The sequence below is a fragment of the Oncorhynchus kisutch genome, unplaced genomic scaffold, assembly GCF_002021735.2.
Source record: "Oncorhynchus kisutch isolate 150728-3 unplaced genomic scaffold, Okis_V2 Okis01b-Okis20b_hom, whole genome shotgun sequence".
In the NCBI taxonomy this organism is placed as follows: Eukaryota; Metazoa; Chordata; class Actinopteri; order Salmoniformes; family Salmonidae; genus Oncorhynchus; species Oncorhynchus kisutch.
Window position 1 is genome coordinate 9,650,580 of NW_022261978.1, and position 72,089 is coordinate 9,722,668.

General features: G+C 45.5%; 2 protein-coding genes across 2 annotated transcripts; both read right to left on the minus strand.

Moving 5' to 3' along the window:
• Positions 1–18,029: 18,029 nt before the first annotated feature.
• LOC116358857 (zinc finger protein 883-like) lies at positions 18,030–34,250 on the minus strand. Its single transcript, XM_031811107.1, has 2 exons — positions 33,586–34,250; positions 18,030–20,671 (listed from the first exon to the last, which is right to left on the minus strand). The coding sequence occupies exons 1-2, from the start codon at positions 33,950–33,952 to the stop codon at positions 19,422–19,424; spliced, it is 1,617 nt and encodes a 538-aa protein (XP_031666967.1). The 5' UTR covers positions 33,953–34,250; the 3' UTR covers positions 18,030–19,421.
• Positions 34,251–41,844: 7,594 nt separating this feature from the next.
• LOC116358834 (uncharacterized) lies at positions 41,845–59,075 on the minus strand. Its single transcript, XM_031811075.1, has 8 exons — positions 58,869–59,075; positions 55,496–55,538; positions 51,980–52,813; positions 49,455–49,629; positions 49,064–49,332; positions 44,000–44,166; positions 42,862–43,110; positions 41,845–42,750 (listed from the first exon to the last, which is right to left on the minus strand). Exons 1-8 carry the CDS (start codon positions 59,073–59,075, stop codon positions 42,430–42,432), a joined length of 2,265 nt encoding a protein of 754 aa, XP_031666935.1. The 3' UTR covers positions 41,845–42,429.
• Between the last annotated feature and the right edge of the window lie 13,014 nt (positions 59,076–72,089).

The following is a 72,089-nucleotide window of genomic DNA, read 5'->3' on the forward strand; positions in this document are numbered from 1 at the left end:
TCTATTCGTTGTCCTGTGTGATTCTAATCTCTAATTCTCTCCTTCTCTCTTTCTTTCTCTCTCTCGGAGGACCTGAGCCCTAGGACCATGCCCCAGGACTACCTGACATGATGACTCCTTGCTGTCCCCAGTCCACCTGGCCATGCTGCTGTTCCAGTTTCAACTGACCTGAGCCCTAGGACCATGCCCCAGGACTACCTGACATGATGACTCCTTGCTGTCCCCAGTCCACCTGGCCATGCTGCTGCTCCAGTTTCAACTTCCACCTGACTGTGCTGCTGCTCCAGTTTCAACTGTTCTGCCTTATTATTATTCGACCATGCTGGTCATTTATGAACATTTGAACATCTTGGCCATGTTCTGTTATAATCTCCACCCGGCACAGCCAGAAGAGGACTGGCCACCCCACATAGCCTGGTTCCTCTCTAGGTTTCTTCCTAGGTATTGGCCTTTCTAGGGAGTTTTTCCTAGCCACCGTGCTTCTACACCTGCATTGCTTGCTGTTTGGGGTTTTAGGCTGGGTTTCTGTACAGCACTTTGAGATATCAGCTGATGTACGAAGGGCTATATAAATAAATTTGATTTGATTTGATTTATTCGGCCCCCTTGAACTTTGCGACCTTTTGCCACATTTCAGGCTTCAAACATAAAGATATAAAACTGTATTTTTTTGTGAAGAATCAACAACAAGTGGGACACAATCATGAAGTGGAACGACATTTATTGGATATTTCAAACTTTTTTAACAAATCAAAAACTGAAAAATTGGGCGTGCAAAATTATTCAGCCCCTTTACTTTCAGTGCAGCAAACTCTCTCCAGAAGTTCAGTGAGGATCTCTGAATGATCCGATGTTGACCTAAATGACTAATGATGATAAATACAATCCACCTGTGTGTAATCAAGTCTCCGTATAAATGCACCTGCACTGTGATAGTCTCAGAGGTCCGTTAAAAGCGCAGAGAGCATCATGAAGAACAAGGAACACACCAGGCAGGTCCGAGATACTGTTGTGAAGAAGTTTAAAGCCGAATTTGGATACAAAAAGATTTCCCAAGCTTTAAACATCCCAAGGAGCACTGTGCAAGCGATAATATTGAAATGGAAGGAGTATCAGACCACTGCAATTCTACCAAGACCTGGCCGTCCCTCTAAACTTTCAGCTCATACAAGGAGAAGACTGATCAGAGATGCAGCCAAGAGGCCCATGATCACTCTGGATGAACTGCAGAGATCTACAGCTGAGGTGGGAGACTCTGTCCATAGGACAACAATCAGTCGTATATTGCACAAATCTGGCCTTTATGGAAGAGTGGCATGAAGAAAGCTATTTCTTAAAGATATCTATAAAAAGTGTCGTTTAAAGTTTGCCACAAGCCACCTGGGAGACACACCAAACATGTGGAAGAAGGTGCTCTGGTCAGATGAAACCAAAATTGAACTTTTTGGCAACAATGCAAAACGTTATGTTTGGCGTAAAAGCAACACAGCTCATCACCCTGAACACACCATCCCCACTGTCAAACATGGTGGTGGCAGCATCATGGTTTGGGCCTGCTTTTCTTCAGCAGGGACAGGGAATATGGTTAAAATTGATGGGAAGATGGATGGAGCCAAATACAGGACCATTCTGGAAGAAAACCTGATGGAGTCTGCAAAAGACCTGAGACTGGCACGGAGATTTGTCTTCCAACAGGACAATGATCCAAAACATAAAGCAAAATCTACAATGGAATGGTTCAAAAATAAACATATCCAGGTGTTAGAATGGCCAAGTCAAAGTCCAGACCTGAATCCAATTGAGAATCTGTCGAAAGAACTGAAAACTGCTGTTCACAAATGCTCTCCATCCAACCTCACTGAGCTCGAGCTGTTTTGCAAGGAGGAATGGGAAAAAATTTGGTCTCTCGATGTGCAAAACTGATAGAGACATACCCCAAGCGACTTACAGCTGTAATCGCAGCAAAAGGTGGCGCTACAAAGTATTAACTTAAGGGGGCTGAATAATTTTGCACGCCCAATTTTTCAGTTTTTGATTTGTTAAAAAAGTTTGAAATATCCAATAAATGTCGTTCCACTTCATGATTGTGTCCCACTTGTTGATTCTTCACAAAAAAAATACAGTTTTATATCTTTATGTTTGAAGCCTGAAATGTGGCAAAAGGTCGCAAAGTTCAAGGGGGCCGAATACTTTCGCAAGGCACTGTAACTAAACACAAACCATTGATTTACACTGAGACTGTGGTAGTCTATTGTAAAATATATAACCAAACACAAACCATTGATTTACACTGAGACTGTGGTAGTCTACTGTAAAATATATAACCAAACACAAACCATTGATTTACACTGAGACTGTGGTAGTCTATTGTAAAATATATAACCAAACACAAACCATGGATTTACACTGAGACTAATTTTGATTTAAATTTTAACATTAAGCACATTAGTTAAGTACATTAAAAAAACATTTACTGTAAAAAAACTACAGATGACAATTTGTTTTAGAGAACTACAGTAAAGTCTCCCTTGGTTTAATTCTGTTAACACGCTTTGTATCTGCACAGCTCTTCCTGTAAATGTGTTTCTGTCCAAACTAGTCCTTTAAGTAGTTACATTGGGGAGAGGAGGGGGGGGTACTTTACCATGGAATTGCCTGTTCGTAACAACTAGTCCTTTAAGTAGTTACATTGGGGAGAGGAGGGGGGGTACTTTACCATGGAATTGCCTGTTCGTAACAACTAGTCCTTTAAGTAGTTACATTGGGGAGAAGGGGAGGGGGGGTACTTTACCATGGAATTGCCTGTTCGTAACAACTAGTCCTTTAAGTAGTTACATTGGGGAGAGGAGGGGGGGGGTACTTTACCATGGAATTGCCCGTTCGTAACAACTAGTCCTTTAAGTAGTTACATTGGGGAGAAGGAGAGGGGGGGTACTTTACCATGGAATTGCCTGTTCGTAACAACTAGTCCTTTAAGTAGTTACATTGGGGGAGGAGGGGGGTTTCTTTACCATGGAATTGCCCGTTCTTAAAACCTGACAGATGTGGCTGGAGAACTGCATCCACTCCAATTCACAGACCAAAGGACTGACCATCCATGACATTAAACATCATAGTGTTTCCCATGTTGAGGCTATGCAGTGTTTGGGATACGACAGTTGAACTAAGGCATGTGTTTTATTCTTCAAGTATCAATGGCTATATAAGTCCAAATATGGATGCAGATCACCCCTTTTAAAACCCCCCACATCAGTTCAACAACTACAGATCACCCCTTTAAACCCCCCCCACATCAGTTCAACAACTACAGATCACCCCTTTTAAAACCCCCCACATCAGTTCAACAACTACAGATCACCCCTTTTAAAACCCCCCACATCAGTTCAACAACTACAGATCACCCCTTTAAACCCCCCCACATCAGTTCAACAACTACAGATCACCCATTTAAACCCCCCCTCCCCCCGCATCAGTTCAACAACTACAGATCACCCCTTTAAACCCCCCACATCAGTTCAACAACTGCAGATCGCCCCCTTTAAACCCCCCACATCAGTTCAACAACTGCAGATTGTAAGATTAGTATTTACTGGTGTGTTAATCTTTTACCTCCCGTCTCCTCCGGCTCTTTTTCCTCTTTCACTCTGACCGAGTCTTCCTCTTCTTCTTTCACTGTAAAAGCCTCATCCTCCTCTTCTTTCACTGTAAAGCCTCTTCCTCTACTTTTGTTACTGTGATATCCTCCTCTTCTTTCTCCTCTTTCACGACAACGTTCAGCCACAGACCCTCTTTCTCCGTCCAGCAGACCTCCTCCTCTTCATCAGGAGGCGAGAAGCTTGGTGAACTCATGGTCGGAGATGTTAGCTAACAGTTAGCTAACAAGGCTAATGCTAACTTAACCAGCCAGCTACCGTTAGCTAACTAATAACAATAACAACGTAAATATGCAATGAAATTATATAATTAGCTAGATTGAAAGAAGTGTGTTCAAAACACAGTGGCTAATATACATTAAAACGTCTAAAGAGCTTTACTGGTTCGGTTATATTGTCTGGCAAGCTACCGAGGTGGCCCGACTGGCTAACTTCTTCTTCTTCTCCAGTATAATAGAGCTCAGCAAACAAACGTTTTAAGGTGCATACTGCCACCTGCTGGAGGATACCATCAAATCATGGTTTGCTTCATTCTGTACCATTTTTTGTCAAATTAAATAAACAAATAAATCCCTACTAATGTATAACATACAGCCATACAACCCTGAGACTACCACACACAGAGCTATCCCAGACAACCCTGAGACTACCACACACAGAGCTATCCCAGACAACCCTGAGACTACCACACACAGAGCTATCCCAGACAACCCTGAGACTACCACACACAGAGCTATCCCAGACAACCCTGAGACTACCACACACAGAGCTATCCCAGACAACCCTGAGACTACCACACACAGAGCTATCCCAGACAACCCTGAGACTACCACACACAGAGCTATCCAGACAACCCTGAGACTACCACACACAGAGCTATCCCAGACAACCCTGAGACTACCACACACAGAGCTATCCCAGACAACCCTGAGACTACCACACACAGAGCTATCCCAGACAACCCTGAGGACTACCACACACAGAGCTATCCCAGACAACCCTGAGACTACCACACACAGAGCTATCCCAGACAACCCTGAGACTACCACACACAGAGCTATCCCAGACAACCCTGAGACTACCACACACAGAGCTATCCCAGACAACCCTGAGACTACCACACACAGAGCTATCCCAGACAACCTGAGACTACCACACACAGAGCTATCCCAGACAACCCTGAGACTACCACACACAGAGCTATCCCAGACAACCCTGAGACTACCACACACAGAGCTATCCCAGACAACCCTGAGACTACCACACACAGAGCTATCCCAGACAACCCTGAGACTACCACACACAGAGCTATCCCAGACAACCCTGAGACTACCACACACAGAGCTATCCCAGACAACCCTGAGACTACCACACACAGAGCTATCCCAGACAACCTGAGACTACCACACACAGAGCTATCCCAGACAACCCTGAGACTACCACACACAGAGCTATCCCAGACAACCCTGAGACTACCACACACAGAGCTATCCCAGACAACCCTGAGACTACCACACACAGAGCTATCCCAGACAACCCTGAGACTACCACACACAGAGCTATCCCAGACAACCCTGAGACTACCACACACAGAGCTATCCCAGACAACCCTGAGACTACCACACACAGAGCTATCCCAGACAACCCTGAGACTACCACACACAGAGCTATCCCAGACACCCTGAGAATCTACCAACAACAGAGCACTATCCCATACAACCCTGAGACTACCACACACAGAAGCTATCCCAGACAACCCTGAGACTACCACACACAGAGCTATCCCAGAACAACCCTGAGACTACCACACACAGAGCTATCCCAGACAACCCTGAGACTACCACACACAGAGCTATCCCAGACAACCCTGAGACTACCACACCACAGAGCTATCCCAGACAACCCTGAGACTACCACACACAGAGCTATCCCAGACAACCCTGATACTACCACACTCTTACTGACAGTTGTGCTGCTTTGTGTGATGTATTGTTGTCTCTACCTTCTTGCCTTTGTGTTGTCTGTGCCCAATAATGTTTGTACATGTTTTGTTCTGCTACCATGTTGTGTTGCTGCCTTGCTATGTTGTGTTGCTACCTTCTTGTGTTGCTGCCTTGCTATGTTGTGTTTCTACCTTTTTGTGTTGCTGCCTTGCTATGTTGTGTTGCTACCATGTTGTGTTGCTGCCTTGCGATGTTGTGTTGCTACCTTGCTGTGTTGTGTTGCTGCCTTGCTATGTTGTGTTGCTACCTTCTTGTGTTGCTTCCTTGCTATGTTGTGTTGTTACCTTTTTGTGTTGCTGCCTTGCTGTGTTGTGTTGCTACCTTTTTGTGTTGCTGCCTTGCTATGTTGTGTTGCTGCTTTGTTGTGTTGCTGCCTTGCTATGTTGTGTTGCTACCATGTTGTGTTGCTGCCTTGTTGTGTTGCTGCCTTGTTGTGTTGCTGCCTTGCTGTGTTGTGTTGCTACCTTGTTGTGTTGCTGCCTTGCTGGGTTGTGTTGCTACCATGTTGTGTTGCTGCCTTGCTATGTTGTGTTGCTGCCTTGCTATGTTGTGTTGCTACCTTGTTGTGTTGCTAACTTGCTATGTTGTGTTGCTACCTTGTTGTGTTGCTGCCTTGCTGGGTTGTGTTGCTACCATGTTGTGTTGCTGCCTTGTTGTGTTGCTGCCTTGTTGTGTTGCTGCCTTGCTATGTTGTGTTTCTACCTTGTTGTGTTGCTGCCTTGCTGGGTTGTGTTGCTACCATGTTGTGTTGCTGCCTTGCTATGTTGTGTTGCTGCCTTGCTATGTTGTGTTGCTACCTTGTTGTGTTGCTAACTTGCTATGTTGTGTTGCTACCTTGTTGTGTTGCTGCCTTGCTGGGTTGTGTTGCTACCATGTTGTGTTGCTGCCTTGCTATGCTGTGTTGCTGCCTTGCTATGTTGTGTTGCTACCTTCTTGTGTTGCTGCCTTGCTATGTTGTGTTGCTACCTTTTGTGTTGCTGCCTTGCTGTGTTGTGTTACTACCTTTTTGTGTTGCTGCCTTGCTATGTTGTGTTGCTGCTTTGTTGTGTTGCTGCCTTGCTATGTTGTGTTGCTACCATGTTGTGTTGCTGCCTTGTTGTGTTGCTGCCTTGTTGTGTTGCTGCCTTGCTATGTTGTGTTGCTACCTTGTTGTGTTGCTGCCTTGCTGGGTTGTGTTGCTACCATGTTGTGTTGCTGCCTTGCTATGTTGTGTTGCTGCCTTGCTATGTTGTGTTGCTACCTTGTTGTGTTGCTGCCTTGCTATGTTGTTTTGCTACCATGTTGTGTTGCTGCCTTGCTATGTTGTCTTGCTACCATGTTGTGTTGCTGCCTTGCTATGTTGTGTTTCTGCCTTGTGTTGCCACCATGTTGTGTTGCTGCCTTGCTGTGTTGTGTTGCTGCCTTATGTTGTGTTGCTGCCTTGTTGTGTTGCTGCCTTGCTATGTTGTGTTGCTGCCTTGCTATGTTGTGTTTCTACCATGTTGTGTTGCTGTCTTGCTATGTTGTGTTGCTACCATGTTGTGTTGCTGCCTTGCTATGTTGTGTTGCTGCCTTGCTATGTTGTGTTTCTACCATGTTGTGTTGCTGCCTTGTGTTGCTGCCTTGCTATGTTGTGTTGCTACCATGTTGTGTTGCTGCCTTGCTATGTTGTGTTGCTACCTTTTTGTGTTGCTGCCTTGCTATGTTGTGTTGCTACCATGTTGTGTTGCTGCCTTGCTATGTTGTGTTGCTACCTTGCTGTGTTGTGTTGCTGCCTTGCTATGTTGTGTTGCTACCTTCTTGTGTTGCTGCCTTGCTATGTTGTGTTGCTACCTTTTTGTGTTGCTGCCTTGCTGTGTTGTGTTACTACCTTTTTGTGTTGCTGCCTTGCTATGTTGTGTTGCTGCTTTGTTGTGTTGCTGCCTTGCTATGTTGTGTTGCTACCATGTTGTGTTGCTGCCTTGTTGTGTTGCTGCCTTGTTGTGTTGCTGCCTTGCTATGTTGTGTTGCTACCCTTGTTGTGTTGCTGCCTTGCTGGGTTGTGTTGCTACCATGTTGTGTTGCTGCCTTGCTATGTTGTGTTGCTGCCTTGCTATGTTGTGTTGCTACCTTGTTGTGTTGCTGCCTTGCTATGTTGTGTTGCTACCTTGTTGTGTTGCTGCCTTGCTGGGTTGTGTTGCTACCATGTTGTGTTGCTGCCTTGCTATGTTGTGTTGCTGCCTTGCTATGTTGTGTTGCTGCCTTGTTGTGTTGCTGCCTTGCTATGTTGTGTTGCTGCCTTGTTGTGTTGCTGCCTTGCTATGTTGTTTTGCTACCATGTTGTGTTGCTGTCTTGCTATGTTGTGTTGCTACCATGTTGTGTTGCTGCCTTGCTATGTTGTGTTGCTGCCTTGCTATGTTGTGTTTCTACCATGTTGTGTTGCTGCCTTGTGTTGCTGCCTTGCTATGTTGTGTTGCTACCATGTTGTGTTGCTGCCTTGCTATGTTGTGTTGCTACCTTTTTGTGTTGCTGCCTTGCTATGTTGTGTTGCTACCATGTTGTGTTGCTGCCTTGCTATGTTGTGTTGCTACCTTGCTGTGTTGTGTTGCTGCCTTGCTATGTTGTGTTGCTACCTTCTTGTGTTGCTGCCTTGCTATGTTGTGTTGCTACCTTTTTGTGTTGCTGCCTTGCTGTGTTGTGTTACTACCTTTTTGTGTTGCTGCCTTGCTATGTTGTGTTGCTGCTTTGTTGTGTTGCTGCCTTGCTATGTTGTGTTGCTACCATGTTGTGTTGCTGCCTTGTTGTGTTGCTGCCTTGTTGTGTTGCTGCCTTGCTATGTTGTGTTGCTACCTTGTTGTGTTGCTGCCTTGCTGGGTTGTGTTGCTACCATGTTGTGTTGCTGCCTTGCTATGTTGTGTTGCTGCCTTGCTATGTTGTGTTGCTACCTTGTTGTGTTGCTGCCTTGCTATGTTGTGTTGCTACCTTGTTGTGTTGCTGCCTTGCTGGGTTGTGTTGCTACCATGTTGTGTTGCTGCCTTGCTATGTTGTGTTGCTGCCTTGCTATGTTGTGTTGCTGCCTTGTTGTGTTGCTGCCTTGCTATGTTGTGTTGCTGCCTTGTTGTGTTGCTGCCTTGCTATGTTGTTTTGCTACCATGTTGTGTTGCTGCCTTGCTATGTTGTCTTGCTACCATGTTGTGTTGCTGCCTTGCTATGTTGTGTTTCTGCCTTGTGTTGCCACCATGTTGTGTTGCTGCCTTGCTGTGTTGTGTCGCTGCCTTATGTTGTGTTGCTGCCTTGTTGTGTTGCTGCCTTGCTATGTTGTGTTGCTACCATGTTGCGTTGCTGCCTTGCTATGTTGCTGCCTTGCTATGTTGTGTTGCTACCTTGTTGTGTTGCTGCCTTGCTGGGTTGTGTTGCTACCATGTTGTGTTGCTGCCTTGCTATGTTGTGTTGCTGCCTTGCAATGTTGTGTTGCTGCCTTGTTGTGTTGCTGCCTTGCTATGTTGTGTTGCTGCCTTGCTATGTTGTTTTGCTACTATGTTGTGTTGCTGCCTTGCTATGTTGTGTTGCTACCATGTTGTGTTGCTGCCTTGCTATGTTGTGTTGCTACCTTTTGTGTTGCTGCCTTGCTATGTTGTGTTGCTACCATGTTGTGTTGCTGCCTTGCTATGTTGTGTTGCTACCTTCTTGTGTTGCTGCCTTGCTATGTTGTGTTGCTACCTTTTGTGTTGCTGCCTTGCTGTGTTGTGTTACTACCTTTTTGTGTTGCTGCCTTGCTATGTTGTGTTGCTGCTTTGTTGTGTTGCTGCCTTGCTATGTTGTGTTGCTACCATGTTGTGTTGCTGCCTTGCTATGTTGTGTTGCTGCCTTGCTATGTTGTGTTTCTACCATGTTGTGTTGCTGCCTTGTGTTGCTGCCTTGCTATGTTGTGTTGCTACCATGTTGTGTTGCTGCCTTGCTATGTTGTGTTGCTACCTTTTTGTGTTGCTGCCTTGCTATGTTGTGTTGCTACCATGTTGTGTTGCTGCCTTGCTATGTTGTGTTGCTACCTTGCTGTGTTGTGTTGCTGCCTTGCTATGTTGTGTTGCTACCTTCTTGTGTTGCTGCCTTGCTATGTTGTGTTGCTACCTTTTTGTGTTGCTGCCTTGCTGTGTTGTGTTACTACCTTTTTGTGTTGCTGCCTTGCTATGTTGTGTTGCTGCTTTGTTGTGTTGCTGCCTTGCTATGTTGTGTTGCTACCATGTTGTGTTGCTGCCTTGTTGTGTTGCTGCCTTGCTATGTTGTGTTGCTACCTTGTTGTGTTGCTGCCTTGCTGGGTTGTGTTGCTACCATGTTGTGTTGCTGCCTTGCTATGTTGTGTTGCTACCTTGTTGTGTTGCTGCCTTGCTATGTTGTGTTGCTACCTTGTTGTGTTGCTGCCTTGCTGGGTTGTGTTGCTACCATGTTGTGTTGCTGCCTTGCTATGTTGTGTTGCTGCCTTGCTATGTTGTGTTGCTGCCTTGTTGTGTTGCTGCCTTGCTATGTTGTGTTGCTGCCTTGTTGTGTTGCTGCCTTGCTATGTTGTTTTGCTACCATGTTGTGTTGCTGCCTTGCTATGTTGTCTTGCTACCATGTTGTGTTGCTGCCTTGCTATGTTGTGTTTCTGCCTTGTGTTGCCACCATGTTGTGTTGCTGCCTTGCTGTGTTGTGTTGCTGCCTTATGTTGTGTTGCTGCCTTGTTGTGTTGCTGCCTTGCTATGTTGTGTTGCTACCATGTTGCGTTGCTGCCTTGCTATGTTGCTGCCTTGCTATGTTGTGTTGCTACCTTGTTGTGTTGCTGCCTTGCTGGGTTGTGTTGCTACCATGTTGTGTTGCTGCCTTGCTATGTTGTGTTGCTGCCTTGCTATGTTGTGTTGCTGCCTTGTTGTGTTGCTGCCTTGCTATGTTGTGTTGCTGCCTTGTTGTGTTGCTGCCTTGCTATGTTGTTTTGCTAACATGTTGTGTTGCTGCCTTGCTATGTTGTCTTGCTACCATGTTGTGTTGCTGCCTTGCTATGTTGTGTTTCTGCCTTGTGTTGCCACCATGTTGTGTTGCTGCCTTGCTGTGTTGTGTTGCTGCCTTATGTTGTGTTGCTACCATGTTGTGTTGCTGCCTTGCTATGTTGTGTTGCTACCTTGTTGTGTTGCTGCCTTGCTATGTTGTCTTGCTACCATGTTGTGTTGCTGCCTTGCTATGTTGTGTTTCTGCCTTGTGTTGCCACCATGTTGTGTTGCTGCCTTGCTGTGTTGTGTTGCTGCCTTATGTTGTGTTGCTACCATGTTGTGTTGCTGCCTTGCTATGTTGTGTTGCTGCCTTGTTGTGTTGCTGCCTTGCTATGTTGGGTTGTGTTGCTACCATGTTGTGTTGCTACCTTGCTATGTTGTGTTGCTGCCTTGCTATGTTGTGTTGCTGCCTTGTTGTGTTGCTGCCTTGCTATTTTGTGTTGCTGCCTTGTTGTGTTGCTGCCTTGCTATGTTGTTTTGCTACCATGTTGTGTTGCTGCCTTGCTATGTTGTCTTGCTACCATGTTGTGTTGCTGCCTTGCTATGTTGTGTTTCTGCCTTGTGTTGCTGCCTTGCTGTGTTGTGTTGCTGCCTTATGTTGTGTTGCTACCATGTTGTGTTGCTGCCTTGCTATGTTGTGTTGCTGCCTTGCTATGTTGTGTTTCTACCATGTTGTGTTGCTGCCTTGTGTTGCTGCCTTGCTATGTTGTGTTGCTACCATGTTGTGTTGCTGCCTTGCTATGTTGTGTTGCTACCTTTTTGTGTTGCTGCCTTGCTATGTTGTGTTGCTACCATGTTGTGTTGCTGCCTTGCTATGTTGTGTTGCTACCTTGCTGTGTTGTGTTGCTGCCTTGCTGTGTTGTGTTACTACCTTTTTGTGTTGCTGCCTTGCTATGTTGTGTTGCTGCTTTGTTGTGTTGCTGCCTTGCTATGTTGTGTTGCTACCATGTTGTGTTGCTGCCTTGTTGTGTTGCTGCCTTGTTGTGTTGCTGCCTTGCTATGTTGTGTTGCTACCTTGTTGTGTTGCTGCCTTGCTGGGTTGTGATGCTACCATGTTGTGTTGCTGCCTTGCTATGTTGTGTTGCTACCTTGTTGTGTTGCTGCCTTGCTATGTTGTGTTGCTACCTTGTTGTGTTGCTGCCTTGCTGGGTTGTGTTGCTACCATGTTGTGTTGCTGCCTTGCTATGCTGTGTTGCTGCCTTGCTACCTTCTTGTGTTGCTGTCTTGCTATGTTGTGTTGCTACCTTTTTGTGTTGCTGCCTTGCTATGTTGTGTTGCTACCTTGTTATATTGCTGCCTTGCTGTGTTGTGATGCTACCATTTTGTGTTTCTACCTTGCTGTGTTGTGTTGCTACCATGTTTTGTTGCTGCGTTGCTATGTTGTGTTGCTGCCTTGTTGTGTTGCTGCCTTGCCGGGTTGTGTTGCTACCATGTTGTGTTGCTGCCTTGCTATGTTGTGTTGCTACCTTGTTGTGTTGCTGCATTGCTATGTTGTGTTTCTACCATGTTGTGTTGCTGCCTTGCTGTATTGTGTTGCTGCCTTGCTGGGTTGTGTTGCTACCATGTTGCGTTGCTGCCTTGCTATGTTGTGTTGCTACCATGTTGTGTTTCTGCCTTGTGTTGCCACCATGTTGTGTTGCTGCCTTATGTTGTGTTGCTGCCTTGTTGTGTTGCTGCCTTGTTGGGTTGTGTTGCTACCTTGTTGTGTTGCTGCCTTGCTATGTTGTGTTGCTACCATGTTGTGTTGCTGCCTTGCTATGTTGTGTTGCTACCATGTTGTGTTGCTGCCTTGCTATGTTGTGTTGCTGCCTTGCTATGTTGTGTTGCTACCTTGTGTTGCTGCCTTGCTATGTTGTGTTGCTACCTTTTTGTGTTGCTGCCTTGCTATGTTGTGTTGCTACCTTGTTGTATTGCTGCCTTGCTGTGTTGTGATGCTACCATTTTGTGTTTCTACCTTGCTGTGTTGTGTTGCTACCATGTTGTGTTGCTGCCTTGCTATGTTGTGTTGCTGCCTTGTTGTGTTGCTGCCTTGCTGGGTTGTGTTGCTACCTTGTTGTGTTGCTGCCTTGCTATGTTGTGTTGCTACCTTGTTGTGTTTCTGCCTTGCTATGTTGTGTTGCTACCTTGTTGTATTGCTGCCTTGCTGTGTTGTGATGCTACCATTTTGTGTTTCTACCTTGCTGTGTTGTGTTGCTACCATGTTGTGTTGCTGCCTTGCTATGTTGTGTTGCTGCCTTGCTGGGTTGTGTTGCTACCTTGTTGTGTTGCTGCCTTGCTATGTTGTGTTGCTACCTTGTTGTGTTGCTGCCTTGCTATGTTGTGTTGCTACCTTGTTGTGTTGCTGCCTTGCTATGTTGTGTTGCTGCCTTGCTGGGTTGTGTTGCTACCATGTTGTGTTGCTGCCTTGCTATGTTGTGTTGCTACCATGTTGTGTTGCTGCCTTGCTGCCTTGCTATGTTGTTTCTACCATGTTGTGTTGCTGCCTTGCTATGTTGTGGTGCTACCAAGTTGTGTTGCTGCCTTGCTTTGTTGTGTTGCTACCTTGTTGTATTGTGTTGCTGCCTTGCTATGATGTGTTGCTACCATGTTGCGTTGCTGCCTTGCTATGTTGTGTTGCTACCATGTTGTGTTGCTACCTTGCTATGTTGTGTTGCTACCATGTTGTGTTGCTACCTTGCTATGTTGTGTTGCTACCATGTTGTGTTGCTACCATGTTGTGTTTGTACCATGTTGTGTTTGTACCATGTTGTGTTGCTACCATGTTGTGTTGCTGCCTTGCTATGTTGTGTTGCTACCTTGCTATGTTGTGTTGCTACCATGTTGTGTTGCTACCTTGCTATGTTGTGTTGCTACCATGTTGTGTTGCTGCCTTGCTATGTTGTGTTTCTGCCTTGTTGTGTTGCTGCCTTGCTGGGTTGTGTTGCTACCTTGTTGTGTTGCTGCCTTGCTATGTTGTGTTGCTGCCTTGCTATGTTGTGTTGCTACCATGTCGTTGCTGCCTTGCTATGTTGTGTTGCTACCATGTTGTGTTGCTGCCTTGCTATGTTGTGTTGCTACCTTGTTGTATTGCTGCCTTGCTGTGTTGTGATGCTACCATTTTGTGTTTCTACCTTGCTGTGTTGTGTTGCTACCATGTTGTGTTGCTGCCTTGCTATGTTGTGTTGCTGCCTTGCTGGGTTGTGTTGCTACCTTATTGTGTTGCTGCCTTGCTATGTTGTGTTGCTACCTTGTTGTGTTGCTGCCTTGCTATGTTGTGTTGCTACCTTGTTGTGTTGCTGCCTTGCTATGTTGTGTTGCTGCCTTGCTATGTTGTGTTGCTACCATGTTGTGTTGCTGCCTTGCTATGTTGTGTTGCTACCATGTTGTGTTGCTGCCTTGCTGCCTTGCTATGTTGTTTCTACCATGTTGTGTTGCTGCCTTGCTATGTTGTGGTGCTACCAAGTTGTGTTGCTGCCTTGCTTTGTTGTGTTGCTACCTTGTTGTATTGTGTTGCTGCCTTGCTATGATGTGTTGCTACCATGTTGCGTTGCTGCCTTGCTATGTTGTGTTGCTACCATGTTGTGTTGCTACCTTGCTATGTTGTGTTGCTACCATGTTGTGTTGCTACCTTGCTATGTTGTGTTTCTACCATGTTGTGTTGCTACCATGTTGTGTTTGTACCATGTTGTGTTTGTACCATGTTGTGTTGCTACCATGTTGTGTTGCTGCCTTGCTATGTTGTGTTGCTACCTTGCTATGTTGTGTTGCTACCATGTTGTGTTGCTACCTTGCTATGTTGTGTTGCTACCATGTTGTGTTGCTGCCTTGCTATGTTGTGTTTCTGCCTTGTTGTGTTGCTGCCTTGCTGGGTTGTGTTGCTACCTTGTTGTGTTGCTGCCTTGCTATGTTGTGTTGCTACCATGTTGTGTTGCTGCCTTGCTATGTTGTGTTGCTACCATGTCGTTGCTGCCTTGCTATGTTGTGTTGCTGCCTTGCTATGTTGTGTTTCTACCATGTTGTGTTGCTGCCTTGTTGTGTTGCTGCCTTGCTATGTTGTGTTGCTACCATGTTGTGTTGCTGCCTTGCCATGTTGTGTTGCTACCTTGTTGTGTTGCTGACTTGCTATGTTGTGTTGCTACCATGTTGTGTTTCTACCATGTTGTGTTTCTACCTTGTTGTGTTGCTGCCTTGCTATGTTGTGTTGCTACCATGTTGTGTTGCTGCCTTGCTATGTTGTGTTGCTACCTTTTTGTGTTTGCCGCCTTGCTGGGTTGTGTTGCTACCTTGTTGTGTTTGCCGCCTTGCTGGGTTGTGTTGCTACCTTGTTGTGTTGCTGCCTTGCTATGTTGTGTTGCTACCTTGTTGTGTTGCTGCCTTGCTATGTTGTGTTGCTGCCTTGCTGTATTGTGTTGCTGCCTTGCTATGTTGTGTTGCTACCATGTTGTGTTGCTGCCTTGCCATGTTGTGTTGCTACCTTGTTGTGTTGCTGACTTGCTATGTTGTGTTGCTACCATGTTGTGTTTCTACCATGTTGTGTTTCTACCTTGTTGTGTTGCTGCCTTGCTATGTTGTGTTGCTACCATGTTGTGTTGCTGCCTTGCTATGTTGTGTTGCTACCTTTTTGTGTTTGCCGCCTTGCTGGGTTGTGTTGCTACCTTGTTGTGTTTGCCGCCTTGCTGGGTTGTGTTGCTACCTTGTTGTGTTGCTGCCTTGCTATGTTGTGTTGCTGCCTTGCTATGTTGTGTTGCTGCCTTGCTGTATTGTGTTGCTGCCTTGCTATGTTGTGTTGCTACCATGTTGTGTTTCTGCCTTGCTATGTTGTGTTGCTGCCTTGTGTTGCTGCCTTGCTATGTTGTGTTGCTACCATGTTGTGTTGCTGCCTTGCTATGTTGTGTTGCTACCATGTTGTTGTCATGTTGTGTTTCTTCCATGTTGCTACCATGCTGTGTTGCTACCATGTGGTTGTCATGTTGTGTTGCTACCATGTTGTGTTGCTGCCTTGCTATGTTGTTGTCATGGTGTGTTGCTGCCTTGCTATGTTGTTGTCATGGTGTAGTAGTTCGTATTCCCCTGAGTCCATAGAGAGACCTAAGACAACAACATAGCAAGGCAGCAACACTATTAATGACCCCATATAACTACATCACAAATACTAATGTGATCAAAAGTATGTGGACACCTGCTCGGCAAACATCGGGCCACTGATGTTAGGCGATTAGGCCTGGCTCGCAGTCGGGCCTTCCAATTCATCACAAAGGAGTTCGATGGGGTTGAGGTCAGGGCTCTGTGCAGGCAAATCAAGTTTTTCCACACCGATCTCAAAAAACCATTTCTGTATGGAGAGAGTTTCCCCCCTCTGGTTGCACATTTAACATGCTGATAGAAATGGTAAAACAGATTTAAGTTTGCCTGCATTAAAGTCATTAGGAGCACCGCTTCTGGGTGAGCACTTTCCGGTTTGCTTATGGCCTCATAGAGTTGGTTGAGTGCGGTCTTAGTGCCAGCATCGGTCTGTGGTGATAAATAGGCTACGAATAATACAGATTAAACTCTCTAGGTAGATAGTGTGGTCTACAGCTTATCATGAGGTACTCTACCTCAGGCGTGCAATACCTTGAGACTTCTTTAATATTAGACATGGCGCACCAGCTGACCCCTTATACTCTGACCCTCTCTCTCATAGAGGTCCTTTAACATACTGTACACTTTTTAAAAAACTACTTGTCACAACAATCAATGATATAAAATGAATAATAATCAATTGATCCATGATGTATATATGGTGTTACTTTAAAACATTAGACAAGAAGACAGATCAAAACATGTATATATGGTGTCAATTTCAAAAAGGCAAGAGATCATAACATGACAACAATATGACATTTAGAGGCAGAAAGTATTCAACCAAAAACACTTATAGGGATGTTTGGAGCGTTTATCCGATATAAAAACAAAAGATTCAAAAGAAATAATAGTATTGCTGTTGTTTGAGTAAATATATTTGATGATACTTTACCCCCAACGTCACATTGGTGTTTTTAAAAATATAATCCATCATGGATCAAAAGCATTCTGAAAATCAATAAAACATGACAATACTTTCCCTCGCTCTCTCTCTCTGACCCTCACTCTCTCTCTCTCTGACCCTCGCTCTCCCTCTGACCTCTGCTCTCCCTCTGACCCCCGCTCTCCCTCTCTCTGACCCTCGCTCTCCCTCTGACCCTTGCTCCCTGACCCTCGCTCTCTCTCTGACCCTCGCTCTCCCTCTCTGACCCTCACTCCCTCTCTCTGACCCTCGCTCTCTGACCCTCGCTCTCTGACCCTCGCTCCCTGACCCTCGCTCCCTCGCTCTCTCCCTCTGACCCTCGCTCCCTCTCTCTCTCTTCCTCTCTGACCCTCGCTCCCTCTCTGACCCTCGCTCTCCATCTCTGACCCTCGCTCCCTCTCTGACCCTCGCTCTCCATCTCTGACCCTCGCTCTCCATCTCTGACCCTCGCTCTCCCTCTCTGACTCTCGTTCCCTCTCTCTCCCTCCCTCCCGCTGACCCTCGCTCCCTCTCTCTCTCTGACCCTCGCTCTCTCTCTCTCTGACCCTCACTCTCTCTCTCTCTGACCCTCGCTCCCTCTCTCTGACCCTCGCTCCCTCTCTCTGACCCTCGCTCTCTGACCCTCGCTCCCTCGCTCTCTCCCTCTGACCCTTGCTCCCTCTCTCTCTCTTCCTCTCTGACCCTCGCTCCCTCTCTGACCCTCGCTCTCCATCTCTGACCCTCGCTCTCCATCTCTGACCCTCGCTCTCCCTCTCTGACTCTCGTTCCCTCTCTCTCCCTCCCTCCCTCTGACCCTCGCTCCCTCTCTCTGACCCTCGCTCCCTCTCTCTCTCTGACCCTCACTCTCTCTCTCTCTCTGACCCTCACTCTCTCTCTCTGACCCTCGCTCTCCCTCTGACCCTCGCTCTCCCTCTCTGACTCTCTCTCCCTCCCTCTGACCCTCGCTCCCTCTCTCTCTCTGACCCTCGCTCTCTGACCCCCGCTCTCCCTCTGACCCTCGCTCTCCCCCTGACCCTCGCTCTCCCTCTCTCTGACCCTCGCTCTCCCTCTCTGACCCTCGCTCCCTCTCTCTGACCCTCGCTCTCTCCCTCTGACCCTCGCTCCCTCTCTCTGACCCTCGCTCCCTCTCTCTGACCCTCGCTCCCTCTCTGACCCTCGCTCCCTCTCTGACCCTCGCTCCCTCTCTGACCCTCGCTCTCCCTCTCTGACTCTCGCTCCCTCCCTCTGACCCTCGCTCTCTCTCTCTGACCCCCGCTCCCCCCCTCTCTCTGACCCCCGCTCCCCCCCTCTCTCTGACTCCCGCTCCCCCCATATCTCTGACCTACTCCCCCCCTATCTCTGACCTACTCCCCCCCCGCCTCTCTCTGACCTACTCCCCCCCTCTCTCTGACCCTATGGTGTTCATTTTTATAAAAACAAACAGAAAAAATTTAAGAGATCATAACACATGACAACAACATGACATTTAGTGGCAGAAAGTATTTACAACCAAAAACACGCTCTCTCCCTCTGACCCTCGCTTTCTCTCTGACCCTCTCCCTCCCTGACCCCCCACCCCTGACTCCCCCATCTCTGACCCTCGCTCTCTCCCCCGTCTCTGACCCTATGGTGTTCATTTTTATAAAACAAACAGACAAAAAGATGAGATCATAACATGACAACAATATGACATGTAGAACACTGTACATCCCAGTGAGCACAATACATTAATAAGACGTATTGTCAACGTCTTGTGGTCATAGGGATGTTTGGAAAGAGCACTTAATTTATTCGAGATTTTTATAGTAGCTGTGAAAACAGATTACAATAATGAAACCTGGAGCCGAGGCTACATGATATGTCTCATACCTACTTTTCCAACATGAACTTCCTCAGGCTTTTGGAGAGCAACTACATCAAAACATCCCATTTATTGTCCTGTTCCTCCATCTATAACATTTTCTATAAATGTTCCATTTACAAAATTAAAAATCATTTGACATTAGAGCTGTCAAAAGTTGTAGGATTTTACAATATTATACATTATATTATTATTATGAAACAAGTTGAACACAAACACTATGACATCAATAGTTAGATTACAAATAGATCATTACTCTGTGTTCTACTACCCAGGTCTGGTGTTGGAGAGCATTCTACACTCTGTGTTCTACTACCCAGGTCTGGTGTTGGAGATCATTCTACACTCTGTGTTCTACTACCCAGGTCTGGTGTTGGAGATCATTCTACACTCTGTGTTCTACTACCCAGGTCTGGTGTTGGAGATCATTCTACACTCTGTGTTCTACTACCCAGGTCTGGTGTTGGAGATCATTCTACACTCTGTGTTCTACTACCCAGGTCTGGTGTTGGAGATCATTCTACACTCTGTGTTCTACTACCCAGGTCTGGTGTTGGAGATCATTCTACACTCTGTGTTCTACTACCCAGGTCTGGTGTTGGAGATCATTCTACACTCTGTGTTCTACTACCCAGGTCTGGTGTTGGAGATCATTCTACACTCTGTGTTCTACTACCCAGGTCTGGTGTTGGAGATCATTCTACACTCTGTGTTCTACTACCCAGGTCTGGTGTTGGAGATCATTCTACACTCTGTGTTCTACTACCCAGGTCTGGTGTTGGAGATCATTCTACACTCTGTGTTCTACTACCCAGGTCTGGTGTTGGAGATCATTCTACACTCTGTGTTCTACTACCCAGGTCTGGTGTTGGAGATCATTCTACACTCTGTGTTCTACTACCCAGGTCTGGTGTTGGAGATCATTCTACACTCTGTGGCTCTCCTGCATGTATTTTCTTGTGCTTTGCCAGGGAGTCTGATCGAATAAAGCTCTTCCCACAATGATCACAGCTATAAGGCTTCTCTCCTGTGTGTTTTCTCTGGTGTCTTCTCAAGTCGCTTGAGGAAGTAAAGCTCATTCCACAGTCGGAGCAGTGGTACGGTTTCTCACCTGTGTGGATTCGTTTGTGTGTAGCCAGGGCAGTCCAGGTGGCAAAACTATCCTCACATACATCACAGCTGTAAGGTTTCTCTCCGGTGTGTGTTCTCTTGTGTACAGTCAGGTTTCCTGGCAAAGCAAAATGTTTCCCACATTGATCGCAGCTATAAGGCTGCTCTCCCGTGTGGGTTCTCTGGTGTACAGTCAGGTGTGCTGACTGAGTGAATCTCTTCCCACATTCATCACAGCTATAAGGCCTCTCTCCCGTGTGGGTTCTCTGGTGAACTATCAGGTTTGTTGCTGCAGCAAAGCTTTTCCCACATTGATCACAACTAAAAGTCCTCTCTGTGTGTAACCTCTGGTGTATAGTCAGTTTGTCTAATCCAGCAAAACTCATCCCACAATCTGAGCAGTGGTATAGTTTCTCTCCAGTGTGGATTCTCTGGTGTGATATCAGTCCACTTGATGTAGTAAAACTCATCCCACAGTCTGAGCAATGGTATGGTTTCTCTACAGTGTAGCTTCTCTGGTGCACAGTCAGATCAGCTGTGTGTCCTCTCTGGTGAACTAGATTCAGGTTCCTTGCGGCAGGAAAACTCTTCCCACACTGATCTCCTGTATGTGTTCTCTGGTGTGATATCAGTCCACCTGAGGTAGTAAAACTCATTCCACAGTCAGAGCAGTGGTAAGGTTTCTCACCTGTGTGTGTTCTCTGGTGAATTGTCAGGTTGCCTGACTGAGCAAAACTCTTCCCACATCGATCACAGCTGAAAGGTTTTTCTCCTGTGTGTGTTCTCCGATGAGATATCATCTGGCTACGTGTAGTAAAACTCCTTGCACAGTCGGCGCAGCTGTAAGGTTTCTCTCCTGTATGGATTCTCTGGTGTATTTTAAGATCTGAAGAAGAGATGAAACTCTTCCCACAGTCCGAGCAGCGGTGAGGTTTCTTCCCTGACGGTCTCTGCTGGTGTTTCTTGAGGTGTTCTGATCTGGAGAAACTAGTCTCTGCCTCTTCAGCGTCACAAGGTTGTTGAGGCTCCCCAGAGGAGCCACGATAGTTCAGTCTCTCTCCTGTGTGAACAACAAAGTCAGATGGTTAAAGGCTGAAATCCACTGTTTATTTGAGGTAAAAGTTGTACAATAATGTACGTCTTTAATGAATGTTTAACCTCACTAGGGTACGTGGGACGCTAGCACACGACTAACATCCAGTGAAATTGCAGAGTGCCAAATTCAAAAACAGAAATAGTCATTATAAAAATTCATAAATCATACAAGTTTAAAGATCAACTTCTTGTTAATCCACGGTGTCAGATTTCAAAAAAGGCTTTATGGCGAAAGCCTACCATGTGATAATCTGAGAACAGCGCCCAGCAGACAAATCATTACAAACAGTAACCTGCCAAGTACAGAAGTTACACAAGTCAGAAATAGCAATAAAATGAATCACTTACCTTTGATGATCTTCATATTGTTGCACTCACAATACTCCCATTTACTCAATAAATGTTAGTTTTGTTCGATAACGTCTCTTTTTATATCCAAAAACCTCAGTTTTGTTCACGCGTTTTGTTCAGTAATCCACTCAAAGGCAATCACAACAGCCAGATGAAAAATCCAAATATTATCCATAAAGTTCATAGAACAATGTTCAAACAATGTTAATAATCCTCAGGTTGTTTTTAGCCTAAGTTTTTCACAATGTTTTTTACTTTTATTTAACTAGGCAGGTCAGTTAACAAATTCTTATTATCATTGACAGCCTAGGAACAGTGGGTTAACTGCCTTGTTCAGGGACAGAAAGACCTTGTCAGCTTGGGGATTTGGACTTGCAACCTTCCGGTTACTAGTCCAAAGCTCTAACCACTAAGCTACCCTTCCACCCGATGTATTCTGAATATTACAGTGCAAGATGAGGAGTGCTACTGAAGGAAACTCACATTAAGCTCTGTGTCTAGGGGCCTCCCGGGTCGCGCAGCGGTTAATGGCACTGTACTGCAACGCCAGCTGTGACTCTGGGTTCGCGCCAAGGCTCTGTCGTAACCGGCTCTGTCGTAACCGACCGGGAGGTCCATGGGGCGACGCACAATTGGCCTAGAGGTCCGGGTTAGGGTTGGCCGGTAGGGATGTCCTTGTCTCATTGCGCACCAGCGACTCCTGTGGCGGGCCGGGCTAACCAAGTTGATTTGCGACAACACAAACATGACACATTGGTGCGTCTGGCTTCCGGGTTGGATGCACGCTGTGTTAAGAAGCAGTGCGGCTTGGTTGGGTTGTGTATCGGAGGACGCATGACTTTCAAACTTCGTCTCTCCCGAGCCCGTACGGGAGTTGTAGCGATGAGACATGATAGTAGCTACTAAAAACAACAATTGGATACCACGAAATTGGGGAGAAAAAGGGGTAAAAAAATCTAATTTAAATAAAAAAAGCTCTATTCACTAATTCACCACCGTGGGGGAAAACTCAGGGGAGTTCTCTCATAGGCTGACAGCAAAAATAGTTGCTTGTGAGTGAATTTCACACTACTTTTGGATTATTGGATTGTAAAGGCTCGTTTGAATGTCCTATAATGTTTGTGTTGTCGCAAATCAACTTTAAAAAAACACTTCAACCAGTAAAATGCGCGTTGGCTAGCTTTGCTACCAGCCTATGTCAATAAGCGTTAGCATTCCAGCTAACAGCTTTGCTACCAGCCTAGCATTAGCGTTCTAGCTAACAGCTTTGCTACCAGCCTATGTCAATAAGCGTTAGCATTCCAGCTAACAGCTTTGCTACCAGCCTAGCATTAGCATTCTAGCTAACAGCTTTGCTACCAGCCTTTGTCAATAAATGTTAGCATTCTAGCTAAAAGCTTTGCTACCAGTCTAGCATTAGCATTTGCGCTAACAACTGCTGCATCCCCCCCAAAAAATATTTTGCAACTATCACAACCAAATATAATTATTGATAATCAATCAATAATCAAAACACTATAAGCCTATAAGAACCTAGCCTGTCTCTCACCATGCCTTGGGTGTTTCTGAATATAGGATATGAGGTTATCCTAGCCTGTCTCTCACCATGCCTTGGGTGTTTCTGAATATAGGATATGAGGTTATCCTAGCCTGTCTCTCACCATGCCTTGGGTGTTTCTGAATATAGGATATGAGGTTATCCTAGCCTGTCTCTCACCATGCCTTGGGTGTTTCTGAATATAGGATATGAGGTTATCCTAGCCTGTCTCTCACCATGCCTGGGGTGTTTCTGAATATAGGATATGAGGTTATCCTAGCCTGTCTCTTACCATGCCTTGGGTGTTTCTGAATATAGGATATGAGGTTATCCTAGCCTGTCTCTTAATGAAACTCACCATGCCTTGGGTGTTTCTGAATATAGGATATGAGGTTATCCTAGCCTGTCTCTCACCATGCCTTGGGTGTTTCTGAATATAGGATATGAGGTTATCCTAGCCTGTCTCTCACCATGCCTTGGGTGTTTCTGAATATAGGATATGAGGTTATCCTAGCCTGTCTCTTACCATGCCTTGGGTGTTTCTGAATATAGGATATGAGGTTATCCTAGCCTGTCTCTCACCATGCCTTGGGTGTTTCTGAATATAGGATATGAGGTTATCCTAGCCTGTCTCTCACCATGCCTTGGGTGTTTCTGAATATAGGATATGAGGTTATCCTAGCCTGTCTCTTACCATGCCTTGGGTGTTTCTGAATATAGGATATGAGGTTATCCTAGCCTGTCTCTTAATGAAACTCACCATGCCTTGGGTGTTTCTGAATATAGGATATGAGGTTATCCTAGCCTGTCTCTCACCATGCCTTGGGTGTTTCTGAATATAGGATATGAGGTTATCCTAGCCTGTCTCTCACCATGCCTTGGGTGTTTCTGAATATAGGATATGAGGTTATCCTAGCCTGTCTCTTACCATGCCTTGGGTGTTTCTGAATATAGGATATGAGGTTATCCTAGCCTGTCTCTCACCATGCCTTGGGTGTTTCTGAATATAGGATATGAGGTTATCCTAGCCTGTCTCTCACCATGCCTTGGGTGTTTCTGAATATAGGATATGAGGTTATCCTAGCCTGTCTCTCACCATGCCTTGGGTGTTTCTGAATATAGGATATGAGGTTATCCTAGCCTGTCTCTCACCATGCCTTGGGTGTTTCTGAATATAGGATATGAGGTTATCCTAGCCTGTCTCTCACCATGCCTTGGGTGTTTCTGAATATAGGATATGAGGTTATCCTAGCCTGTCTCTTAATGAAACTCACCATGCCTTGGGTGTTTCTGAATATAGGATATGAGGTTATCCTAGCCTGTCTCTCACCATGCCTTGGGTGTTTCTGAATATAGGATATGAGGTTATCCTAGCCTGTCTCTCACCATGCCTTGGGTGTTTCTGAATATAGGATATGAGGTTATCCTAGCCTGTCTCTCACCATGCCTTGGGTGTTTCTGAATATAGGATATGAGGTTATCCTAGCCTGTCTCTCACCATGCCTTGGGTGTTTCTGAATATAGGATATGAGGTTATCCTAGCCTGTCTCTTAATGAAACTCACCATGCCTTGGGTGTTTCTGAATATAGGATATGAGGTTATCCTAGCCTGTCTCTCACCATGCCTTGGGTGTTTCTGAATATAGGATATGAGGTTATCCTAGCCTGTCTCTCACCATGCCTTGGGTGTTTCTGAATATAGGATATGAGGTTATCCTAGCCTGTCTCTCACCATGCCTTGGGTGTTTCTGAATATAGGATATGAGGTTATCCTAGCCTGTCTCTCACCATGCCTTGGGTGTTTCTGAATATAGGATATGAGGTTATCCTAGCCTGTCTCTCACCATGCCTTGGGTGTTTCTGAATATAGGATATGAGGTTATCCTAGCCTGTCTCTCACCATGCCTTGGGTGTTTCTGAATATAGGATATGAGGTTATCCTAGCCTGTCTCTTAATGAAACTCACCATGCCTTGGGTGTTTCTGAATATAGGATATGAGGTTATCCTAGCCTGTCTCTCACCATGCCTTGGGTGTTTCTGAATATAGGATATGAGGTTATCCTAGCCTGTCTCTCACCATGCCTTGGGTGTTTCTGAATATAGGATATGAGGTTATCCTAGCCTGTCTCTCACCATGCCTTGGGTGTTTCTGAATATAGGATATGAGGTTATCCTAGCCTGTCTCTCACCATGCCTTGGGTGTTTCTGAATATAGGATATGAGGTTATCCTAGCCTGTCTCTTAATGAAACTCACCATGCCTTGGGTGTTTCTGAATATAGGATATGAGGTTATCCTAGCCTGTCTCTCACCATGCCTTGGGTGTTTCTGAATATAGGATATGAGGTTATCCTAGCCTGTCTCTCACCATGCCTTGGGTGTTTCTGAATATAGGATATGAGGTTATCCTAGCCTGTCTCTTACCATGCCTTGGGTGTTTCTGAATATAGGATATGAGGTTATCCTAGCCTGTCTCTCACCATGCCTTGGGTGTTTCTGAATATAGGATATGAGGTTATCCTAGCCTGTCTCTTAATGAAACTCACCATGCCTTGGGTGTTTCTGAATATAGGATATGAGGTTATCCTAGCCTGTCTCTCACCATGCCTTGGGTGTTTCTGAATATAGGATATGAGGTTATCCTAGCCTGTCTCTCACCATGCCTTGGGTGTTTCTGAATATAGGATATGAGGTTATCCTAGCCTGTCTCTTAATGAAACTCACCATGCCTTGGGTGTTTCTGAATATAGGATATGAGGTTATCCTAGCCTGTCTCTCACCATGCCTTGGGTGTTTCTGAATATAGGATATGAGGTTATCCTAGCCTGTCTCTCACCATGCCTTGGGTGTTTCTGAATATAGGATATGAGGTTATCCTAGCCTGTCTCTCACCATGCCTTGGGTGTTTCTGAATATAGGATATGAGGTTATCCTAGCCTGTCTCTCACCATGCCTTGGGTGTTTCTGAATATAGGATATGAGGTTATCCTAGCCTGTCTCTCACCATGCCTTGGGTGTTTCTGAATATAGGATATGAGGTTATCCTAGCCTGTCTCTCACCATGCCTTGGGTGTTTCTGAATATAGGATATGAGGTTATCCTAGCCTGTCTCTTAATGAAACTCACCATGCCTTGGGTGTTTCTGAATATAGGATATGAGGTTATCCTAGCCTGTCTCTCACCATGCCTTGGGTGTTTCTGAATATAGGATATGAGGTTATCCTAGCCTGTCTCTCACCATGCCTTGGGTGTTTCTGAATATAGGATATGAGGTTATCCTAGCCTGTCTCTCACCATGCCTTGGGTGTTTCTGAATATAGGATATGAGGTTATCCTAGCCTGTCTCTCACCATGCCTTGGGTGTTTCTGAATATAGGATATGAGGTTATCCTAGCCTGTCTCTTAATGAAACTCACCATGCCTTGGGTGTTTCTGAATATAGGATATGAGGTTATCCTAGCCTGTCTCTCACCATGCCTTGGGTGTTTCTGAATATAGGATATGAGGTTATCCTAGCCTGTCTCTCACCATGCCTTGGGTGTTTCTGAATATAGGATATGAGGTTATCCTAGCCTGTCTCTCACCATGCCTTGGGTGTTTCTGAATATAGGATATGAGGTTATCCTAGCCTGTCTCTCACCATGCCTTGGGTGTTTCTGAATATAGGATATGAGGTTATCCTAGCCTGTCTCTTAATGAAACTCACCATGCCTTGGGTGTTTCTGAATATAGGATATGAGGTTATCCTAGCCTGTCTCTCACCATGCCTTGGGTGTTTCTGAATATAGGATATGAGGTTATCCTAGCCTGTCTCTCACCATGCCTTGGGTGTTTCTGAATATAGGATATGAGGTTATCCTAGCCTGTCTCTTAATGAAACTCACCATGCCTTGGGTGTTTCTGAATATAGGATATGAGGTTATCCTAGCCTGTCTCTTAATGAAACTCACCATGCCTTGGGTGTTTCTGAATATAGGATATGAGGTTATCCTAGCCTGTCTCTTAATGAAACTCACCATGCCTTGGGTGTTTCTGAATATAGGATATGAGGTTATCCTAGCCTGTCTCTTAATGAAACTCACCATGCCTTGGGTGTTTCTGAATATAGGATATGAGGTTATCCTAGCCTGTCTCTCACCATGCCTTGGGTGTTTCTGAATATAGGATATGAGGTTATCCTAGCCTGTCTCTCACCATGCCTTGGGTGTTTCTGAATATAGGATATGAGGTTATCCTAGCCTGTCTCTCACCATGCCTTGGGTGTTTCTGAATATAGGATATGAGGTTATCCTAGCCTGTCTCTCACCATGCCTTGGGTGTTTCTGAATATAGGATATGAGGTTATCCTAGCCTGTCTCTCACCATGCCTTGGGTGTTTCTGAATATAGGATATGAGGTTATCCTAGCCTGTCTCTTAATGAAACTCACCATGCCTTGGGTGTTTCTGAATATAGGATATGAGGTTATCCTAGCCTGTCTCTTAATGAAACTCACCATGCCTTGGGTGTTTCTGAATATAGGATATGAGGTTATCCTAGCCTGTCTCTCACCATGCCTTGGGTGTTTCTGAATATAGGATATGAGGTTATCCTAGCCTGTCACCATGCCTTGGGTGTTTCTGAATATAGGATATGAGGTTATCCTAGCCTGTCTCTTAATGAAACTCACCATGCCTTGGGTGTTTCTGAATATAGGATATGAGGTTATCCTAGCCTGTCTCTCACCATGCCTTGGGTGTTTCTGAATATAGGATATGAGGTTATCCTAGCCTGTCTCTCACCATGCCTTGGGTGTTTCTGAATATAGGATATGAGGTTATCCTAGCCTGTCTCTCACCATGCCTTGGGTGTTTCTGAATATAGGATATGAGGTTATCCTAGCCTGTCTCTCACCATGCCTTGGGTGTTTCTGAATATAGGATATGAGGTTATCCTAGCCTGTCTCTTAATGAAACTCACCATGCCTTGGGTGTTTCTGAATATAGGATATGAGGTTATCCTAGCCTGTCTCTCACCATGCCTTGGGTGTTTCTGAATATAGGATATGAGGTTATCCTAGCCTGTCTCTTAATGAAACTCACCATGCCTTGGGTGTTTCTGAATATAGGATATGAGGTTATCCTAGCCTGTCTCTTAATGAAACTCACCATGCCTTGGGTGTTTCTGAATATAGGATATGAGGTTATCCTAGCCTGTCTCTCACCATGCCTTGGGTGTTTCTGAATATAGGATATGAGGTTATCCTAGCCTGTCTCTTAATGAAACTCACCATGCCTTGGGTGTTTCTGAATATAGGATATGAGGTTATCCTAGCCTGTCTCTTAATGAAACTCACCATGCCTTGGGTGTTTCTGAATATAGGATATGAGGTTATCCTAGCCTGTCTCTCACCATGCCTTGGGTGTTTCTGAATATAGGATATGAGGTTATCCTAGCCTGTCTCTCACCATGCCTTGGGTGTTTCTGAATATAGGATATGAGGTTATCCTAGCCTGTCTCTTAATGAAACTCACCATGCCTTGGGTGTTTCTGAATATAGGATATGAGGTTATCCTAGCCTGTCTCTTAATGAAACTCACCATGCCTTGGGTGTTTCTGAATATAGGATATGAGGTTATCCTAGCCTGTCTCTCACCATGCCTTGGGTGTTTCTGAATATAGGATATGAGGTTATCCTAGCCTGTCTCTTAATGAAACTCACCATGCCTTGGGTGTTTCTGAATATAGGATATGAGGTTATCCTAGCCTGTCTCTCACCATGCCTTGGGTGTTTCTGAATATAGGATATGAGGTTATCCTAGCCTGTCTCTCACCATGCCTTGGGTGTTTCTGAATATAGGATATGAGGTTATCCTAGCCTGTCTCTCACCATGCCTTGGGTGTTTCTGAATATAGGATATGAGGTTATCCTAGCCTGTCTCTCACCATGCCTTGGGTGTTTCTGAATATAGGATATGAGGTTATCCTAGCCTGTCTCTCACCATGCCTTGGGTGTTTCTGAATATAGGATATGAGGTTATCCTAGCCTGTCTCTCACCATGCCTTGGGTGTTTCTGAATATAGGATATGAGGTTATCCTAGCCTGTCTCTCACCATGCCTTGGGTGTTTCTGAATATAGGATATGAGGTTATCCTAGCCTGTCTCTTAATGAAACTCACCATGCCTTGGGTGTTTCTGAATATAGGATATGAGGTTATCCTAGCCTGTCTCTTAATGAAACTCACCATGCCTTGGGTGTTTCTGAATATAGGATATGAGGTTATCCTAGCCTGTCTCTCACCATGCCTTGGGTGTTTCTGAATATAGGATATGAGGTTATCCTAGCCTGTCTCTTAATGAAACTCACCATGCCTTGGGTGTTTCTGAATATAGGATATGAGGTTATCCTAGCCTGTCTCTTAATGAAACTCACCATGCCTTGGGTGTTTCTGAATATAGGATATGAGGTTATCCTAGCCTGTCTCTCACCATGCCTTGGGTGTTTCTGAATATAGGATATGAGGTTATCCTAGCCTGTCTCTCACCATGCCTTGGGTGTTTCTGAATATAGGATATGAGGTTATCCTAGCCTGTCTCTTAATGAAACTCACCATGCCTTGGGTGTTTCTGAATATAGGATATGAGGTTATCCTAGCCTGTCTCTTAATGAAACTCACCATGCCTTGGGTGTTTCTGAATATAGGATATGAGGTTATCCTAGCCTGTCTCTCACCATGCCTTGGGTGTTTCTGAATATAGGATATGAGGTTATCCTAGCCTGTCTCTTAATGAAACTCACCATGCCTTGGGTGTTTCTGAATATAGGATATGAGGTTATCCTAGCCTGTCTCTTACCATGCCTTGGGTGTTTCTGAATATAGGATATGAGGTTATCCTAGCCTGTCTCTCACCATGCCTTGGGTGTTTCTGAATATAGGATATGAGGTTATCCTAGCCTGTCTCTTAATGAAACTCACCATGCCTTGGGTGTTTCTGAATATAGGATATGAGGTTATCCTAGCCTGTCTCTTAATGAAACTCACCATGCCTTGGGTGTTTCTGAATATAGGATATGAGGTTATCCTAGCCTGTCTCTTAATGAAACTCACCATGCCTTGGGTGTTTCTGAATATAGGATATGAGGTTATCCTAGCCTGTCTCTCACCATGCCTTGGGTGTTTCTGAATATAGGATATGAAGTTATCCTAGCCTGTCTCTTAATGAAACTCACCATGCCTTGGGTGTTTCTGAATATAGGATATGAGGTTATCCTAGCCTGTCTCTTAATGAAACTCACCATGCCTTGGGTGTTTCTGAATATAGGATATGAGGTTATCCTAGCCTGTCTCTTAATGAAACTCACCAAGTCTTGGGTGTTTCTGAATATAGGATATGAGGTTATCCTAGCCTGTCTCTTAATGAAACTCACCATGCCTTGGGTGTTTCTGAATATAGGATATGAGGTTATCCTAGCCTGTCTCTCACCATGCCTTGGGTGTTTCTGAATATAGGATATGAGGTTATCCTAGCCTGTCTCTTAATGAAACTCACCATGCCTTGGGTGTTTCTGAATATAGGATATGAGGTTATCCTAGCCTGTCTCTCACCATGCCTTGGGTGTTTCTGAATATAGGATATGAGGTTATCCTAGCCTGTCTCTCACCATGCCTTGGGTGTTTCTGAATATAGGATATGAGGTTATCCTAGCCTGTCTCTTAATGAAACTCACCATGCCTTGGGTGTTTCTGAATATAGGATATGAGGTTATCCTAGCCTGTCTCTTAATGAAACTCACCAAGTCTTGGGTGTTTCTGAATATAGGATATGAGGTTATCCTAGCCTGTCTCTCACCATGCCTTGGGTGTTTCTGAATATAGGATATGAGGTTATCCTAGCCTGTCTCACCATGCCTGGGGTGTTTCTGAATATAGGATATGAGGTTATCCTAGCCTGTCTCTCACCATGCCTTGGGTGTTTCTGAATATAGGATATGAGGTTATCCTAGCCTGTCTCTCACCATGCTTTGGGTGTTTCTGAATATAGGATATGAGGTTATCCTAGCCTCTCTTAATGAAACTCACCAAGTCTTGGAAACTTGCACTTTGCTCAGTTTCTTCTTGTCACATGCAGCTGATTTCCACTTTGTCTCAGAGTTAGGAGATGGTTATTCTCATGTTGGATAGTGAATTAATCTCGGTCATGTACTGGATACCTTGCATAACATTAACACACGGGTGACCAGTCTAGAACCTTACAGCTCTAATGGGTGACCAGTCCAGAACCTTACAGCTCTAATGGGTGACCAGTCCAGAACCTTACAGCTCTAATGGGTGACCAGTCCAGAACCTTACAGCTCTAATGGGCGACCAGTCTAGAACCTTACAGCTCTAATGGGTGACCAGTCCAGAACCTTACAGCTCTAATGGGTGACCAGTCCAGAGCCTTACAACTGTAATGGGTGACCAGTCCAGAGCCTTACAATTCTAATGGGTGACCAGTCCAGAGCCTTACCATGTACAACTCTAATGGGTGACCATTCCAGAACCTTCTACATTCAGACAGCAGTGAATCTCATACCATTACCAAAGTTCTGCTGCTCCAGGGGCCTCTTTGGCTTCCCAACACCCTATTCCAGGGTCTACATGTAAACAGCTGCCAAAAAGGTCTCTCAGTTGCCCCGCTGGTTGTAAGAAGAGAGACGTTGTTGGCAGCTGTTTACATATGGACCCAGGGTATTGGGAATCCAAAGAGGCTCCTAGCTTTGCGTACTAATTGGTTGATGATGTCATTGGAAACACCTTAACCTTCCTCTGTCTTTGTTTTACTACGAAACAAAGAAACTCACCATTTTCACAAACTATTTATAAACACAAACTACAGTTGAAGTCGGAACGTTTACATGCACCTTCGCCAAATACATTTAAACTCAGTTTTTCACAATTCCTGACATTTAATCCTAGTAAAAAAATCCCTGTTTTAGGACAGTTAGGATCACCACTTTATTTTAAGAATAATAGTAGAAAGATTTATTTCAGCTTTTATTTATTTGATCAGATTCCTAGTGGGTCAGAAATTTCTCAGACACTCAATTAGTATTTGGTAACATTGGCTTTAAATTGTTTAACTTGGGTCAGACGTTTCAGGTAGCCTTCAAAAAGCTTCCCACAATAAGTTGGGGGCATTTTGTCCCATTCCTCCTGACAGAGCTGGTGTAACTGAGTCAGGTTTGTAGGCCTCCTTGCTCGCACACGCTTTTTCAGTTCTGCCCACACATTTTCTATATGATTGAGGTCAGGGCTTTGTGATGGACACTCAAATACCTTGACTTCATTGTCCTGAAGGTAATCATTTAAAAGCTGTCTTAACAGACAAAAAAAAACAGCCTGAAGTTTCGCCCCCTTAGGCTTCATCAGAAGATGATTAGACAACGAACAAATAGGAACTTCAAAAGGAGAAAAAGGGGCTGTTCCCCCCAACCTGTAGCTGCTGCTGATTGGTCCAACAAATTTTGCCCAGAGGGGCTGTTCCCTATAGCTTTATAGAACGTTCCTGGCACGGTCTAGGTTAAGGTTATGGGAATATTAACCTGGCACTAACCCTAGTCTAGTCTCTATGTTAGTGTAAACTGCTTGTAATCCTAGTCTAGTCTCTATGTTAGTGTAAAGAGAAACGATATCAATAGACGAGAGAGAGAAAATGTATTCTTGGATATTTTCATTTCCTTCCATTTGTTGAGGAATTTGTACGTATCTTGAACATAACTAGAATGTTTCTGAGATAGAGGGTAAGAGTCTATATACTCTCTGCTATATTATAGGACTCTGAGCCACAATCACTCACTATCGGATGTCCGTATGGAACACCGGAAAGGGACAGTCCAAGTATCCGAGGCTTTGTGGATTTTAGGTAACAAGTAAAACTGTCTGGGTCTAGGGGAATCTGGCCCAGAAAGACGAGCCATTTGTCTGAAAGTAAACCGTCTGGGTCTAGGGGAATCTGGCCCAGAAAGAGGAGCCATTTGTTTGTTCTGTAATATAATTTAGTTCAGTAAGTAAACTGTCTGGGTCTAGGGGAATCTGGCCCAGAAAGAGGAGCCATTTGTTTGTTCTGTAATATAATTTAGTTCAGTAAGTAAACTGTCTGGGTCTAGGGGAATCTGGCCCAGAAAGAGGAGCCATTTGTTTGTTCTGTAATATAATTTAGTTCAGTAAGTAAACTGTCTGGGTCTAGGGGAATCTGGCCCAGAAAGAGGAGCCATTTGTTTGTTCTGTAATATAATTTAGTTCAGTAAGTAAACTGTCTGGGTCTAGGGGAATCTGGCCCAGAAAGAGGAGCCATTTGTTTGTTCTGTAATATAATTTAGTTCAGTAAGTATTACCATTTCCTCTCGGGTTAGGTTTTGTGTTTTACAAATGTATTGAGTGAGGCAAATGGGGAATAATGTTTGTCTATTGGTCAACTGTCAACTATGAGGTACTGTACTTGATCCCCATTATAACAATCTGAGATCCTTCATCTTTTATTCATTTTAATTTGATTTATTTTAGAATACGAAAACTCACTAGCTTCTAAAACTCTCGTCTTCCTAAAACTCACTAGATTCTAGAACTCTCGTCTTCCTAAAACTCACTTGATTCTAAAACTCTCGTCTTCCTAAAACTCACTAGATTCTAGAACTCTAGTCTTCCTAAAACTCACTAGATTCTAGAACTCTCGTCTTCCTAAAACTCACTTGATTCTAAAACTCTCGTCTTCCTAAAACTCACTAGATTCTAGAACTCTAGTCTTCCTAAAACTCACTAGATTCTAGAACTCTCGTCTTCCTAAAACTCACTAGATTCTAGAACTCTCGTCTTCCTAAAACTCACTAGATTCTAGAACTCTCGTCTTCCTAAAAACTCACTAGATTCTAGAACTCTCGTCTTCCTAAAACTCACTCGATTCTAGAACTCTCGTCTTCCTAAAAACTCACTAGATTCTAGAACTCCCGTCTTCCTTAAGACAGTACTTACCGGTGTTAATCAGATCTCCTGACTCCTCTTCCAATATGACAGTTATCTCTCCCTCTTTCTCCTCCTTCACTCCAAAAACTGCAACCTCCTCTTTTTTTACAGTCACATCCTCCTCTTCTTCTTTCACTCTGATCGGGTCTTCCTCTTCTTTCACTGAAACGTCTTTCTCTTCTTCTTTCACTGTAACAGCCTCACCCTCTACTTGTTTTTGTATTGTAACATCCTCCTCTTCCTCTACTTCTTGTTTTACTGTAACAGCCTCCTCTTGATTCTCCTCTTTCACGACAACATTCAGCCACAGACCCTCTTTCTCCGTCCAGCAGACCCCCTCCTCTTCATCAGGAGGAGAGTAGCTTGGTGAACTCATGGTCGGGGGATGTTAGCTAACAGTTAGCTAGCTAGGCTAATGCTAACTTAACAAGCCAGCTAGCTGACTAATAACAAGGTAAATAGGAAATTAAATGAGATAATTAGCTAAACGACAGAAATGTGTTCAAAACAGAGTGGCTCATATACCAGAAAGCGTCTAAAGAGATGGGACGGTTCCGCTATGTTGGTTAGCAAGCTACGGAGATGGCTGACCAGCTGTTGTTGTCTTTCTTCTTTTAGATTTTATTTAACCGGCCGAGAGGTGCAAACACCGCCCCCTACTGTGCTGGAGTGTGAGTCCGGTTACGACCTATCACTACCGCTATAACCTTCTCTTATCTAACCCTGCATATCTAACTAAATAAAATAATTCCCTACAAACTAAACTACTCCCATCACCACCACCCAATCCTATTCCCAGTCCAAACTACTCCCATCACCACCACCCAATCCTATTCCCAGTCCAAACGTCTCCCATCACCACCACCCAATCCTATTCCCAGTCCAAACTACTCCCATCACTACCACCCAATCCTATTCCCAGTCCAAACTACTCCCATCACCACCACCCAATCCTATTCCCAGTCCAAACTACTCCCATCACCACCAGCCAATCCTATTCCCAGTCCAAACTACTCCCATCACCACCAGCCAATCCTATTCCCAGTCCAAACTACTCCTATCACCACCAGCCAATCCTATTCCCAGTCCAAACTACTCCCATCACTACCACCCAATCCTATTCCCAGTCCAAACGTCTCTGTCATACAACCTCTCCCTGTCTACATCGTTACATTTCCCCAACCCATTCCCTCTACCATACAGCCCCATTACCCATTCCCTCTACCATACAGTCCCATTACCCATTCCCTCTACCATACAGCCCCATTACCCATTCCCTCTACCATACAGCCCCATTACCCATTCCCTCTACCATACAGCCCCATTACCCATTCCCTCTACCATACAGCCCCATTACCCATTCCCTCTACCATACAGCCCCATTACCCATTCCCTCTACCATACAGCCCCATTACCCATTCCCTCTACCATACAGCCCCATTACCCATTCCCTCTACCATACAGCCCCATTACCCATTCCCTCTACCATACAGCCCCATTACCTCTACCATACAGCCCCATTACCCATTCCCTCTACCATACAGCCCCATTACCCATTCCCTCTATCATACAGCCCCATTACCCATTCCCTCTACCATACAGCCCCATTACCCATTCCCTCTACCATACAGCCCCATTACCCATTCCCTCTACCATACAGCCCCATTACCCATTCCCTCTACCATACAGCCCCATTACCCATTCCCTCTACCATACAGCCCCATTACCCATTCCCTCTACCATACAGCCCCATTACCCATTCCCTCTACCATGCAGCCCCATTACCCATTCCCTCTACCATACAGCCCCATTACCCATTCCCTCTACCATACAGCCCCATTACCCATTCCCTCTACCATACAGCCCCATTACCCATTCCCTCTACCATACAGCCCCATTACCCATTCCCTCTACCATACAGCCCCATTACCCATTCCCTCTACCATACAGCCCCATTACCCATTCCCTCTACCATACAGCCCCATTACCCATTCCCTCTACCATACAGCCCCATTACCCATTCCCTCTACCATACAGCCCCATTACCTCTACCATACAGCCCCATTACCCATTCCCTCTACCATACAGCCCCATTACCCATTCCCTCTACCATTCAGCCCCATTACCCATTCCCTCTACCATACAGCCCCATTACCCATTCCCTCTACCATACAGCCCCATTACCCATTCCCTCTACCATACAGCCCCATTACCCATTCCCTCTACCATACAGCCCCATTACCCATTCCCTCTACCATACAGCCCCATTACCCATACCCTCTACCATACAGCCCCATTACCCATTCCCTCTACCATACAGCCCCATTACCCATTCCCTCTACCATACAGCCCCATTACCCATTCCCTCTACCATACAGCCCCATTACCCATTCCCTCTACCATACAGCCCCATTACCCATTCCCTCTACCATACAGCCCCATTACCCATTCCCTCTACCATGCAGCCCCATTACCCATTCCCTCTACCATACAGCCCCATTACCCATTCCCTCTACCATACAGCCCCATTACCCATTCCAGAGCCCTTGTTCCTCTATCAATTCCAAAGAGAAATTAAATTCTGAATTAAATTCCGTATGCCCTCATCTTATTCCTAGATCACATAACTCCATCCCTTCTGTTACCACGACACGATCGCCCGTACAGATTGCCTTGTATCGCAGGGGGGTTGAATGTTAAATGACGAGACAGAGGCATTGATGCGAGTATCCAGTCTTGTTCAGTACATCACAACCCAACCGGGTATCTCGAGCACACCGGTAAAACCCACGAGTTGCAGTAATGAACATTTACCAACAGATGGCATCATTGTGCCATCTTACACCCATAACAGGGGGGGTGCAGTACGAAAACGAATGCACTCACTACGGCTAGTCGCTCTGTCTGCTTTATTAAATGACTCAAATGTAAAAATGTACTATAAAAATGTACTATAAAACATTTGTTTTTGCTCTTAGTACTTTCATCCCAGTATCTCTGCCAATGATCTAATCTATTTTTCAGAAGGTTTTAATTTCCTCACAACTCCACCTGTGTATCCTGCACTGCTCTTGATCGCTACTTATCGCTACAATATAATGTCCATTAACTCCTGTTATAGAGCCCGGAAATCCAATAAAACTGAACATCAATACCGTATCTCTGTAAGCCAATCAACAGCGTCATTTATTTCTACCCATAAATCCTCACGTTCTGACTCTCCTGATCTTAAACTGCACTAAACTGATGCAGTCCCATCAGATTACCAGTCATAAATACACCTGCTTCTGTAAACTCTTTCTCTGGATCCTTGGAACTGTCTGTGTACACTCATAAATACACCTGCTTCTGTAAACTCTTTCACGGGATCCTTGGAACCGCCTGTGTACACTCATAAATACACCTGCTTCAGTAAACCCCTTCACGGGATCCTTGGAACCGCCTGTGTACACTCATAAATACACCTGCTTCAGTAAACCCCTTCATGGGATCCTTGGAACCGCCTGTGTACACTCATAAATACACCTGCTTCAGTAAACCCCTTCATGGGATCCTTGGAACCGCCTGTGTACACTGCAAGGCAAGAATGAAAGTGATTACTAATACCGTACCAGTCAAAGGTTTGGAAACACCGACTCATTCAAGGGGTTTTCTTTATTTCACTATGTTCTACATTTAAAAATTATAGTTAAGAGATCAGAACTGTGAAATAACACACCTGGAATCAAATAGGAATATCTTCTGTACACCACCCCTACCTTGTCACAACGCAACTGATTGGTTATCTTCTGTACACCACCCCTACCTTGTCACAACGCAACTGATTGGCTCAAACGCATTAAGAAGGAAATAAATTCCACAAATGGTCTTTTTAACAAGGCACACCTGTTCTTTGAAATGCATTCCAGGTGAATAACTTATGAAACTGGTTGAGAGAATGCCAAGAGTGTGCAAAGCTGTCATCAAAGCAAAGGGTGGCTACTTTGAAGAATCTTGTTTATCCATTTTTCTTGGTTGCTACATGATTCCATGTGTGTTATTTCATATTTTTGATGTCTTCACTATTTTTCAACAATGTATAAAATAGTTACAAAAATTAAAATAAAGAAAAAACCCTGGAATGAGGAGGTGTGTCCAAACGTTTGACTGGTACTGTATATGTTTACAGTATATATATATATATATAATTGGAAATGATGCAGACAATTACATGGATGGAAGTTACAATCTATCTGCATTATTAAAGCTGATCCGCCTGTTAACAAAATGAATAAGGCTGTACAGGGCAATATGAATGTCCAATACACACAATAGACTGACTGGGATGGGATTTCCCACAATCCCACAATACGGACATATTGGTAAAAACAAACTTCCCAGTTGTTGTCACTGAGTAGACTGATACAACCGATACTGTAGGTAAGGCTGTGACATAGAAGTATGCCGTCAATTCAATTCTGAAGTCTAATACATCCACAATGCGTTTTCAACTGATTTAAAAAATTAAATACAATATAAGGTCAAATGAACTAATTATTGTATTTTGTTTAATTTATATAACAACATTCCAACCTTTATCTAGTCCAAATATGGCATGATTTCACAATTTGTCTCCATATACATCCCTTTCCGTGAGGGGCCTTTATTTTGTACCGCAAACCGCCGATTCCACCAATGACTGTAAATATGAATCAGGGGGGAACGACCGCCGCTTCTATTGAACTACGGAAGTTCAAACCGCCGATTCCACCAATGACTGTAAATATGAATCAGGGGGGAACGACCGCCGCTTCTATTGAACTACTGAAGTTCAAACCGCCGATTCCAACCAATGACTGTAAATATGAATCAGGGGGGAACGACCGCCCCTTCTATTGAACTACGGAAGTTCAAACCGCCGATTCCAACCAATGACTGTGAATATGAATCAGGGGGGAACGACCGCCCCTTCTATTGAACTACGGAAGTTCAAAGCCGATTCCAACCAATGACTGTAAATATGAATCGAGGGGAGCGAACGCCCCTTCTATTGAACCACGGAAGTTCAAAGCCGAATTCGGTTCAACAGGCAGAAAACAGGATCCCCAATTATAGTGAATGGGAAGGAAAAAAATGCATTCTTTGTGGTAAATCTTCGTGGAAAATAAAATAAAAATCGAAAACAATTATTTTACTAATAATTGCTTTTAATACACCAGATGTTGAACCAATTATTTTAAAACCGGACACAGAAGTTCTAATGATAATTTAGTCTCGAATACAAGCCTGCAGTACCCCGGTCGGCCTTCAATTAGAGTTCCTCAATGAGAGGGGGCAGCACTGAGCTATCTGTAACGTCACTTCCTGGAGTAGCTCAAACTGCACAACGTGAAGTTGGGAAAAGGGGGAGATACTCAAATCAGTTGCATAACTGAATGCATTCAACCAAAATGTGTCTTCCGCATAGGCCTATCGTCAACCAATCACATTTCTTAAATGCTTTCGGCGCTAAATTACAGCTAAAATTCGAGACGACAGTTAAGCCTAACTATACTGACCCGAAAATATAAACGCAACACAAATGCAAAGATTTTACAGAGTTACAGTTCATAGAAGAAAATCAACCAATTGAAACAAATTCATTAAGCCCTAATCTATGGATTTCACATGACTGGGCAGAGGCACAGCCATGGGTGGGGCTGAGAGGGTATAGGCTCACCCACTTGTGAGTCAGGCCCAGCCAATCAGAAATTGTTTTCCCCCCACAAAATAGCTTTATTACATACAGAAATACTCCTCAGCACCCCCTCCCGCAGGTGAAGAAGCTGGATGTGGAGGTCCTGGGGCTGGCGTGTTTACACGTGGTCTGCGGTTGTGAAGCCGGTTGGACGTACTGCCAAATTCTCAAAAAAGACATTGGGGGTGGCTTATAGTAGAGAAATGAACATTCAACATCTCTGTTTGACATTCCTGCAGTCAGCATGCCAATTGTACGCTCCCCCAAAACTTAAGACATCTGTGGCATTGTGTCGTGACACAAAACTGCACATTTTAGAGTGGCTTTTTATTGTCCCCAGCACAAGGTGCACCTGTGTAATGATGCTGTTTAATCAGCTTCTTGATATACCACACCTGTCAGGTGGTTGAATTATCTTGTTTTGTATGTATGAAAAAAATTCTGTGATCTTTTATTTCAGCTCATGAAACATGGGACCAACCCTGTTGTGTTTATATTTTTGTTCAGTATACTTACAAAACTTGGAGAGGACAGTTAAGCTTGTAGTCAACCAATCCTCTTAAATCCTTTGGGGCTAAATTCCAGCTAAACTTGGACAGGACAGTTAAGCTTGTAGTCAACCAATCCTCTTAAATCCTTTGGGGCTAAATTCCAGCTAAACTTGGACAGGACAGTTAGGCCTAACTACTTACAGAAAGCCTCTAATGAGAGCAACAGCAGTAAATAGCCGTATTAGACAGAAAGATATGAGGTCATTTCGTCAACCTTGTGAGGATCTACATGCTCAGAAGTTGTTCATTCAACATATTTGCTGTTACTTCACTCAGTTCTGTTTTAAATCTCCCTTCCTGTTTTAAATCTCCCTTCCTGTTTGACTTTCCCTGAGATATGATCATGTTACTTCACTCCATCCTGTTTTAAATCTCCCTTCCTGTTTTAAATCTCCCTTCCTGTTTGACAATCCCTGAGATATGATCCTATGTTACTTCACTCCATCCTGTTTTAAATCTCCCTTCCTGTTTGACTTTCCCTGAGTTATGATCCTATGTTACTTCACCCCATCCTGTTTTAAATCTCCCTTCCTGTTTGACTTTCCCTGAGATATGATCCTATGTTACTTCACTCCATCTTGTTTGACATTCAACCTCTGAAATGAAAACAACAGTGGAGAACTAGTAACAATATTTTATTGAATCTAAAAGAGAAATCAAATGAAATGACATTAAATGACTTTTAATAATATGTTTGTCTGAGTGGTGTGTCTGAGTGGTGTGTCTGAGTCTGAGTGGTGTGTCTGAGTGGTGTGTCTGAGTGTGCCTGAGTGGTGTGTCTGTCTAAGTGTGTCTGAGTGGTGTGTCTGAGTGTGGTGTGTCTGAGTGTGGTGTGTCTGAGTGTGGTGTGTCTGAGTGTGGTGTGTCTGAGTGTAGTGTGTCTGAGTGTGGTGTGTCTGAGTGGTGTGTCTGTCTGAGTGTGTCTGAGTGGTGTGTCTGAGTGTGGTGTGTCTGAGTGGTGTGTCTGAGTGGTGTATCTGTCTGAGTGTGTCTGTCTGAGTGTGTCTGTGTGGGGTGTCTGAGTAGTGTGCCTGAGTGGTGTGTCTGTCTGAGTGTGTCTGAGTGGTGTGTCTGTCTGAGTGTGTCTGTGTGGTGTGTCTGAGTGGTGTGTCTGTCTGAGTGTGGTGTGTCTGAGTGTGGTGTGTCTGAGTGTGTCTGTGTCTGAGTGGTGTGTCTGAGTGGTGTGTCTGTCTGAGTGTGTCTGTGTGGGGTGTCTGAGTGGTGTGTCTGAGTGGTGTGTCTGAGTGGTGTGTCTGAGTGGTGTGTCTGTCTGAGTGTGTCTGAGTGGTGTGTCTGAGTGTGGTGTGTCTGAGTGGTGTGTCTGAGTGGTGTATCTGTCTGAGTGTGTCTGTCTGAGTGTGTCTGTGTGGGGTGTCTGTGTGGGGTGTCTGAGTGGTGTGTCTGTCTGAGTGTGCCTGAGTGGTGTGTCTGTCTGAGTGTGTCTGAGTGGTGTGTCTGTCTGAGTGTGTCTGTGTGGTGTGTCTGAGTGGTGTGTCTGTCTGAGTGTGGTGTGTCTGAGTGTGGTGTGTCTGAGTGGTGTGTCTGTCTGAGTGTGTCTGAGTGGTGTGTCTGAGTGTGTCTGTGTCTGAGTGGTGTGTCTGAGTGGTGTGTCTGTCTGAGTGTGTCTGAGTGGTGTGTCTGTCTGAGTGTGTCTGTGTGGTGTGTCTGAGTGGTGTGTCTGTCTGAGTGTGGTGTGTCTGAGTGTGTCTGAGTGTGTCTGTGTCTGAGTGGTGTGTCTGTCTGAGTGTGTCTGTGTGGGGTGTCTGAGTGGTGTGTCTGAGTGGTGTGTCTGAGTGGTGTGTCTGTCTGAGTGTGCCTGAGTGGTGTGTCTGTCTGAGTGTGCCTTAGTGGTGTGTCTGTCTGAGTGTGTCTGAGTGGTGTGTCTGTGTGGTATGAGTGTGGTGTCTGAGTGTGCCTGAGTGGTGTGTCTGTCTGAGTGTGTCTGAGTGGTGTGTCTGTCTGAGTGTGTCTGAGTGGTGTGTCTGAGTGTGGTGTGTGAGTGTGGTGTGTCTGAGTGGTGTGTCTGTCTGAGTGTGTCTGAGTGGTGTGTCTGTCTGAGTGTGTCTGAGTGGTGTGTCTGTCTGAGTGTGTCTGAGTGGTGTGTATACATGTGAGAAAGTCGAACATTCTTCAGAAGACAGCTCCCCTCCTTCCACCTGACTGTCAGAAGACAGCTCCCCTCCTTCCACCTGACTGTCAGAAGACAGCTCCCCTCTTCAAACTGACTGTCAGAGGTCAACCCCCCTCTTCCACCTGACTGTCAGAAGACAGCTCCCCTCCTTCCACCTGACTGTCAGAGGTCAACCCCCCTCTTCCACCTGACTGTCAGAGGTCAACCCCCCCTCTTCCACCTGACTGTCAGAAGACAGCTCCCCTCTTCAAACTGACTGTCAGAGGTCAACCCCCCCTCTTTCCTCGTCCTTCTTTCTCCTGGAGTCTGTTTGGGGCTTTATAACCTGACACAGTGGGAGGCGAGCGGCGACATTCAGTTGGAGGAGACCACCATGCCCGAGTATCTGTTTGTTCTTGAGTGTTAAATGGTGTACAAGTGTAATCTAATGCGTTGTCTCTGAATATCTTGTTTTCCTAGAGTTTGTCTGGCCGTCCGTTCCTGCTCCTCCTCCCCGGGGGACGTGTCAGACTCCTAGTACTGCACCTCGGTCTCTTCAGGGGTGGTGCTCCGCTCGGAGACGTCCTCTCTCGTCTTCTGCTTTCTGGAGGTGGATGGCTGGTTCTCTGCGGCGCCCGTGGTGCGGTATCTTCTCCCTTCAACGCCGTCTCAAGGAAGGCGCTGGTTTCACCGGCTTTGGAAGGATTCATCGCGTAACGTTTGGCTTCCATCCGGCTGTCGTGGCGCACGAAGTCGGCCAACGTTTCCCCGTCGGCATTCGGGAGAACGTTTTTAACCTGTAAGAACACAAATAAGACACACAGATAAAAGATGATATTTTAGTCATTGATGGTTTTCGGGTCAGCCATTGGAGTAGGATCTTTTCATTTATATCCCATTTGACTGACATGACTGAAGATGGAAGTCCGCAGGTCAGTGAAGGAAGGCCTTCCAGGCAGGCCCATCTCCTTCCACGCCTCCCTCAGGTAGATGGGCAGGTTCTTGATCTCAGTGTTGGTGGAATTGAAAAAGAAGTACTGGGCTTTCTTTCCTCCTGGCAGGCATTGCTTAAATTTCAGGAAGTCTGAAAACCAAGAGTACTCCTCTTTGGTCAGCGACATCTGGATCCTGGTTTGCATTTGTTTTGCGTTTCCCACCTATTAGAAAATGGAGGAAAAAAACAGGCATTAACGCTGTGGTGCCTGCAGTCGTTTCCAAAACCAACCAACCACGTTCAGGTGTACGGTTGGTTATAGACTTACGTTGATCAGACAGGTCCCAGACAGGCCCCACTGGGCCATGTTCAGGTGTACGGTTATAGACTTACGTTGATCAGACAGGTCCCAGACAGGCCCCACTGGGCCACGTTCAGGTGTACGGTTATAGACTTACGTTGATCAGACAGGTCCCAGACAGGCCCCACTGGGCCACGTTCAGGTGTACGGTTATAGACTTACGTTGATCAGACAGGTCCCAGACAGGCCCCACTGGGCCACGTTCAGGTGTACGGTTATAGACTTACGTTGATCCGACAGGTTCCAGACAGGCCCCACTGGGCCACGTTCAGGTGTACGGTTATAGACTTACGTTGATCAGACAGGTCCCAGACAGGCCCCACTGGGCCACGTTCAGGTGTACGGTTATAGACTTACGTTGATCAGACAGGTCCCAGACAGGCCCCACTGGGCCACGTTCAGGTGTACGGTTATAGACTTACGTTGATCAGACAGGTCCCAGACAGGCCCCACTGGGCCATGTTCAGGTGTACGGTTATAGACTTACGTTGATCAGACAGGTCCCAGACAGGCCCCAATGGGCCACGTTCAGGTGTACGGTTGGTTATAGACTTACGTTGATCCGACAGGTCCCAGACAGGCCCCACTGGGCCACGTTCAGGTGTACGGTTATAGACTTATGTTGATCAGACAGGTCCCAGACAGGCCCCAATGGGCCACGTTCAGGTGTACGGTTATAGACTTACGTTGATCAGACAGGTCCCAGACAGGCCCCACTGGGCCACGTTCAGGTGTACGGTTATAGACTTACGTTGATCAGACAGGTCCCAGACAGGCCACGCTGGACGTCCTCCACCTCCTTCACCATCATGTTTCTATAAAGGCCCGGGCTGTGGCCGTACATGGAGGTGAAATAGGCACACAGGAATCCGTAAAACCGGTTCTGGTTCTTCTGTGTCATTGTTTCTTCCAAGGTTTCTGTGGGAACATGAGAATAAAAACAGGATAACTTCCATAATGTCCTGTAAACATCTATAATAATAACAGACAGCTTCCATAATGTCCTGTAAACATCTCTGACATCTATAATAATAACAGACAGCTTCCATAATGTCCTGTAAACATCTATAATAATAACAGTCAGCTTCCATAATGTCCCGTGAACATCTATAATAATAACAGACAGCTTCCATAATGTCCTGTAAACATCTATAATAATAACAGACAGCTTCCATAATGTCCTGTGAACATCTATAATAATAACAGACAGCTTCCATAATGTCCTGTGAACATCTATAATAATAACAGACAACTTCCATAATGTCCTGTGAACATCTATAATAATAACAGATAGCTTCCATAATATCCTGTGAACATCTATAATAATAACAGACAACTTCCATAATGTCCTGTGAACATCTATAATAATAACAGACAACTTCCATAATGTCCCGTGAACATCTCTGACATCTATAATAATAACAGACAACTTCCATAATGTCCTGTGAACATCTCTGACATCTATAATAATAACAGACAGCTTCCATAATGTCCTGTGAACATCTCTGACATCTATAATAATAACAGACAGCTTCCATAATGTCCTGTGAACATCTCTGACATCTATAATAATAACAGACAGCTTCCATAATGTCCTGTGAACATCTCTGATAATAACAGACAGCTTCCATAATGTCCTGTAAACATCTATAATAATAACAGACAGCTTCCATAATGTCCTGTGAACATCTCTGATAATAACAGACAGCTTCCATAATGTCCTGTGAACATCTATAATAATAACAGACAGCTTCCATAATGTCCCGTGAACATCTATAATAATAACAGACAGCTTCCATAATGTCCTGTAAACATCTATAATAATAACAGACAGCTTCCATAATGTCCTGTGAACATCTCTGACATCTATAATAATAACAGACAGCTTCCATAATGTCCTGTGAACATCTATAATAACAGTCAGCTTCCATAATGTCCTGTGAACATCTATAATAATAACAGACAGCTTCCATAATGTCCTGTGAACATCTCTGACATCTATAATAATAACAGACAGCTTCCATAATGTCCTGTGAACATCTATAATAATAACAGACAGCTTCCATAATGTCCTGTGAACATCTCTGACATCTATAATAATAACAGACAGCTTCCATAATGTCCCGTGAACATCTCTGATAATAACAGACAGCTTCCATAATGTCCTGTGAACATCTATAATAATAACAGACAGCTTCCATAATGTCCCGTGAACATCTATAATAATAACAGACAGCTTCCATAATGTCCTGTAAACATCTATAATAATAACAGACAGCTTCCATAATGTCCTGTAAACATCTATAATAATAACAGACAGCTTCCATAATGTCCTGTGAACATCTCTGACATCTATAATAATAACAGACAGCTTCCATAATGTCCTGTGAACATCTATAATAATAACAGTCAGCTTCCATAATGTCCTGTGAACATCTATAATAATAACAGACAGCTTCCATAATGTCCTGTGAACATCTATAATAATAACAGACAGCTTCCATAATGTCCTGTGAACATCTCTGACATCTATAATAATAACAGACAGCTTCCATAATGTCCTGTAAACATCTATAATAATAACAGACAGCTTCCATAATGTCCCGTGAACATCTATAATAATAACAGACAGCTTCCATAATGTCCTGTGAACATCTCTGATAATAACAGACCGCTTCCATAATGTCCTGTGAACATCTATAATAATAACAGACAGCTTCCATAATGTCCTGTGAACATCTATAATAACAGACAGCTTCCATAATGTCCTGTGAACATCAATAATAACAGACAGCTTCCATAATGTCCTGTGAACATCTATAATAATAACAGACAGCTTCCATAATGTCCTGTGAACATGTATAATAATAACAGACAGCTTCCATAATGTCCTGTGAACATGTATAATAATAACAGACAGCTTCCATAATGTCCTGTGAACATGTATAATAATAACAGACAGCTTCCACAATGTCCTGTGAACATCTATAATAACAGACAGCTTCCATAATGTCCTGTGAACATCTATAATAACAGACAGCTTCCATAATGTCCTGTGAACATCTATAATAATAACAGACAGCTTCCATAATGTCCTGTGAACATCTCTGATAATAACAGACAGCTTCCATAATGTCCTGTGAACATCTATAATAATAACAGACAGCTTCCATAATGTCCTGTGAACATCTATAATAACAGACAGCTTCCATAATGTCCTGTGAACATCTATAATAATAACAGACAGCTTCCATAATGTCCTGTGAACATCTATAATAATAACAGACAGCTTCCATAATGTCCTGTAGACATCTATAATAACAGACAACTTCCATAATGTCCTGTAAACATCTCTGACATCTATAATAATAACAGACAGCTTCCATAATGTCCTGTGAACATCTATAATAACAGACAGCTTCCATAATGTCCTGTAAACATCTATAATAATAACAGACAGCTTCCATAATGTCCTGTGAACATCTATAATAATAACAGAGCTTCCATAATGTCCTGTGAACATCTATAATAATAACAGACAGCTTCCATAATGTCCTGTAGACATCTATAATAACAGACAACTTCCATAATGTCCTGTGAACATCTATAATAATAACAGACAGCTTCCATAATGTCCTGTAGACATCTATAATAACAGACAACTTCCATAATGTCCTGTAAACATCTCTGACATCTATAATAATAACAGACAGCTTCCATAATGTCCTGTAGACATCTATAATAACAGACAGCTTCCATAATGTCCTGTGAACATCTATAATAATAACAGACAGCTTCCATAATGTCCTGTAGACATCTATAATAACAGACAACTTCCATAATGTCCTGTAAACATCTCTGACATCTATAATAATAACAGACAGCTTCCATAATGTCCTGTGAACATCTATAATAACAGACAGCTTCCATAATGTCCTGTAAACATCTATAATAATAACAGACAGCTTCCATAATGTCCTGTGAACATCTATAATAATAACAGACAGCTTCCATAATGTCCTGTAGACATCTATAATAACAGACAACTTCCATAATGTCCTGTAAACATCTCTGACATCTATAATAACAGACAGCTTCCATAATGTCCTGTGAACATCTATAATAATAACAGACAGCTTCCATAATGTCCTGTGAACATCTATAATAATAACAGACAGCTTCCATAATGTCCTGTGAACATCTTTAATAACAGACAACTTCCATAATGTCCTGTAAACATCTCTGACATCTATAATAACAGACAGCTTCCATAATGTCATGTGAACATCTATAATAACAGACAGCTTCCATAATGTCCTGTGAACATCTATAATAACAGACAGCTTCCATAATGTCCTGTGAACATCTATAATAACAGACAGCTTCCATAATGTCCCATGAACATCTATAATAACAGACAGCTTCCATAATGTCCTGTGAACATCTATAATAACAGACAGCTTCCATAATGTCCTGTGAACATCTATAATAACAGACAGCTTCCATAATGTCCTGTGAACATCTATAATAACAGACAGCTTCCATAATGTCCTGTGAACATCTATAATAACAGACAGCTTCCATAATGTCCTGTGAACATCTATAATAACAGACAGCTTCCATAATGCCCTGTGAACATCTATAATAACAGACAGCTTCCATAATGTCCTGTGAACATCTATAATAACAGACAGCTTCCATAATGTCCTGTAGACATCTCTGATAATAACAGACAGCTTCCATAATGTCCTGTGAACATCTATAATAATAACAGACAGCTTCCATAATGTCCTGTGAACATCTATAATAATAACAGACAGCTTCCATAATGTCCTGTAGACATCTATAATAACAGACAACTTCCATAATGTCCTGTAAACATCTCTGACATCTATAATAACAGACAGCTTCCATAATGTCCTGTGAACATCTATAATAATAACAGACAGCTTCCATAATGTCCTGTGAACATCTATAATAATAACAGACAGCTTCCATAATGTCCTGTGAACATCTTTAATAACAGACAACTTCCATAATGTCCTGTAAACATCTCTGACATCTATAATAACAGACAGCTTCCATAATGTCATGTGAACATCTATAATAACAGACAGCTTCCATAATGTCCTGTGAACATCTATAATAACAGACAGCTTCCATAATGTCCTGTGAACATCTATAATAACAGACAGCTTCCATAATGTCCCGTGAACATCTATAATAACAGACAGCTTCCATAATGTCCTGTGAACATCTATAATAACAGACAGCTTCCATAATGTCCTGTGAACATCTATAATAACAGACAGCTTCCATAATGTCCTGTGAACATCTATAATAACAGACAGCTTCCATAATGTCCTGTGAACATCTATAATAACAGACAGCTTCCATAATGGCCTGTGAACATCTATAATAACAGACAGCTTCCATAATGCCCTGTGAACATCTATAATAACAGACAGCTTCCATAATGTCCTGTGAACATCTATAATAACAGACAGCTTCCATAATGTCCTGTAGACATCTCTGATAATAACAGACAGCTTCCATAATGTCCTGTGAACATCTATAATAATAACAGACAACTTCCATAATGTCCTGTGAACATCTCTGACATCTATAATAATAACAGACAGCTTCCATAATGTCCTGTGAACATCTATAATAATAACAGACAGCTTCCATAATGTCCTGTGGACATCTCTGACATCTATAATAATAACAGACAGCTTCCATAATGTCCTGTAGACATCTCTGACGTCTAGAAGAGTGGAATAACAGTGACATCCCAGATTGAGGAAAAACTTACTCAGCACTTGGGGGATCTTGACCTTGGCAAGAGACTGGCACTCCAGCAGGCTCTTTGTAGACACCCCCTTGCCTTCCTTGTTGGAGACGGCTCCTTTCACGGACTTGTTGATCTCCTTCATTGCCCGGTTGATCTCCTTCCAGTGGTTTTTGGTCAGCCGGCAGCCAGGCGGAGGGGTCTCCTCGGAGTATTGGAGAAATGCACCGATAGTCGAGGTGTAGATGTTGACCGTGGCGACGGCCTTGTTCTGCTGAAGGGTCTGAAACCATCTAAAACACACACACACCACACAGACACACACACACACACACCACACAGACACCACAACATCCATTAGTGTGTTGTTAATGAACGCTGATGAGACTAAAGAGAAATACAGATCTCTGCTCACCTCCTCATGTTGTCCTGGTCTGTCAGGAAACTGAGAGTGGATGGATATTTCTCATCCTTCGCCATGAACTTCAAAAATTGCTGCACCCTCTTGAGCTTCGCGGCACAATTTTGCTTCAGCTTATTGTTTGGACTGGGGCCTTCACAGATCTTCCTGAACCCCTCTATAAACACACCTAATCAAAGACACATAACATTTTAGGACTGGGGCCTTCACAGATCTTCCTGAACCCCTCTATAAACACACCTAATCAAAGACACAACATTTTAGGACTGGGGCCTTCACAGATCTTCCTGAACCCCTCTATAAACACACCTAATCAAAGACACATAACATTTAGGACTGGGGCCTTCACAGGTCTTCCCGAACCCCTCTATAAACACACCTAATCAAAGACACATAACATTTAGGACTTAAGACAGATCTCACAACATAAATCAGACAGGCTGTTTTTCTAATATGTTTCAAACACAAATCATTTGAAGACAAAGAAGCATTTGATTCTATTCCCTCAGATGAATCAAATCAGACTTGAATAGTCACCTGCGCAGTCAGGACAGACAAATAGGACGGGGCAGTGGACTCAATGTGAACTCAGGGTGGGGTCTGGGGCAGAGTGAAGCAGGCCAGACACAGCGGAGGACGGGTGGGGTCTGGGGCGGAGTGAAGCAGGCCAGACACAGCGGAGGACAGGCCAGTGGACTCAATGTGGGATCTGGGGGGAGTGAAGCAGGCCAGACACAGCGGAGGACAGGCCAGTGGACTCAATGTGAACTCAGGGTGGGATCTGGGGCGGAGTGAAGCAGGCCAGACACAGCGGAGGACAGGCCAGTGGACTCAATGTGAACTCAGGGTGGGGTCTGGGGCGGAGTGAAGCAGGCCAGACACAGCAGAGGACAGGCCAGTGGACTCAATGTGAACTCAGGGTGGGGTCTGGGGCGGAGTGAAGCAGGCCAGACACAGCGGAGGACGGGTGGGGTCTGGGGCGGAGTGAAGCAGGCCAGACACAGCGGAGGACGGGTGGGGTCTGGGGCAGAGTGAAGCAGGCCAGACACAGCGGAGGACGGGTGGGGTCTGGGGTGGAGTGAAGCAGGCCAGACACAGCGGAGGACGGGTGGGGTCTGGGGCAGAGTGAAGCAGGCCAGACACAGCGGAGGACGGGTGGGGTCTGGGGCAGAGTGAAGCAGGCCAGACACAGCAATGGACGGGTGGGGTCTGGGGCAGAGTGAGGCAGGCCAGACACAGCGGAGGCCCTACACAAGTGACCCTAAAGTTACAGGACTTTTTCCACTTATTGTCGTGTCACAGCTTGAATTGAACAAGAATTAAACCTAGATATGTTTGTCACTGGCCTTCACACGATACCCCATAATGTCAAAGTGGAATTAAGTTTTTCATATTTTGTTTTTACAAATGAATTAAAAATGAAAAGCTGGAATGTGACTCAGTCAATACGTTTTCAAACCCTTATGTTATGGTACGCCGAGGAGTACGTTTATTTAACCCTTATTTTACCAGGTATAAGATAAGTAGCATGGACTCACTGTGTGTGTAATAATAGTGTTTCAAATTATTTTTGAATGACTACCTCATCTCTGTACCTCACACATACAAGTATCTGTAATGTCCCTCAGTCGAGCAGTGCATTTCAAACACAGATTCAACCACAAAGACAAGGGAGGTTATTCCAAGGATACGTAAAGAAGGGCACCTATTGGTAGATGGGTATAAAAAAAAAATGTGAGTACCACTCCTCCATATTTTCAAGCATAGTGGTGGCTGCGTCATGTTATGGGTATGCTTGTCATTGTTAAGGACTGGAGAGTTTTTCAGGATAAAAAAAATCTACATAATGGAACTAAACACAGGCAAAATCCTAGAGGAAAACCTGGTTCAGTCTGCTTTCCACCAGACACTAGGAGATGAATTCACCTTTCAGCAGGACCATAATCTAAAACACAATGCCAAATCTACACTGGAGTTGCTTAACAAGACAGTGAATGTTCCTGAGTGGCCAAGTTTACAGGTTTGACTTAAATCTATGGCAAGACCTGAAAATGGCTGTCTAGCAATGATCAACAAACAATTTGACAAAACTTTAAGAATATTGAAAAGAATAATGGGCAAATGTTGCACAATCCAGGTGTGAAAAACTTTTAGAGACTCACCCAGACAGACTCACAGCTGTAATCGCTGCCAAAGGTGCTTCTACAATGTATTTACTCAAGGGTGTGAATACTTAAGTAAATGAGATATTTCTGTATTTAATTTTCAATAAATTTTGCTAACATTTCCACAAACATGTTTAGATTTTGTCATAATGGGGGTCTGTAGAGAGAAACCTATTTCATCCATTTTGAATTCAAGTTGAAGCAACAAAATGTGGAATAAGTCAAGGGGTAAGAATACTTTCTGACTGTGATTAGCTGGACCCTTTTCTACAACGTGAACACAAAAACAGTGAGGCAAAACAAAAAGCCTTTAGGCTATTCAAATACAAAATACTATTTAAAGCCAGTACTTACTCAGAGCAGAGCCCGGGAAGGGAGTTTGGCTGCTAGATCCGAGCGCCGTGGCCTCCTCTATCTGGGCTCCTGAACCTACGACTTGGTCCTGCTGTAGCTCCTCTTGTTCTGTGTCTGACGCAGGACGAGACGGCTCGGTCTGAAATCTGGACCTCTTCGCTGACCTCGTCTTCCCCGACCTCGCGTTCGCTGACCTCGCCCTGACACTCGTCGTCTTCTGCCTTTTCAGTAGCTGATACCTCTTCCTCGCTCTATTCAGTTCCGAGGTCAGCTTCAGGTTGTCCTCTCTAACGGATTGGATGATCGCACTTCTCTTGGTCAGGGCCTCATCGCGCTCTTGCAAAGCTTTCCGTAGCCTCAGGATGGGCGCCTGGCAGTGGCAGGAATAATCTCCGCAGCTCACGTCCTCCTCCTCCTCTTCCAAAGGAGACAGCAGTGAATCTAAAGAGTTGTCCTCCTCTTCCTGCTTTGTTTCCCACTCCACAATATCCAAATGGGTGGCCAGCGGGACGACAGGGTTGGACGCCCTCAACGTGGCCAGCCGCTCCATGGTCAGCCGTCTCCTGAGTTCCTCTAAAGCCCGTCTCCTCTGCGATCGGTCGAGCTCTGTGTGTGACTCCATGTGCCGGTCCAGCCGGCTGGCATGGGTGGAGCATCCTGTCACTGGGCACGGCTCCTGCCTGATGTTGACACGGCCCGACTGCCAATTACAAAGGAGGATCCTCTCCTCCGTGTTCCTAACATTGTGCGTGTGCCTCAGGTGCTGACTGAAGCCGACCACAACCTTAGGGCAAAGCGGACAGGAACGCACTGCAGAGCGCACCGGAGTTCTCTCTAGTATGAAAAAAAAAAGTCAAAAGAACATAAAAAAATATATTTTAAAAACACCACACAATCAGTGATCCAACAAGTAGAATGCTCCAGGCTGATTAGTTGTTGCTTAGAAACAACACCTGAGACCACACCTTCTCACTCAAGAACATCTTTAACCCCGCCTTCCACTAAAACACTCCTCCTCCCACTAAAACACTCCTCCTCCCCACTAAAACACTCCTCCTCCCACTAAAACACTCCCCCTCCCCACTAAACACTCCTCCTCCCCACTAAAACACTCCTCCTCCCACTAAAACACTCCTCCTCCCACTAAAACACTCCCCCTCCCACTAAAACACTCCCCCTCCCACTAAAACACTCCTCCCTCCCCACTAAAACACTCCTCCTCCCCACTAAAACACTCCTCCTCCCACTAAACACTCCTCCTCCCACTAAAACACTCCTCCTCCCACTAAAACACTCCTCCTCCCCACTAAAACACTCCTCCTCCCACTAAAACACTCCTCCTCCCACTAAAACACTCCTCCTCCCACTAAAACACTCCTCCTCCCACTAAAACACTCCTCCTCCCACTAAAACACTCCTCCTTCCACTAAAACACTCCTCCTCCCACTAAAACACTCCTCCTCCCACTAAAACACTCCTCCTCCACTAAACACTCCTCCTCCCATCCCACTAAAACACTCCTCCTCCCCACTAAAACACTCCTCCTCCCCACTAAAACACTCCTCCTCCCCACTAAAACACTCCTCCTCCCACTAAAACAGTCCTCCTCCCACTAAAACAGTCCTCCTCCCACTAAAAACAGTCCTCCTCCCACTAAAAACACTCCTCCTCCCACTAAAACAGTCCTCCTCCCACTAAAACACTCCTCCTCCCACTAAAACAGTCCTCCTCCCCACTAAAACACTCCTCCTCCCCACTAAAACACTCCTCCTCCCACTAAAACACTCCCCCTCCCCACTAAAACCACTCCTCCTCCCACTAAAACACTCCTCCTCCCCACTAAAACACTCCTCCTCCCCACTAAAACACTCCTCCTCCCCACTAAAACACTCCTCCTCCCACTAAAACAACCTCCTCCTCCCACTAAAACACTCCTCCTCCCACTAAAACACTCCTCCTCCCCACTAAAACACTCCTCCTCCCACTAAAACACTCCTCCTCCCCACTAAAACACTCCTCCTCCCCACTAAAACACTCCTCCTCCCCACTAAAACACTCATCCTCCCCACTAAAACACTCCTCCTCCCACTAAAACACTCCTCCTCCCACTAAAACACTCCTCCTCCCACTAAAACACTCCTCCTCCCCACTAAAACACTCCTCCTCCCCACTAAAACACTCATCCTCCCCACTAAAACACTCCTCCTCCCACTAAAACACTCCTCCTCCCCACTAAAACACTCCTCCTCCCACTAAAACACTCCTCCTCCCCACTAAAACAGTCCTCCTCCCACTAAAACACTCCTCCTCCCCACTAAAACACTCCTCCTCCCCACTAAAACACTCCTCCTCCCACTAAAACACTCCTCCTCCCACTAAAACACTCCTCCTCCCCACTAAAACACTCCTCCTCCCACTAAAAACACTCCTCCTCCCACTAAACACTCCTCCCCACTAAAACAGTCCCCCTCCCCACTAAAACACTCCTCCTCCCACTAAAACACTCATCCTCCCACTAAAACACTCATCCTCCCACTAAAACACTCCTCCTCCCACTAAAACACTCCTCCTCCCACTAAAACACTCCTCCTCCCACTAAAACACTCATCCTCCCACTAAAACACTCATCCTCCCACTAAAACACTCCTCCTCCCACTAAAACACTCCTCCTCCCACTAAAACACTCCTCCTCCCCACTAAAACACTCCTCCTCCCACTAAAACACTCCTCCTCCCACTAAAACACTCCTCCTCCCCACTAAAACACTCCTCCTCCCACTAAAACACTCCTCCTCCCCACTAAAACACTCCTCCTCCCCACTAAAACACTCCTCCCACTAAAACACTCCTCCTCCCACTAAAACACTCCTCCTCCCCACTAAAACACTCCTCCTCCCACTAAAACACTCCTCCTCCCACTAAAACACTCCTCCCCCTCCACTAAAACACTCCTCCTCCCACTAAAACACTCCTCCTCCCCACTAAAACACTCCTCCTCCCACTAAAACACTCCTCCTCCCCACTAAAACACTCCTCCTCCCCACTAAAACACTCCTCCTCCCCACTAAAACACTCCTCCTCCCACTAAACACTCCTCCTCCCCACTAAAACACTCCTCCTCCCCACTAAAACACTCCTCCCACTAAAACACTCCTCCTCCCACTAAAACACTCCTCCTCCCCACTAAAACACTCCTCCTCCCACTAAAACACTCCTCCTCCCACTAAAACACTCCTCCTCCCCACTAAAACACTCCTCCTCCCACTAAAACACTCCCCCTCCCACTAAAACACTCCTCCTCCCACTAAAACACTCCTCCTCCCACTAAAACACTCCTCCTCCCACTAAAACACTCCTCCTCCCACTAAAACACTCCTCCTCCCACTAAAACACTCCTCCTCCCACTAAAACACTCCTCTGTTGTCAGCCTGGAGTTGAATCTATTCTAGTTCCAGAACTGTTTTAAAAACAGAACATACTGGAGTTACTCAGGTCTCCTCCTCTTCCACCAACTTACCAGTTATCTCTCCCTCCTCCTCCTTCACTCCAAACACTGCATCCTATAAATCAAATCACATGTTATTTGTCACATACAGGTGTTCAGCAGATGTTATTTGTCACATACAGGTGTTCAGCAGATGTTATTTGTCACATACAGGTGTTCAGCAGATGTTATTTGTTACATACACCTGTTCAGCAGATGTTATTTGTCACATACAGGTGTTCAGCAGATGTTATTTGTCACATACAGGTGTTCAGCAGATGTTATTGCGGGTGTAGTGAAATGCTTGTGTTTCTAGCTCTGACAGTGCACTAATATCTAACGATACACACAATCTAAAGGAAGGGAATTAAGAATATATAAATATATGGACGAGCGATGTCAGAGCAGCACAGACTGAGATACAGTAGAATAGGATAGAATACAGTATATACATATGAGATGAGTAATGCATAGACTGAGATACAGTAGAATAGAATAGAATACAGTATATACATATGAGATGAGTAATGCATAGACTGAGATACAGTAGAATAGGATAGAATACAGTATATACATATGAGATGAGTAATGCATAGACTGAGATACAGTAGAATAGGATAGAATACAGTATATACATATGAGATGAGTAATACATAGACTGAGATACAGTAGAATAGGATAGAATACAGTATATACATATGAGATGAGTAATGCATAGACTGAGATACAGTAGAATAGGATAGAATACAGTATATACATATGAGATGAGTAATGCATAGACTGAGATACAGTAGAATAGGATAGAATACAGTATATACATATGAGATGAGTAATGCATAGACTGAGATACAGTAGAATAGTATAGAATACAGTATATACATATGAGATGAGTAATGCATAGACTGAGATACAGTAGAATAGGATAGAATACAGTATATACATATGAGATGAGTAATGCATAGACTGAGATACAGTAGAATAGGATAGAATACAGTATATACATATGAGATGAGTAATGCATAGACTGAGATACAGTAGAATAGTATAGAATACAGTATATACATATGAGATGAGTAATGCATAGACTGAGATACAGTAGAATAGGATAGAATACAGTATATACATATGAGATGAGTAATGCATAGACTGAGATACAGTAGAATAGGATAGAATACAGTATATACATATGAGATGAGTAATGCATAGACTGAGATACAGTAGAATAGGATAGAATACAGTATATACATATGAGATGAGTAATGCATAGACTGAGATACAGTAGAATAGGATAGAATACAGTATATACATATGAGATGAGTAATGCATAGACTGAGATACAGTAGAATAGGATAGAATACAGTATATACATATGAGATGAGTAATGCATAGACTGAGATACAGTAGAATAGGATAGAATACAGTATATACATATGAGATGAGTAATGCATAGACTAAGATACAGTAGAATAGTATAGAATACAGTATATACATATGAGATGAGTAATGCATAGACTGAGATACAGTAGAATAGTATAGAATACAGTATATACATATGAGATGAGTAATGCATAGACTGAGATACAGTAGAATAGGATAGAATACAGTATATACATATGAGATGAGTAATGCATAGACTGAGATACAGTAGAATAGGATAGAATACAGTATATACATATGAGATGAGTAATGCATAGACTGAGATACAGTAGAATAGTATAGAATACAGTATATACATATGAGATGAGTAATGCATAGACTGAGATACAGTAGAATAGGATAGAATACAGTATATACATATGAGATGAGTAATGCATAGACTGAGATACAGTAGAATAGGATAGAATACAGTATATACATATGAGATGAGTAATGCATAGACTGAGATACAGTAGAATAGGATAGAATACAGTATATACATATGAGATGAGTAATGCATAGACTGAGATACAGTAGAATAGGATAGAATACAGTATATACATATGAGATGAGTAATGCATAGACTGAGATACAGTAGAATAGGATAGAATACAGTATATACATATGAGATGAGTAATGCATAGACTGAGATACAGTAGAATAGGATAGAATACAGTATATACATATGAGATGAGTAATGCATAGACTAAGATACAGTAGAATAGTATAGAATACAGTATATACATATGAGATGAGTAATGCATAGACTGAGATACAGTAGAATAGGATAGAATACAGTATATACATATGAGATGAGTAATGCATAGACTGAGATACAGTAGAATAGGATAGAATACAGTATATACATATGAGATGAGTAATACATAGACTGAGATACAGTAGAATAGGATAGAATACAGTATATACATATGAGATGAGTAATGCATAGACTGAGATACAGTAGAATAGGATAGAATACAGTATATACATATGAGATGAGTAATGCATAGACTGAGATACAGTAGAATAGGATAGAATACAGTATCTACATATGAGATGAGTAATGCATAGACTGAGATACAGTAGAATAGTATAGAATACAGTATCTACATATGAGATGAGTAATGCATAGACTGAGATACAGTAGAATAGTATAGAATACAGTATCTACATATGAGATGAGTAATGCATAGACTGAGATACAGTAGAATAGTATAGAATACAGTATATACATATGAGATGAGTAATACATAGACTGAGATACAGTAGAATAGTATAGAATACAGTATATACATATGAGATGAGTAATGCATAGACTGAGATACAGTAGAATAGGATAGAATACAGTATATACATATGAGATGAGTAATACATAGACTGAGATACAGTAGAATAGTATAGAATACAGTATATACATATGAGATGAGTAATGCATAGACTGAGATACAGTAGAATAGTATAGAATACAGTATATACATATGAGATGAGTAATACATAGACTGAGATACAGTAGAATAGGATAGAATACAGTATATACATATGAGATGAGTAATGCATAGACTGAGATACAGTAGAATAGGATATAATACAGTATATACATATGAGATGAGTAATGCCAGATGTGTAAACATTATTAAAGTGACTAGTGATCCATTCCTTAAAGTGGCCAGGGATTCCTAGTCTATGCCTATAGGGCAGCAGCCTCTAATGTGCTAGTGATGGCTATTGAACAGTCCAATGGCCTTGAGATAGAAGCTGTTTTTCAGTCTCTCAGCTTTGATGCACCTGTACTGACCTCGCCTTCTGGATGATAGCGGGGTGAACAGACAGTGTTTCGGGTGGCTGTTGTCCTTGGTGATATTTTTGGCCTTCCTGTGACATCGGATGGTGTAGGTGTCCTGGAGGGCAGGTAGTTTGCCCCCGGTGAGGCGTTGGGCAGACCGCACCACCCTCTTGCAGTTGTGGGCGTTGCCGTACCAAGCTGTGATACAGCCCGACAGGATGCTCTCAATGGTGCATCCACTTCCTCCTCAGTAACCTCCTCCTCTGTCACTCTGAACTCGTCTTCCTCTTCTTCCTTAGTAACCTCCTCCTCCTCTGTCATTCTGAACTCATATTCCTCTTCCTCCTCAGTAACCTTCTCCTCTTCCTCTGTCACTCTGAACTCGTCTTCCTCTTCTTTCACTGTAACTTTCATCTCCTCTTCTTTTACCGTAAAATCCTCCTCTTCCTCTTTCACTCTGAACTCGTCTTCCTCTTCTTTAACTGAAACGTCTTTCTCTTCCTCTTTCACGGCAACAGTCTCACCCTCTACCTGTTTTTGTATTGTAACAGCCTCCTCTTCCTCCTCCTCTTTGACCAGAGCTTCTTCCTCCTCTTTCACGACATGGTTCAGCCACAGACCCTCTTTCTCTGTCCAGCAGACATCCTCCTCTTCTTTAACAGGAGGAGAGAAGTTTAGTGAGCTCATGTTCGGGGATGTTAGCTAACTACCTGGTGAAATAAACAAAATAGCTAGTTAACATGTGCGACTAGCCTAGTGCTAGGCTATTTTAGCTATTCAGCTTGCTTATTAGTAACGTACATATTAAATTAAATGGAAAGTGGGTGTAACTATCTATACGACCGAAATTTGTTTTAAAACACAGTGAATAATATACACTGAAAGCGTCTCAAGAGCTCTAATGTTTCGGTTTTGTTTCGGCTAGAAAACTCCCGAGGTGTCTGACTGGCTGTTGTTGATGACGGTGGAGAAACACCCCGTCCACTAGATTATACGTCACAGACGCACATCCGCTATCTCTCCTGCTGACTGGAGTGGCGTAAACGCAGTTTAGGAAAGACAAAGCTGGAATGGCACTTTTTTTTGGTCGCAACAACTAAATTCACATAGAAATATGTGTTATAGATATGTCATTCTTATTGAAATCCAGTCTAAGAAGAGGTAAATCTGTTCTATGTGTTATAGATCTGTCATTCTCATTGAAAGCTAGTCTAAGAAGAGGTAAATCTGTTCTGTTTCTATTTCTACGTTGGTGGATGGGCATCGTCCTCTGGTTCCAAAGGGCTACATATTTTAATACAGAAATGAAAAGTTGTTTTTCACAAGTATTTCACTACAACCGTAAAAACATTGTCACCAGTGCTGTTTGTCGTCCTGGTAACACAGTCAACCTTTTTGATTCGACGACCGGAGTTGGAATCGCAGACAGCATCATGATTAATAAAATCTCATTCTAACCAAATAATGGGACGTGCTCATTATAAATACATTGTGATTTAGTTTCGGTATCAGACTCAATTTTGTGTTGTGATTTTGTTTGCAGAGCGTACCGGCTGGCAGTTTATCGGAGAAGGGGGTATACGGCGCGTCATCCCTGCGTATCGTCTCATCTATGAAGCGCGCAATACCCAGAATCAAAGGAATTTAACATAGTGGGTTTGAGTTTGAATAAAAAACAGTTCATTTAGTAAATCTAGCCTGCTGTAATGTTATTCAAGACATAGACCTAATGCCTGCGCCTTATGTAAAAATCAGTATTAGTTAGCGTGTCCTCTATAACAACAGATTCAAGCGTAACCAGATAAACTTGGCGTTGGAGACTAAATTACTTTCAACGCGCACTAATCCCGTGTCACTGTCGCTAGAGTAGTGACTTCAACTAACTTTGGCTCCCATCTAGTGGAAATGAATGGTACCTACACTGGACAGCTAGTTGTCAAAGTAGGCTTTTAATAATATATACCATTTAGCAGATGCCTTTTATCTAAAGCGAAACTGGCTACATGGTTGTGGAAACAGATCCTAGAAACAGGATTAGAATGTTGATCTCATGGATGGTCAGTCCTTGCCTCTATTGGTCAGTCCTGGCCTCTTATTGGTCAGTCCTTGCCTCTATTGGTCAGTCCTCGCCTCTTATTGGTCAGTCCTTGCCTCTTATTGATCAGTCCTTGCCTCTTATTGATCAGTCCTTGCCTCTTATTGATCAGTCCTTGCCTCTTATTGATCAGTCCTTGCCTCTTATTGATCAGTCCTTGCCTCTTATTGGTCAGTCCTTGCCACTATTGGTCAGTCCTTGCCTCTATTAGTCTGTCTATGAATTTGAGAGTGGTTACATTTCTCCAGCCCTCAGCTTTTTATCGAAAGAGGAACAAGGTGACACTATATTGTTCCTACTACTGATAGACACTTTAAGAGGTTTCAAGATGCAGATTAAATACATACCAAAATATGTTATAGATACAAATGTCCCATTACTCAGACAGTTAGTGAAAACACAGCATCCAGCACAGCAAACAATCAATCAAATGTATTTTACATCAAAATAATAACTATAGAGGGTGCAGCAGTTCAACGCCTCAGGAGCAACTGTCAGTTGGCTTTTCATAGCAGAGCATTCATAGATTGAGAGAGAGAGAGCCAAAAACAAACATGATCATGGGTAAAACAACATGACCGGGACAAGTCAACACATCCGGGGAAACAGGTAAAACAACATGACCGGGACAAGTCAACACATCCGCTGAAACAGGTAAAACAACAGGACCGGTTAAGTTAACACAGGACTTCTCCTCCTCCATATCAGGGAACACCAGCCTTCTCCTCCATATCAGGGAACACCAGCCTTCTCCTTCTCCATATCAGGGAACACCAGCCTTCTCCATATCAGGGAACACCAGCCTTCTCCTCCTCCATATCAGGGAACACCAGCCTTCTCCATATCAGGGAACACCAGCCTTCTCCTCCTCCATATCAGGGAACACCAGCCTTCTCCTCCTCCATATCAGGGAACACCAGCCTTCTCCATATCAGGGAACACCAGCCTTCTCCTCCTCCATATCAGGGAACACCAGCCTTCTCCTCCTCCATATCAGGGAACACTAGCCTTCTCCATATCAGGGAACAACAGCCTTCTCCTCCTCCATATCAGGGAACACTAGCCTTCTCCTCCTCCATATCAGGGAACACTAGCCTTCTCCTCCTCCATATCTGGGAACACCAGCCTTCTCCTCCTCCATATCTGGGAACACCAGCCTTCTCCTCCTCCATATCTGGGAACACCAGCCTTCTCCTCCTCCATATCTGGGAACACTAGCCTCCTCCTCCTCCATATCAGGGAACACTAGCCTTCTCCTCCTCCATATCAGGAACACCAGCCTTCTCCTCCTCCATATCAGGGAACACCAGCCTCCTCCTCCATATCAGGGAACACCAGCCTTCTCCTCCTCCATATCAGGGAACACCAGCCTTCTCCTCCTCCATATCAGGGAACGCCAGCCTTCTCCTGCTCCATATCAGGGAACACCAGCCTTCTCCTCCTCCATATCAGGGAACACCAGCCTTCTCCATATCTGGGAACGCCAGCCTTCTCCTCCTCCATATCAGGGAACACCAGCCTTCTCCTCCTCCATATCAGGGAACACTAGCCTTCTCCTCCTCCATATCAGGGAACACCAGCCTTCTCCTCCTCCATATCAGGGAACACCAGCCTTCTCCTCCTCCATATCTGGGAATACCAGCCTTCTCCTCCTCCATATCAGGGAACACCAGCCTTCTCCTCCTCCATATCAGGGAACACCAGCCTTCTCCTCCTCCATATCTGGGAACACCAGCCTTCTCCTCCTCCATATCTGGGAACACCAGCCTTCTCCTCCTCCATATCTGGGAACACCAGCCTTCTCCTCCTCCATATCAGGGAACACCAGCCTTCTCCTCCTCCATATCTGGGAACACCAGCCTTCTCCTCCTCCATATCAGGGAACACCAGCCTTCTCCTCCTCCATATCAGGGAACACCAGCCTTCTCCTCCTCCATATCAGGGAACACCAGCCTTCTCCTCCTCCATATCAGGGAACACCAGCCTTCTCCTCCTCCATATCTGGGAACACCAGCCTTCTCCTCCTCCATATCTGGGAACACCAGCCTTCTCCTCCTCCATATCAGGGAACACCAGCCTTCTCCTCCTCCATATCAGGGAACACCAGCCTTCTCCATATCTGGGAACGCCAGCCTTCTCCTCCTCCATATCAGGGAACACCAGCCTTCTCCTCCTCCATATCAGGGAACACTAGCCTTCTCCTCCTCCATATCAGGGAACACCAGCCTTCTCCTCCTCCATATCAGGGAACACCAGCCTTCTCCATATCTGGGAACACCAGCCTTCTCCTCCTCCATATCTGGGAATACCAGCCTTCTCCTCCTCCATATCAGGGAACACCAGCCTTCTCCTCCTCCATATCAGGGAACACCAGCCTTCTCCTCCTCCATATCTGGGAACACCAGCCTTCTCCTCCTCCATATCTGGGAACACCAGCCTTCTCCTCTCCATATATGGGAACACCAGCCTTCTCCTCCTCCATATCAGGGAACACCAGCCTTCTCCTCCTCCATATCTGGGAACACCAGCCTTCTCCTCCTCCATATCAGGGAACACCAGCCTTCTCCTCCTCCATATCAGGGAACACCAGCCTTCTCCTCCTCCATATCAGGGAACACCAGCCTTCTCCTCCTCCATATCAGGGAACACCAGCCTTCTCCTCCTCCATATCTGGGAACACCAGCCTTCTCCTCCTCCATATCTGGGAACACCAGCCTTCTCCTCCTCCATATCAGGGAACACCAGCCTTCTCCTCCTCCATATCAGGGAACACCAGCCTTCTCCATATCAGGGAACACCAGCCTTCTCCTCCTCCATATCAGGGAACACCAGCCTTCTCCATATCAGGGAACACCAGCCTTCTCCTCCTCCATATCAGGGAACACCAGCCTTCTCCTCCTCCATATCAGGGAACACCAGCCTTCTCCTCCTCCATATCAGGGAACACCAGCCTTCTCCATATCAGGGAACACCAGCCTTCTCCTCCTCCATATCAGGGAACACCAGCCTTCTCCTCCTCCATATCAGGGAACACTAGCCTTCTCCATATCAGGGAACACCAGCCTTCTCCTCCTCCATATCAGGGAACACTAGCCTTCTCCTCCTCCATATCAGGGAACACTAGCCTTCTCCTCCTCCATATCTGGGAACACCAGCCTTCTCCTCCTCCATATCTGGGAACACCAGCCTTCTCCTCCTCCATATCTGGGAACACCAGCCTTCTCCTCCTCCATATCTGGGAACACTAGCCTCCTCCTCCTCCATATCAGGGAACACTAGCCTTCTCCTCCTCCATATCAGGAACACCAGCCTTCTCCTCCTCCATATCAGGGAACACCAGCCTCCTCCTCCATATCAGGGAACACCAGCCTTCTCCTCCTCCATATCAGGGAACACCAGCCTTCTCCTCCTCCATATCAGGGAACGCCAGCCTTCTCCTCCTCCATATCAGGGAACACCAGCCTTCTCCTCCTCCATATCAGGGAACACCAGCCTTCTCCATATCTGGGAACGCCAGCCTTCTCCTCCTCCATATCAGGGAACACCAGCCTTCTCCTCCTCCATATCAGGGAACACTAGCCTTCTCCTCCTCCATATCAGGGAACACCAGCCTTCTCCTCCTCCATATCAGGGAACACCAGCCTTCTCCATATCTGGGAACACCAGCCTTCTCCTCCTCCATATCTGGGAATACCAGCCTTCTCCTCCTCCATATCAGGGAACACCAGCCTTCTCCTCCTCCATATCAGGGAACACCAGCCTTCTCCTCCTCCATATCTGGGAACACCAGCCTTCTCCTCCTCCATATCTGGGAACACCAGCCTTCTCCTCCTCCATATCTGGGAACACCAGCCTTCTCCTCCTCCATATCAAGGAACACCAGCCTTCTCCTCCTCCATATCAAGGAACACCAGCCTTCTCCTCCTCCATATCTGGGAACACCAGCCTTCTCCTCCTCCATATCAGGGAACACCAGCCTTCTCCTCCTCCATATCAGGGAACACCAGCCTTCTCCTCCTCCATATCAGGGAACACCAGCCTTCTCCTCCTCCATATCAGGGAACACCAGCCTTCTCCTCCTCCATATCTGGGAACACCAGCCTTCTCCTCCTCCATATCTGGGAACACCAGCCTTCTCCTCCTCCATATCAGGGAACACAAGCCTTCTCCTCCTCCATATCAGGGAACACCAGCCTTCTCCTCCTCCATATCAGGGAACACCAGCCTTCTCCATATCAGGGAACACTAGCCTTCTCCTCCTCCATATCTGGGAACACCAGCCTTCTCCATATCAGGGAACACTAGCCTTCTCCTCCTCCATATCAGGGAACACCAGCCTTCTCCATATCAGGGAACACTAGCCTTCTCCTCCTCCATATCTGGGAACACCAGCCTTCTCCTCCTCCATATCAGGGAACACCAGCCTGCTCCTACTCCATATCAGGGAACACTAGCCTTCTCCATATCAGGGAACACTAGCCTTCTCCTCCTCCATATCAGGGAACACCAGCCTTCTCCTCCTCCATATCTGGGAACACCAGCCTTCTCCTCCTCCATATCTGGGAACACCAGCCTTCTCCTCCTCCATATCTGGGAACACCAGCCTTCTCCTCCTCCATATCTGGGAACACCAGCCTTCTCCTCCTCCATATCAGGGAACACCAGCCTTCTCCTCCTCCATATCTGGGAACACCAGCCTTCTCCTCCTCCATATCTGGGAACACCAGCCTTCTCCTTCTCCATATCAGGGAACACCAGCCTTCTCCTCCTCCATATCAGGGAACACCAGCCTTCTCCTCCTCCATATCAGGGAACACCAGCCTTCTCCATATCAGGGAACACTAGCCTTCTCCTCCTCCATATCTGGGAACACCAGCCTTCTCCTCCTCCATATCAGGGAACACCAGCCTTCTCCTCCTCCATATCTGGGAACACCAGCCTTCTCCTCCTCCATATCAGGGAACACTAGCCTTCTCCTCCTCCATATCAGGGAACACCAGCCTTCTCCTCCTCCATATCAGGGAACACCAGCCTTCTCCATATCAGGGAACACTAGCCTTCTCCTCCTCCATATCTGGGAACACCAGCCTTCTCCTCCTCCATATCAGGGAACACCAGCCTTCTCCTCCTCCATATCAGGGAACACCAGCCTTCTCCTCCTCCATATCAGGGAACACCAGCCTTCTCCTCCTCCATATCTGGGAACACCAGCCTTCTCCTCCTCCATATCTGGGAACACCAGCCTTCTCCTCCTCCATATCAGGGAACACAAGCCTTCTCCTCCTCCATATCAGGGAACACCAGCCTTCTCCTCCTCCATATCAGGGAACACCAGCCTTCTCCATATCAGGGAACACTAGCCTTCTCCTCCTCCATATCTGGGAACACCAGCCTTCTCCATATCAGGGAACACTAGCCTTCTCCTCCTCCATATCAGGGAACACCAGCCTTCTCCATATCAGGGAACACTAGCCTTCTCCTCCTCCATATCTGGGAACACCAGCCTTCTCCTCCTCCATATCAGGGAACACCAGCCTGCTCCTACTCCATATCAGGGAACACTAGCCTTCTCCATATCAGGGAACACTAGCCTTCTCCTCCTCCATATCAGGGAACACCAGCCTTCTCCTCCTCCATATCTGGGAACACCAGCCTTCTCCTCCTCCATATCTGGGAACACCAGCCTTCTCCTCCTCCATATCTGGGAACACCAGCCTTCTCCTCCTCCATATCTGGGAACACCAGCCTTCTCCTCCTCCATATCAGGGAACACCAGCCTTCTCCTCCTCCATATCTGGGAACACCAGCCTTCTCCTCCTCCATATCTGGGAACACCAGCCTTCTCCTTCTCCATATCAGGGAACACCAGCCTTCTCCTCCTCCATATCAGGGAACACCAGCCTTCTCCTCCTCCATATCAGGGAACACCAGCCTTCTCCATATCAGGGAACACTAGCCTTCTCCTCCTCCATATCTGGGAACACCAGCCTTCTCCTCCTCCATATCAGGGAACACCAGCCTTCTCCTCCTCCATATCTGGGAACACCAGCCTTCTCCTCCTCCATATCAGGGAACACTAGCCTTCTCCTCCTCCATATCAGGGAACACCAGCCTTCTCCTCCTCCATATCAGGGAACACCAGCCTTCTCCATATCAGGGAACACTAGCCTTCTCCTCCTCCATATCTGGGAACACCAGCCTTCTCCTCCTCCATATCAGGGAACACCAGCCTTCTCCTCCTCCATATCTGGGAACACCAGCCTTCTCCTCCTCCATATCAGGGAACACCAGCCTTCTCCTCCTCCATATCAGGGAACACCAGCCTTCTCCTCCTCCATATCAGGAAACACCAGCCTTCTCCATATCTGGGAACACCAGCCTTCTCCTCCTCCATATCTGGGAACACCAGCCTTCTCCTCCTCCATATCTGGGAACACCAGCCTTCTCCTCCTCCATATCTGGGAACACCAGCCTTCTCCTCCTCCATATCAGGGAACACCAGCCTTCTCCATATCTGGGAACGCCAGCCTTCTCCTCCTCCATATCAGGGAACACCAGCCTTCTCCTCCTCCATATCAGGGAACACTAGCCTTCTCCTCCTCCATATCAGGGAACACCAGCCTTCTCCTCCTCCATATCAGGGAACACCAGCCTTCTCCATATCTGGGAACACCAGCCTTCTCCTCCTCCATATCTGGGAATACCAGCCTTCTCCTCCTCCATATCAGGGAACACCAGCCTTCTCCTCCTCCATATCAGGGAACACCAGCCTTCTCCTCCTCCATATCTGGGAACACCAGCCTTCTCCTCCTCCATATCTGGGAACACCAGCCTTCTCCTCCTCCATATCTGGGAACACCAGCCTTCTCCTCCTCCATATCAGGGAACACCAGCCTTCTCCTCCTCCATATCTGGGAACACCAGCCTTCTCCTCCTCCATATCAGGGAACACCAGCCTTCTCCTCCTCCATATCAGGGAACACCAGCCTTCTCCTCCTCCATATCAGGGAACACCAGCCTTCTCCTCCTCCATATCAGGGAACACCAGCCTTCTCCTCCTCCATATCTGGGAACACCAGCCTTCTCCTCCTCCATATCTGGGAACACCAGCCTTCTCCTCCTCCATATCAGGGAACACCAGCCTTCTCCTCCTCCATATCAGGGAACACCAGCCTTCTCCTCCTCCATATCAGGGAACACCAGCCTTCTCCATATCAGGGAACACTAGCCTTCTCCTCCTCCATATCTGGGAACACCAGCCTTCTCCATATCAGGGAACACTAGCCTTCTCCTCCTCCATATCAGGGAACACCAGCCTTCTCCATATCAGGGAACACTAGCCTTCTCCTCCTCCATATCTGGGAACACCAGCCTTCTCCTCCTCCATATCAGGGAACACCAGCCTGCTCCTACTCCATATCAGGGAACACTAGCCTTCTCCATATCAGGGAACACTAGCCTTCTCCTCCTCCATATCAGGGAACACCAGCCTTCTCCTCCTCCATATCTGGGAACACCAGCCTTCTTCTCCTCCTCCATATCTGGGAACACCAGCCTTCTCCTCCTCCATATCTGGGAACACCAGCCTTCTCCTCCTCCATATCTGGGAACACCAGCCTTCTCCTCCTCCATATCAGGGAACACCAGCCTTCTCCTCCTCCATATCTGGGAACACCAGCCTTCTCCTCCTCCATATCTGGGAACACCAGCCTTCTCCTTCTCCATATCAGGGAACACCAGCCTTCTCCTCCTCCATATCAGGGAACACCAGCCTTCTCCTCCTCCATATCAGGGAACACCAGCCTTCTCCATATCAGGGAACACTAGCCTTCTCCTCCTCCATATCTGGGAACACCAGCCTTCTCCTCCTCCATATCAGGGAACACCAGCCTTCTCCTCCTCCATATCTGGGAACACCAGCCTTCTCCTCCTCCATATCAGGGAACACTAGCCTTCTCCTCCTCCATATCAGGGAACACCAGCCTTCTCCTCCTCCATATCAGGGAACACCAGCCTTCTCCATATCAGGGAACACTAGCCTTCTCCTCCTCCATATCTGGGAACACCAGCCTTCTCCTCCTCCATATCAGGGAACACCAGCCTTCTCCTCCTCCATATCTGGGAACACCAGCCTTCTCCTCCTCCATATCAGGGAACACCAGCCTTCTCCTCCTCCATATCAGGGAACACCAGCCTTCCCCTCCTCCATATCAGGAAACACCAGCCTTCTCCATATCTGGGAACACCAGCCTTCTCCTCCTCCATATCTGGGAACACCAGCCTTCTCCTCCTCCATATCTGGGAACACCAGCCTTCTCCTCCTCCATATCAGGGAACACCAGCCTTCTCCTCCTCCATATCAGGGAACACCAGCCTTCTCCATATCAGGGAACACCAGCCTTCTCCTCCTCCATATCAGGGAACACTAGCCTTCTCCTCCTCCATATCAGGGAACACTAGCCTTCTCCTCCTCCATATCTGGGAACACCAGCCTTCTCCTCCTCCATATCTGGGAACACCAGCCTTCTCCTCCTCCATATCTGGGAACACCAGCCTTCTCCTCCTCCATATCTGGGAACACCAGCCTTCTCCTCCTCCATATCTGGGAACACCAGCCTTCTCCTCCTCCATATCTGGGAACACTAGCCTCCTCCTCCTCCATATCAGGGAACACTAGCCTTCTCCTCCTCCATATCAGGAACACCAGCCTTCTCCTCCTCCATATCAGGGAACACCAGCCTCCTCCTCCATATCAGGGAACACCAGCCTTCTCCTCCTCCATATCAGGGAACACCAGCCTTCTCCTCCTCCATATCAGGGAACGCCAGCCTTCTCCTCCTCCATATCAGGGAACACCAGCCTTCTCCTCCTCCATATCAGGGAACACCAGCCTTCTCCATATCTGGGAACGCCAGCCTTCTCCTCCTCCATATCAGGGAACACCAGCCTTCTCCTCCTCCATATCAGGGAACACTAGCCTTCTCCTCCTCCATATCAGGGAACACCAGCCTTCTCCTCCTCCATATCAGGGAACACCAGCCTTCTCCATATCTGGGAACACCAGCCTTCTCCTCCTCCATATCTGGGAATACCAGCCTTCTCCTCCTCCATATCAGGGAACACCAGCCTTCTCCTCCTCCATATCAGGGAACACCAGCCTTCTCCTCCTCCATATCTGGGAACACCAGCCTTCTCCTCCTCCATATCTGGGAACACCAGCCTTCTCCTCCTCCATATCTGGGAACACCAGCCTTCTCCTCCTCCATATCAAGGAACACCAGCCTTCTCCTCCTCCATATCTGGGAACACCAGCCTTCTCCTCCTCCATATCAGGGAACACCAGCCTTCTCCTCCTCCATATCAGGGAACACCAGCCTTCTCCTCCTCCATATCAGGGAACACCAGCCTTCTCCTCCTCCATATCAGGGAACACCAGCCTTCTCCTCCTCCATATCTGGGAACACCAGCCTTCTCCTCCTCCATATCTGGGAACACCAGCCTTCTCCTCCTCCATATCAGGGAACACAAGCCTTCTCCTCCTCCATATCAGGGAACACCAGCCTTCTCCTCCTCCATATCAGGGAACACCAGCCTTCTCCATATCAGGGAACACTAGCCTTCTCCTCCTCCATATCTGGGAACACCAGCCTTCTCCATATCAGGGAACACTAGCCTTCTCCTCCTCCATATCAGGGAACACCAGCCTTCTCCATATCAGGGAACACTAGCCTTCTCCTCCTCCATATCTGGGAACACCAGCCTTCTCCTCCTCCATATCAGGGAACACCAGCCTGCTCCTACTCCATATCAGGGAACACTAGCCTTCTCCATATCAGGGAACACTAGCCTTCTCCTCCTCCATATCAGGGAACACCAGCCTTCTCCTCCTCCATATCTGGGAACACCAGCCTTCTCCTCCTCCATATCTGGGAACACCAGCCTTCTCCTCCTCCATATCTGGGAACACCAGCCTTCTCCTCCTCCATATCTGGGAACACCAGCCTTCTCCTCCTCCATATCAGGGAACACCAGCCTTCTCCTCCTCCATATCTGGGAACACCAGCCTTCTCCTCCTCCATATCTGGGAACACCAGCCTTCTCCTTCTCCATATCAGGGAACACCAGCCTTCTCCTCCTCCATATCAGGGAACACCAGCCTTCTCCTCCTCCATATCAGGGAACACCAGCCTTCTCCATATCAGGGAACACTAGCCTTCTCCTCCTCCATATCTGGGAACACCAGCCTTCTCCTCCTCCATATCAGGGAACACCAGCCTTCTCCTCCTCCATATCTGGGAACACCAGCCTTCTCCTCCTCCATATCAGGGAACACTAGCCTTCTCCTCCTCCATATCAGGGAACACCAGCCTTCTCCTCCTCCATATCAGGGAACACCAGCCTTCTCCATATCAGGGAACACTAGCCTTCTCCTCCTCCATATCTGGGAACACCAGCCTTCTCCTCCTCCATATCAGGGAACACCAGCCTTCTCCTCCTCCATATCAGGGAACACCAGCCTTCTCCTCCTCCATATCAGGGAACACCAGCCTTCTCCTCCTCCATATCTGGGAACACCAGCCTTCTCCTCCTCCATATCTGGGAACACCAGCCTTCTCCTCCTCCATATCAGGGAACACAAGCCTTCTCCTCCTCCATATCAGGGAACACCAGCCTTCTCCTCCTCCATATCAGGGAACACCAGCCTTCTCCATATCAGGGAACACTAGCCTTCTCCTCCTCCATATCTGGGAACACCAGCCTTCTCCATATCAGGGAACACTAGCCTTCTCCTCCTCCATATCAGGGAACACCAGCCTTCTCCATATCAGGGAACACTAGCCTTCTCCTCCTCCATATCTGGGAACACCAGCCTTCTCCTCCTCCATATCAGGGAACACCAGCCTGCTCCTACTCCATATCAGGGAACACTAGCCTTCTCCATATCAGGGAACACTAGCCTTCTCCTCCTCCATATCAGGGAACACCAGCCTTCTCCTCCTCCATATCTGGGAACACCAGCCTTCTCCTCCTCCATATCTGGGAACACCAGCCTTCTCCTCCTCCATATCTGGGAACACCAGCCTTCTCCTCCTCCATATCTGGGAACACCAGCCTTCTCCTCCTCCATATCAGGGAACACCAGCCTTCTCCTCCTCCATATCTGGGAACACCAGCCTTCTCCTCCTCCATATCTGGGAACACCAGCCTTCTCCTTCTCCATATCAGGGAACACCAGCCTTCTCCTCCTCCATATCAGGGAACACCAGCCTTCTCCTCCTCCATATCAGGGAACACCAGCCTTCTCCATATCAGGGAACACTAGCCTTCTCCTC

Excerpts from the sequence above, each read along its gene's own strand:
- LOC116358834 (XM_031811075.1), bottom strand. The coding sequence starts at position 59,075 with ATGAAAGTTACAGTGAAAGAAGAGGAAGACGAGTTCAGAGTGACAGAG. Across the intron at positions 55,539-58,868 it reads TGAGAGCATCCTGTCGGGCT|GATGCAGTGTTTGGAGTGAA; the intron begins GTATCACAGCTT and ends TTTGATTTATAG. Across the intron at positions 42,751-42,861 it reads GGACTTCCATCTTCAGTCAT|GTTAAAAACGTTCTCCCGAA; the intron begins GTCAGTCAAATG and ends GTGTTCTTACAG.
- LOC116358857 (XM_031811107.1), bottom strand. The coding sequence starts at position 33,952 with ATGAGTTCACCAAGCTACTCTCCTCCTGATGAAGAGGAGGGGGTCTGC. Across the intron at positions 20,672-33,585 it reads AGGAGATCTGATTAACACCG|GAGAGAGACTGAACTATCGT; the intron begins GTAAGTACTGTC and ends TTGTTCACACAG.